Source organism: Xenopus tropicalis, chromosome 6, assembly GCF_000004195.4.
Source record: "Xenopus tropicalis strain Nigerian chromosome 6, UCB_Xtro_10.0, whole genome shotgun sequence".
In the NCBI taxonomy this organism is placed as follows: Eukaryota; Metazoa; Chordata; class Amphibia; order Anura; family Pipidae; genus Xenopus; species Xenopus tropicalis.
In genome coordinates, this window is record NC_030682.2 from 16,139,390 (window position 1) to 16,211,478 (window position 72,089).

Below are 72,089 nucleotides of genomic sequence, written 5' to 3' on the forward strand. Positions count from 1 at the left end.
GACTAATAGGAGTTATGAAAACTTGGCTTTGCCTCACGGAAAGGAGGAAAAGACAAGAGAATATCAGGCTCTAACGATGCCTTTTCCACAAGAGATGAACATAGAGATCTTGTCAGAGACTTTGTCTAGAATGCAGCTTTGGGGATCCCAGTTGTGCCTAATGGTCTTTGATCTCTAGGTTTAATAGTAATGCTTGTTTGTGGCTATAGCGGCCTGACAGTCATGTTTATAGGATGGGATTAGCCATTGATACACTTTTGTCATTGGCTGCCCACAGCCAAAGCCTGAAAAATCCAGTTTTGTTGAGGGAAACCCCTTAAATGATATGCTTTATGTAAAGCAGGGGATCCCCAACCTTTCTTACCCCTGAGCCACAGTCAGCTGTAAAAAGACTTGGAGAGCAACACAAGCATCATAAAAGTTCATGGAGGAGCCAAATAAGGGCTGTGATTGGCTATTAGGTGCCTCTACGCACACTATCAGCTTACAGGGGCTTTATTTGGTAGGAAATCTTGTTTTTATTCAACCAAAACTTGCCCCCAAGTCAGGAATTCAAAAATAACTCCCTGGTTTGGGGGCACTGAGAGCAACATCCAAGGGGTTGGGGAGCAACATGTTGCCCCGGAGCCACTGGTTGGGGATCACTGATGTAAAGGAATTGCGCAAATGCTGGGAGACTTCTCACAGGCAGTGTTTCATTCTTTAGATGGTAAATCCATATGATGCTGTCCAAAGAACACACATGGATGGTTGTCTCCATATCTTTTGCTCTGCATCTTAACTGCTACTTATATTTACTACAGATTAACTGGGACATTTTGGATGTCAGCACAAACCTTACCTGTTGTTGTTCTTACATTTTCCCTTTTTCTGAGAAAAGTCTTCAAGTCATTTTATGTTTCAAATGTTCCTTGATAACCCTTAATTAGTTTGCTAATGCCATATATTTGTAACAAGGTTAAAGAGGCATCAACATCTTTGCAATGAAAGCTGCCCTTTTAGAATTTCAGGCGTATCCTGGGCAACAAATGAAGATTGGCCCCATATGTTGATATAATTGTCTTTAAGGTTGGACCCCACTACTGATGATATATGACCCCCTTTGTGGAAAACCCAAAATGACAGTCTCTTGGAGATCCTTATATAGGGTAGTCTATAAGTGCTGGGAATAATTAGCAAAAGCATCAATTAGAGGCAAGTGTTGCCACCTCACCTGAGAAGAAGCCTATGGGGAAATCTGTAACTGAATTATTACAAAAGTTGACCTGAATCTGGCCAACATTGCCATGAATGCAAACTGAAAACCATCAGGTCTGAGCTGTTACACAGGTGCCGATACCATTTGAAGTTCTGTTAGAAAGGAGAACATTGGAAACTGCTCTACAAACACATAACACAATGGGTTAAACCCATTTATAACCTCTAGCTAATTTGAGAGGTCCCTTTTTGAGGTTTCAAGAAATTGTATCCACCACATTGCACTCTTCTATCCTTCTTTAGCCAATAAAGTGTCATTAGGAGAAGACTGTATTGGAGCAATGTACAACTTGGGTGATTTAAGATGAAAGCTTTGTTATGGGTTTGTGCCAATTTTATATATTGTGTTTTTATCTCTGCTCGCCAATTAGGACTATGGAGGATATCTAAGCACTCTTCTGCTTACAAGTGGCGAGGAGAACCCTCTTTTCTCCTGTGGGGCGGCACTTTCACCAATTACAGACTTCAGTTTATATGGTGAGTAGAGAGGAGCCGCTCCGTATCATTCTACGTTGGATTGTGTTTATTTTTCCTATTTCCACTTTGCATTATAGATACATTTACCTAAATTGTTAATGGATATTTAGGAGAGTCCTCAGTGGTGGGATGGAGTGGATGCACTGTGTCACATTTAAGCATGTTTAGAACATTGCGACTGGTGAGAGGTGCGGGGGGTCCTTAAACCCAACAAATAATCAGGGTAGATAATGTTGCTTATGAATTAGTCCAAAGCTATGGGAGCCCACTGAGATTGCTGATATTGTTGTGGGTGGGGCTTATGCTGAAGGTCAGTTAGGGTAACATTTGGAGTGAATGATTACTTTCTTTTCAACTTACCCCTGGAATCCTAATTTAAAGGTTAATTAAGGATAAAAATTAAGATGACTAATTTGTTCCTGCTCTACATATTAATTAAACTATAGTGGAAATAGCAAGGGGGCCCTGACCATATGTAGGGGCGGAAAGTCCACTAGCAGATGAGCACTAATTTAATAGCATACTTAGGGAATATTAAGGGTGAATATAGAGCATTTCAAGCCTAGTGAAAAGAACGCTGTGAAATTTCCATCTATTTTCACCCTTTGATACATACACCCTGACTGCATTTGTGTCACTGGGGCTGCGAGTATTTCATGCTTTGTGTGAAAATAAAGAAGTTTATTCATGTCTTTGTTTATTTCACAAGCCTCTGCCTTCTCTGAAAGATATCTGGGATTATACACTGCCGATAACAGAGCATATGAGGTACGTATGGAGATTTGTTACTACATCAGCGTTGTGATTTACTTAATACTGTTCTTTAGTTGCTTTAGTGCCTTGGTTTTACTGTATTTATTGTTAAATAATATTGGGTATTCATGTTTGGGGTTCACTGTCATGTTTGGGATTCACTGTTCACAGTAGGACCTCGCCACTGGGATGGGGGGCCCCCAGGCAGCAGCACCGGTGGACCTCTGGCACCCCAGTCTCACTGGAAGCAGGGCATAATAAGTTTATGGGCTGGGAAGATCTCTGCTTGAACCTGCCCACGACCCGCAAATCTTGTGTGAATATAGGCTTAAACCTGTTCTGATGGTTTTATGGCCAACCAGCACATCTCTTTTGTGCAGGCACAACTGCAAAGCTCCTAGGCCAGGGGTGGGCAAACTACGGCCCGCTGGCCTTTTTAATCCGGCCCGCCGACATGGGCCCCTTAAAAGAAATACGGGCCCTGATTGGTTGCACCCCATGCGCCCTGTGCTGGAGGATGCTGGGGGGCAGCTGCAGGAAGCTGAGGAGTGGAGCTGGAGAATATTGGGGAGGATGCTGGGGTGGGGAGCTGCAGGATTCTGGGGGGGTAGCTGGAGGATGTTGGGGAGTGGAGCTGTGGGATGCTGGGGGGGAGCTGAGAGGCCCAATGATTTCTGATGGCAGCCTGGGAGTAATGCTGGCCTAGCCCGGCTGTAAGTGAATGTGGCCCCTGAGCCAAAAAGTTTGCCCACCCTGTCCTAGGCCCTAATGAATGCAATTTAGCACTTGTGCCTGGGGGGATGGAAAATGAACTGAGGGTCAAGCTGGGGGTGCACCCCCCAAGGGGCCCCTGCCGCAGTGTCCAAACCCCCTGCAGGGGACTCCCCACCCACCTGACCCCCTCCCTGAGAGTGCATAAATTAAAGTTACCTTCAGCGCGTCGGGGGAGGGAGACCGGCGGGCCAGAGATCTGTGCCGGCAGGGCCCACCAGAGCCGGGGACCACTGAGTTTTTTTCCCGTGCCCTGCCGCCCCAGTCTCACCCTGAGTGAACCCTAATTATCGCAAATGCAAGTACATAAACATGGATTAATTTAAGCTAAAAAACATATTCCCCATGGTAACTGCATTTAGTTTTAATCATAGGAGCAATGAATGGCCCATGAGTTTAAATTGACTGTTCATTTAGTAATACAGAGTTTAAATAAAAAACCAACAACCCTTAAAAGCATTCATTACCTATGTAAGTCACCCACAAAATGTATTTTTCCAACACAGAAGAAGCTATTAAACGTGTCAGCTAGGCATGTCCTTTGTTCCATTCAGGCAACAAAACCCGTGGCATTTTAATGCAGGTTATCAGCCCCCTCTGCAAAGCCAATTCTCTGTGCCTCTGCCGTAGATATCCCCTTTAATCTGTGTTTCCACAGTTGGCCAAATTAGCCCGCCGAGCGTCCGCACTGAAGAAAGGGAAATTCTTGATTATCCACGCCACTGCAGATGGTGAGTAACGCTTTATTAATCCTCAATCTATTCCATAATGATAAGGACCTATTAAGCAGATGCTGCACGCAGAACAGTCAGAAATGGGTTTAATTAATTTGTCCCTCTGAACGGATACTGATCTTGTGTTACAGAGAAAGTTCACTTCCAGCACACGGCCGACCTCATCAAGCATTTAGTCAAAGAGAACGCCAATTATTCCTTGCTGGTAAGTTCGGATGTCGCCTTGAACACCGTCTCTCCCTATTATGCCTCCATTTTCCTACATTCACCAAGGGTCGTTCTTCTGCTTTAAGAGATAAAAGAGAACCAAAGCCAACACACAAGTCCCTATTAAAATAGTCATTGTGAAACAAAAGTATTTGTCCAGTCCATGCCCCACCTAATGTGTTCCTATAGGTTGCAGTCAAGGTCATTCCCTAGTAATTGGCAGTGGCTTCTTCCTCTCCATCATGGCATTGTGGTTGGTTTTTGTGGTGGCCATTCACATCATCCATCGCCTACTCATCATTGGTCTTTGTCCAAGCACATTGAGCAATGTTCACTCAATTCAATCAAAAAAGGACAGAACTGGCCAAGTGTTGTGCCCCATGGAACTCTTATTCCATGTCTATGCAACTAGGTATTGAGTTTCCCATGAAGTTGGCAAGCCCTAGCATGTAGCTTGGCCTTGTGAGGTTACCAGCTTCACCTTGGCTCTTGCATGTAGGGAGTCTGCCAGGCTAGACAAAGCCTATACACACATGTATCTGCAGATCCAGGATCAGTACTGCTCTTGTCTTTAATGATCCAAGTGATCACCATAAGGAACAATGGCGCCCCTGTACTATGGAAAAAAAATACCCACAGTTGGTTCATTTAAAAAAAAAAGGCAACCCTAGTATTATTTTCTTTACTTCTCCTTTAAAGTCCTGTTATATGGCAGCCTTGTCCCAGGCTAACGTATTCATTTAGAATAATGCACCGGCTTCTTCCTCTCCATCATGGCTTGTGGTTGGTTTTTGTGGTGGCCATGTACATTGTCTACTCATAATTCATCATTGTTCTTTGTCCAAGCGCATTGAGCAATGTTCAGTCAGTTCATTTCAAAAAGGACAGACCTGGCCAAGTGTTGTGCCCCATGGAACTCTTATTCCATGTCTATGCAACTATGTATTGAGCTTCCCATGAATTGAAGTTGGCATGCACTAGCATGTAGCTTGGCTTTGTGAGTAGTGATGAGCGAATCTGTCCCATAAAATTTGCGAAACGGCAAGAAAATTCGCGAAACAGTGAAAAATTGTCGAAATGCATTTGTCGCGCAATTTTCTTTTGTCTTCTGCACCTTTTTTGTCACCCACGTCTGTTCTTTTTGTCAGGCGCGCTCTTTTGACGCAACCGCGCCTTTTTTGACGCGAGTGTGCCCTATTTTAACGCGACCGCGCCCAATTTGACGCAACCGCACCTTTTTTTGACGCGACAGTGCCCAATTTGACGTGACCACGCCCTTTTTTACGCGACCGTGCCCTATTTTAACGCGACCGCGCCCAATTTGACGCAACCGCACCCTTTTTTGACGTGACGGTGCCCGATTTGATGTGACCGCGCCCAATTTAATGTGCATCAAAAAATTTCTGCGCAATGAAATTTTCCGCATGAATCCATGCCTCGGGAAAAAAATCCCTCATCACTATTTGCAAGGTGCCCAGCCTCACCTTGGCTCTTGCGTGTAGGGAATCTGCCAGGCTAGAACCATGTATCTGCAGATCCAGGATCAGTACTGCTCTTGTCTTTAATGATCCAAGTGATCACCATAATAAACAATGGTACTATGGAAAAATAAATACCTACAGTTGGTTCATTAACAAAAATATTGGCAACCCTAGTATTATTTTCTTTACTTCTCCTTTAAAGTCCTGTTATATGGCAGCCTTATTCTAGGCTAACGTATTCATTTAGAATAAAGCACCGGAACATGATATTTTATTCCGTTATCTGCTTGCCGGTTGCACATGGTGCACTAGTTTTTCCGATGAGCGAATCTGACAAGTAGAACATGAGGAACATCTAACTCTGCTTCTGATCCTCATTTTTCACAGTGACCTGTTAAACTGATTTTTCCTTTTTTTTTTCCATGAGATGTGCTCTAGTTTCCCACTAGAACATGTATAATACAAACTGCTCCCGTGTTCTACAGATCTACATCTTGCCCAGTGGGTTTAGAATGACTTATAGCAGGTGTCCTACGAGCTCCGGAACATCTGCTCTACAGATAAAATAAATCAGACTATCTCCAACGCTCCATATATTTCTGCAAAAAAAACCCCCTATATTTAATATTTTAATGGCATTTACATTATTAAGCAAGGCACTTACTATACCTTTTTTCATCCCCGATGCCATAAATTAAAATGAATTATGCAGAAACTCTTTTGAAGAGAGCTCTCGGCTTCATGGCTCCAATTCTCCATAGTTCCCACTACATATGGTGTATAGGGTCATATTAATGACTATATGTAATTAGAGATGCCATATTCAGATTTGTTTAATTAAGGGGAATTATTAAAGAAAATGGCAAGTTATTTCCAAGAGTTTCTGCAGCAGGTAAGGTGGTTCTTCCCAAACTTTCCTAGGACTAGATAAAGCCGAGGCCCCTCTATAATGTGTCAAACATGGCCACCGTAACTTATTCTTTAATCTATAGTAGAAAAAGTCCTAAGTCTTTTACGAATGCAGCCGCAAGTTCAGTCGCACAAAAATTGATGCAATTATTGTGTATATTTGTCATTCATTAAAGATTTTTGTGCCCAAGACATCCTCCTGGTATTGATAATCGAGTCAAAATTTTTTAAGCCATAACCCGGCCTTATCCCATTACTTCCCAAACTACACTTAAGCTGAAGTCTCCTCCTCCTCCACACCTGACCCCCACCCAACCCAACTCTCCTTGGATATGGTTGAGATCAACCACCATAGGGAAGGCTTCAGAACTATTGCATCATTAAAGGGGAGGGGCCCCGTTTGAAGTATTGCCCTCTACCTTCATGAACCCACCCCTGAAGCTCACTTTCTTGGACCTTTTTTGGATTTGGGTCAACCCACTTATCACTTTAGCTCCCCATACACCTTCAGATCCGCTTGCTTGGTGAGCGGATCTTCTCCCAATATCCCCCACCTACGGGTGGGCGATATCAGGAGAATCCAGGCTAATTCGATCGTTTGGCCCTGGGGCCAAACAATCGAATTATAACGACGGGTATAGGCAAAGTCGGTCCGGGGGCCGCATCAACGAGCCGATGCAGTCCCCGATCTGACTAGATTTTTTAACCTGCCCAATTGATATCTGGCGATTCCAGGCCAGATATTGGTCGGGCAGGCCCGTTGGTAGTGCCCATACATGGCCCGATTAGCTGCCGAATCGGTCTAAGGGACCGATATCGGCAGCTAGAATCGGCCCATGTATGGGGACCTTAAGCCATTAGACTTGGCACATTTGCACCAAGTGTCATTACACCAGCCCAGACTGTCTAATGAATCATGTGCTCCTATCGGAGAACCCTGGAGCTAGCACCACCCTGAAACTGAAGTAATTCCAGGGTTCCCATTGCAGGCTGCATTAATTGGTGCAGGTAACTGGCATCTAAAGACCACTGAGTTCCAGAAAAGAAGTAATCCAAGATTTGTTGAGGACAGTTGCCTCCAAAAAAAACCTCTGCAACCTCAACTGAGATCAAATCTGCCCAGAGTATGTCAATAGTAATCACAATGAAATGCATCTATGATTTCACTTTTTACACTAGGGGTGCGTTTGGAAATGACCACTCTGTTGGGGGTGTTGGTGTTGATGTTTCTAACACTCCAAAAACATATTAAGTGCATTGTTTTCTTTGCAGATCTACCCCGATGAAAGTCACTACATGAGGAGTGAAGCCATGGAGAAACACCTACACAAATCCATTGTCAGCTTCTTTGAAGAGTGCTTCAGAATCCAAGATCGACCCCCCGTTGTGGAGATAGACGAGGAGGAAGAGGAAGATTAATTTTTCTGTTCGTGCCAAGCACAAACCACTTCTTACATAACAATATGCAACTGAATTGTTTTCCTTGGAAACTTAGGAAATGTAATGTTTAGCATGTATCTAACAGAACAGCACCCCCGACGGCTTACTTGACTGCACTTCTTCTTAGGTGAAAGAACATAAAGCATGTTGGACTCAGCGGTACCTGCTGTCTGAATACATGGCTTTTTGTTACCACTCAGAAATCGCTGTTGATCAAAAAATTCAAACAAAATACAAACCCCCTTCCTCCAAACCACAGCTCTGTTTCAAGGAACGAGACTTTCTGAGGAACTCCTTAAGGACTACTTCCAGGTTGCGGTGACCTGTTGACTTCAAGAAAACAAGCAGTATCATCGGAACCCATTCGTATTGTTCAACCCAGCCGGGTTCTAGAGTGGTCAAACCCAACGAGTCACGGACCTCTCTAGCACCAAAGAATTTAACATTGCATTTGTGTCTGATGAAAACGACTACATGGGGAGAATTAAAAAAAAACGAAAGAAAAAAGATTATAGCACAATTATTTTCCGACTACTAAGTTACAGTTTGCTTGCTCTGTGTTTCTGTTCTTTACAAAAGGCCTTTGGTTTGGGTGGGTGAGGGGGCAACATCAATGTTTCCTATTATTTTCGCAGGCCATCTGTGCACCATGATGGTGGCTCCAAGCAAATACATAAAATGATGTGCGTGTTGGGTCCAGAATTGGAAAACACTGGCCAACGTTAACAAATACAGTGTATTAATCCTACTAATACAATGTGCACCATTGTGTAATTATCTACTATTTTTTGTATAGTACGTTCATTACGGTACTATTACGGTTTGTGCTTCATGCTTATTTCTGCTTTTCCCTTGTAGATTCATTTGAAAGCTGAACAAAAGCTGCTTTCACTCTCCTAGGGTCTCTGTATTGGTCATTGTTTTGAAGGAGACCTATTTGTGGTCAAGTCCAGAAACTCTTTTCTTCAGATGTGTTGTCTGTTAGGGACCGAATTCAACAACTTCAACTTCAGAATCAATCCTCAGTTCATTTATGTGTCGTGGAAGACACTTAAGTGTCTAAGAATGGAAATGATGTCTTAAACAGTTTCATTTTGGGGGGTCAACAAAAAACAATGAAGTCAGAGTGTGATTTATTCATTTTTTAAAAATATATGGACATGTTTAGTTGAGGCTGGTGCTGTTCATTTGCACCGATTATCAGACTATGAAATGTTATATCATAGGGGCTGTTGCAATGATTTTACCAGCTTTGGACTTCTTGGGCATCAGTCAGCAAGCTGTCAGTCATGGGGAGGGCTGCTCCGGCTTCTAGCCAATGAGAGTTCAAGGCAGGGACCCTATGAGGTCCACAGTTACGACTTCTAACTAGTGGTGGAGCCAGGCAATAGAATGGGTGGGTTAAGTGCTTCAGTGGTAACCTCTACACACACCAGGTTGAAGGCACTTTTCCACCCTGTCACAGATACTACCTACAGTGGTCATGCCCCTTTGCACCAAGCATGGAAGTCTAAAGGAAAATAGGGAGTTTACTTCACAAACTTGAGGATGTGAGGAGGAAAGAAGCACTAGAAAAAGCAATGAGGACAGGATATGATGGAGTCAATGGAAGTATTGCGCTTGGCTAGGAAGGAATGGATCCCTCTATTTTTGGAAATGTTTGAAATTTGGGCCAAAACTTCGGCTCACCTAAAAAGTAATGCCATTGTATTACAGGCCAATCCACAGCGTGTATGTATCCCTTAACATGATGAAGTCTTAAGGCCATGCAACATGTACAGAAACAAAATCCCATGTGTGTTCCCAATAGCTATTGTACATTCAATTACTGTCCGGTGAAGGTTTGGCTGATGTTGTCTTTGTTTTGCTTGTGCCGGTGAATAACCTGTTCAGTGCTGGGTCTAAGGGGCAAATGACATATCTAATGCTAATGCTCCATAGGGGTTATTCAGTATATTTTATCCTCAACAGAGATGAATAATGGTGAGTTATATCTAACTGCAGGGCAGCAGGGTTACACAACTGGAACTCCAAGCTACAGATGGAGCAGGCTTCAAACATGTATTTAAGCTCCACATGGAGCACAACACTATAAACCTTAAAATTGTGGGTTATAAGGTCCAGTCTTAACAAAAATCAATTTATATATTGAAATATGTTTTGTTCCTCTAGGCGTTTATGCATATCACGCATTTGCTCCACAGTTCATGGTCTTGGGGTGCCTTGTTCCCTTAATAAGGGTGCAGGATACAAACGGGGCTCTTGGTTGGCTCTTAAAAACCTTTGTACTGTTCAGTCTACGTTTCAAAATATGAATATGAACCCAAGTATTGGTGTAAATGGTCCTTAAACTTTCTGGGCCAGCGTCACATGACTATCCCGCCATTAAAAGCAATGCAGTTTAGTGTTTGTATGTTGATTTTTACATAAAAAACACAGGCAGGTTTGAGAGATTAAGTGAATTATAAATTACTGTTACATTTGTGTAAATGTCCTTTTTGGCCCATTGGCATTAATCCAATCAGAAAACAAGGCAGATGCAGTACATAGTATCTAGCTCCTCCCTTCCACTTCCTGTTTGTGGGATGTGCTCCATCTACTGTTTAATCAGGGGACTTGGCACACCGGGTTTGTTAATATGGATGGGGTCTCCTACTACTCAGTATTAATCAAGGGGAAAAAACATAGAAAGTCTGACACAACGGCCTTCTAGAATGTCTCCATCTGCAAGAACGATGGCAGCTTCTCCAGTATGAAAGAGAAAAAGCAGAAATAATTTACTATATTTATAACCATTATTGTAGCACATGATATTAATATAGATAAGTAAAGGGACTTCCTAATCCATTTACAATCCCCAAGGCCCTAGGGTGAGCTGGAGTAGTGATGGGGGGTTTAGGCCTAAGGGCCAGTTAGGGTGAGTTTTGGGCAAAATTCTCTCCTAGATACTCTCAAAACCCAGCTTGCAGGTTAGTTAGGGTGAGGTTTGGGATGGGAACATATTTGCTCCCCTAGATATTCTAGGAACTATGGCTGAATGGCTGATACCCCAATGTTTTTCTATATCTGTAACCTTGTTGGAGATCCCTGACCAAGACATGGACCTCAAGTCTGACAATCACTGCTGTAGGGCAAAATGTCTGATATCAATAGCGACACTTTTGAACTTATCGTTCTTTACATAAAATGCCCCCAAGGTAGTGCTGTTTTTCTAAACTGTTTTAGGCTCACAATAGATCTGACACTTCTACATGTAGAAGGTGCTTTCCGCTCTAGAGTGTCCCGATGGTGGGACTTCCTCTGTAAGCTCTGAATGTTCTGCTAATCACAACTAATCACGTGTTCCAATTGGTGCAACAGAACAAGCCCCACCCCTATGATACTACAGAGAAACGTCAGATCTATGGTGATTTAAAAAAATATATTTTTGGGCAGAACCGTGATGCATTGGGGTTTGAATCCAGCCAAAGGAAGGTGTTCTTATGTTCTCCCTGTGTTTGCATGGGTTTCCTCCAACACTCCAACTCCTGATCAAATTAGTCCTAGGGTAAATGTGATAGGGAATTTAGTCTGTAAGCTCCACTGGGGCAGGGACTGATGGGAATGTGATAGGGAATTTAGTCTGTAAGCTCCACTGGGGCAGGGGCTGATGGGAATGTGATAGGGACATTAGATTGTAAGCTCCACTGGGGCAGGGACTGATGGGAATGGGATAGGGACATTAGATTGTAAGCTCCACTGGGGCAGGGACTGATGGGAATGATGTAAGGGGGCATGTCCTTACCGCACCTCAGTTTCACTTGGCCATAGTCAGTTGTTTGAACAATTCCATTTAATAAAGGTATTTGCATCAACTTGTGCCCCTTGCACTTCGGCACAGTTGAGCTTGGGGCCACTGCCTTCCTCCTGTTCTAATTGGCCGTTTCAGCTCAATAGCATCCAATTCACATCCAAGTACAAGTGCAAGTGCATCCATTTTAGCATATCACCCCCCTGGCAACCATATAATTGGGAAAAAAACACTGCATTGTGGGTAGAAAACATGCATTTGAGATTGCACTTTGCGGCAAGTGGCCCCTATCATCTCTGTAAAGCAATGTAGAATGCGATGGCGCTATAAATAAGGGATGGTAGTAGAAAACCTGGGTTTATTTCCATCTCAAGAGTCCAGTGACGCAGTCGCCACAGACTGACCCATAGGTGGCGCAGTCTCCCCCGTACAGAGGACACTTGGAAGTGCTTTACAAGAAAGCCAATAGGAAACGCCCTTTTATATGGATATTTGTAATCTTTTTGATATGCTGGCGGCTTCAGATCAAGTACTGAGGAGCGGTGCCCTGACCAAATGTACAGCCAGTACCCGTACTGTATATACCAATCTGTAAATACGGAATGTAAGTCTATTCTTTGTGAAGCCCTTTTTAGTATTGTGTTCAGCATGCCAACCGGATCAAAACCCTCCGCCAATCAGAACCCTCAGCTTTAAATCATACCGATCATTCCTCTTCTTCATTGGACTCATTTTATTTTATTTTTTTGACAGCTTGAATGTTAATCGGGGGTTTCTACAATTTCTAAATGATCTAGAACGTAAGCTCCGCCCAGTCAGCGCCGATGTATCATTGTTGGTATTCTATGTTCATTTTTAGTTGATTTTCTCTCGGAGCTTTGAATGTTTCGTCGCCATTCTCTCGCTCACCGGGAACGACACGTTCTGCGCAAAGACATTTTTGGATACTGCGGACGTTTGCAGTACAAATGGCGGAACTTGGTACAAGGGAATCAAAATGCCAACTGATAAAGAGGAAAAAAAAATACTGATTTTATCTTTTTTTTTTTTTTTTGTTATATTACTGGGTTATGAGATCTGAAATAAAGTGGTATTATTATACGGATACAATTGTAACATTTTGCTTTTTTGTCCGGAATTTTGTAGAGAGAAAGTTTAGGATGTGGCATGGTAGTGTTTTGTCATTCATGGAATAAAACATTATTTTATCACTTGCTGTTTTATTATTATTTTTATTATAAGACACAATGGCCTTATTTAACAATACAGGTATGGTATCCCTTATCCGGAAACCCGTTATCCAGAAAGCTCTGAATTACGGAAAGCCCGTCTCCCATAGACTCCATATTAATCAAATAATTCAAAATTTTAAAACTGATTTCCTTTTTCTCTGTAATAATAAAACAGTACCTGTACTTGATCCCAACTAAGATATAATTACCCCTTATTGAGGGCAGAACAGCCCTATTGGGTTTATTTAATGGTTAAATTATTCCCTTCTCTCTGTAATAATAAAACAGTACCTGTACTTGATCCCAACTAAGATATAATTACCCCTTATTGGGGGCAGAACAGCCCTATTGGGTTTATTTAATGGTTAAATGATTCCCTTTTCTCTGTAATAATAAAACAGTACCCGTACTTGATCCCAACTAAGATATAATTACCCCTTATTGGGGGCAGAACAGCCCTATTGGGTTTATTTAATGGTTAAATGATTCCCTTTTCTCTGTAATAATAAAACAGTACCTGTACTTGATCCCAACTAAGATATAATTACCCCTTATTGGGGGCAGAACAGCCCTATTGGGTTTATTTAATGGTTAAATGATTCCCTTTTCTCTGTAATAATAAAACAGTACCTGTACTTGATCCCAACTAAGATATAATTACCCCTTATTGGGGGCAGAACAAGCCTATTGGATTTAATTAATGTTTTATTGATTTTTTAGTAGACTTAAGATATAGAGATCCAAATTACGGAAAGACCCTTATTCTGGATAACGGGTCCCCCAAAGCATGGCTTCCCCCCCCCCCCACATTGCATAAAGGGGTTATTATGGAGTGGAAGGCAGGGGGCGCAGTTTAGGAAATGGGCACAATACACTATTTTTTTGCACTTTGTCCTCTGCTTTCCTGAGTGGGGGAATCACTGCAGGTCTCTTCGCTCTGTCTCAGCCCCATGAATACAGTTAGGGTTGTCTATGAAGATTCTCATACATCCAGGTACATGCCCCCCACCTGCCCTTCATGAATACAGTGCAAGTGTTGCCATCTTTTCTTGTTATTAATACCAGACTTAATTCTACTAGATACTGTTGTCGAGTAGAATTAAGTCTAAAACAACTGGACTTTTCTGAGTTCTTCTTGAAAGCGTTTCACCACACAGTTAGGGTTGCTACCCAGATGGTATTTGACCGGCCGGCAATTGCCAGCTAGGGCCAGTTCGGTTTTACACATTTACAGGCCAGTAAATATATCTGCCAGTAAATTTGTAAGGGTGACAACCCTGCCCATAATCCCTCCCTTCCCTGACGCTTTCCTCGGCAGATAACCCCCATTTATATAGAGGCCCTGCCCATTATCCCTGCCCATCTGCCCATTTCCCCGCCCTGTCTGCCCATTCCCCCGCCTAGCCGCCCTTATCCCCACCCCCAAGTGATGTCACTGTCTGCCCCAACCAATAAGCTGGTATTAATAGCAAGAAAAGATGGCAACCCTAAATACAGTGCTGCCTATGATTGGTAGCACTGTATTCATGAAGGGCACTCTGCCCCTTGCTCTGGGTTTTATATTCAGCGCCAGACGCGAATCACTTAGTGCCCTTGCACTTCTGTCTGGGGTCTTTGCCCCCCATGGTTTCCCCCAGTCGCAGCTGGAATCTGCTAAATAGGAGTTTGCTGCAAGTAATTCATCAATACGCAAAGGAACGGCCAGTTTGGTAAATGGTATTCAATTTGGTAAATGAGCCCCTCTGTGCCGGATTCTGCACTAGGCACAAACTGCCCCCATGCTGCTGGGTGGGTATAAGGGGGCAGCAGTGCTTAATTGGCACTGAGTAATTAGCACAGAGGGGCCTAGGATATAAAGGGTGCGCCACGATACGGGTTAAGTTCAGGGCGCGCTGCTATCTATGATGATAAATGGCGCAGTTTGGATTTAAAGCTGTGACAGTTTTGCCCCATTCTCCGCACACCAGCGTGATACATAAGGGCATTATACTCGTTATTTCACTCAAGTGCCCCATGTATTTGCCCAGTCACAGTGCGGGGGGCACTCCCCCTGGCTGCTTCCTGTCTCCCCAGATGCCCCTTATAACTTCACGGGGGGGGGGGGGAGGTAGGGTGAATACACCGGGGGTCATTATAAAGATAACCAATCAGGTATTTGCTTTCACTGCTCACCCTGCAGCTGGATGAAGAAGGCTAGTCACTGATTGGTTGCTATAGGTTACTGCCCAGGTGCAAATTTGTCTCCTCAGATGCCAAAATCCCAGGGTAACTGGCGTATCTGCCCCATAACCATTACTATAACTCTTCGGCTTTTACCCCGACTCAGTTCTTTACGGGGCCGCCCGTGTCAAAAGCTTCTGCCTGGTTTTCAACATTCTATAAACCAGGCAGAAACCCCCCAAAATTGCATCTAGGGGTGCAATAACCCCGCCCCTGACATCACCACGCCCCCCACAGCATCATAACGTTCCATATACGTAAAGTACCTCCCATAGTTCTGTTCTGTTTGTGGTTCCCCAGTAATCTCTATGCCCCCACTGTGCTCATTACCCAGCATGCATTTGGTTAAAGGATTGTGAGTTCCATGGCAATAATGAGACCACAGGTCATGTGACCTTCATGTGACGATTTATTCCCACGGGGGCCAAAATTGCTGACAGAGACACTAACTGCCACCATTCCAATTACTCACAGCAAGTAATAGTGATGTTTGATTTGGCCGGTCAATTTGTAGCAGACTAATTGCTGATTGGTTGCTATAGGCAACCGCTCTTTTGCAACCAAGTAAATAAATTAACCCTTTTGATTTAAGCATCTAGCAAAGTGCACTGGTATCAGCAGATCAGGTTTAGGCAGGAACAGATCACTGTGCTGTGTCCAAAGCCATCTCAGCGCCCCCCTGTGGTCCTTTCTGGTTATAACACAGACAATTTGCTTCTTATACTTCTTATAGGACCCCAAGTGGCTCTGTGTTTTCTGCATTTCTGGGAAAAGCAAAACCATTTTCAGGTGTATTTTATTCAGCTCCCAATGGATAAACTGTAAGTTAGGTAGAGTTTATATTAAAGGGGATACAAACCCCCTGATGTTTCCCAGCTCTGTTCTACCAATCACTGGAGCAGGGAAGTGACAGGAGATGCTCCATTCATTAGTAAATTAAAGTTTGCTGTTCTGCCGGCCCCTTGACTGGACTGACCAGCAGGGGGAGCCTCTCTTACACATTCACTAGTTTAAGCCAGACTCATAAGAGGGTTTGTTAATGAAGAAAAGATTTAAAAATTGTCGGGCAATTACCTTCCTTGTCTCTCCCACAGGCATCCTGTTGTGTTGTAACCTCTTTACAGGAGGCCAAAAGTGGCCCAGTAGTCAGTTCAGGGTTTAGCCAGCCAACTAGTTGGAAATAACTCATAGGGTCTATCTTTTAAAAGAGATACCTTAAACCTATCTTAGCATGCAGTAGGTATTCCCCTGTACTAAGCACAATTCAGCAGGAACAGCCCCCTAAGTTTGCTCATAGCCTGTACAGAGAGATACCATAAAACTATGGCACATAGGGATTCCCCTGTACTAAGCACAATTCAGCAGGAACAGCCCCCTAAGTTTGCTCATAGCCTGTACAGAGAGATACCATAAAACTATGGCACATAGGGATTCCCCTGTACTAAGCACAATTCAGCAGGAACAGCCCCCTAAGTTTGCTCATGGCCTGTACAGAGAGATACCATAAAACTATGGCACATAGGGATTCCCCTGTACTAAGCACAATTCAGCAGGAACAGCCCCCTAAGTTTGCTCATAGCCTGTACAGAGAGATACCATAAAACTATGGCAGCATAGGGATTCCCTTGTACTAAGCACAATTCAGCAGGAACAGCCCCCTAAGTTTGCCTATAGCCTGTACAGAGAGACACAATAAAACTATAGCACATAGGGATTCCCCTGTACTAAGCACAATTCAGCAGGAACAGCCCCCTAAGTTTGCTCATAGCCTGTACAGAGAGATACCATAAAGCTATGGCAGCATAGGGATTCCCCTGTACTAAGCACAATTCAGCAGGAACAGCCCCCTAAGTTTGCTCATAGCCTGTACAGAGAGATACCATAAAGCTATGGCAGCATAGGGATTCCCCTGTACTAAGCACAATTCAGCAGGAACCGCCCACTAGTGCTCACCTGACCGTGTGTGCTGCTGGGTGCTGATCGCAGTTTGTGTGGTGCTCGTTGAGCTCAATCATGAGCAATTGCAGCCCTGGAGGGTGTGGTGCGCCCAGGGATGCTGATCCAGGAAAGCCCCAGGCCTCATCTGAGTCACCTAGGCCTCGGGGTGCTTCTGCAGAAGGAGGAGTTTCTGAGGGGCCCCAAGCGGAGTCCCCAGTGCAAGTTGCGGGGTTTAACCCTGATATGCTGCCGCATGAACCGGGATTCCAGGAAAATCTGGCTAAAGGAATACTAAAGTTTAAGGAGAAAAGGGCTGAGCTTGCGTCACTGAAATCTCTAATAAAAACCAAGAGGTATGAGTGCGCTAAGGCCTACAGCCTGGCCCGGCCCCGCAAGAAGGTAGAGATTGCTGCCCTGTGTGACAAGCAGCGCACTCTGGAGCGGGAGCTGGACTTCCTTGGCAAGGGAATCGGTGCGGTAAAGGAATCGTTTGATAATGCCGAGCGGTTCCGGGAGATGGAGCAGAGACGCCAGGAGGAAAAATACAGGGCATCGCTGAGAAGCAGAGCCATTACTGAGGTGTCCAGCGATGAGGAGCCTGAAAGCTCTGGGGCCCTCCAGCCAAACCGGCCAGTTCCAAAGAGCCCTGGGACCCCCACTGGCACTCCTACTGGTACCCCCTCAGGTACACCGGGCCTCCTAAGGGAGATCAGGCAGGCGGAGTCTCCTTGCTCCCTGAGGCCGCAAAAAATGGTCTTTTCTATGGAAGAAATTGAAGATATTGACCCCAAGGAAAAGGTGAAAGCAAAGGAAAAGAAACAGCAGCTGGAAGTAAGTAGCTTTGTCTACACAGAATCTGATTTCCCTGTCCTGCCCTCACCCCAAAATCAGCCTATGTCTATGGGTGTCTCCCAGGCTGCCCCTCAGTCAGCTGAGGATGTTGGGGTGCAGTCAGCCCCTGCTGCGTTGGCCAGTTGGGCACAAAAAGCAAATGCCAATGTGGCTGCAGCAGGGAACAGTGAGAATCTGCCATCTGGGAGGAATGCAGGGCAGCCGGCGCAGAACATGGCTGAAAGGGAGTCAGTTTGCCACACTGCTGCAAACATCGGTGCAGAACAACAAGCGGGCCCTGAGGGTGACATCTCACAGCAGCCAGAGGCCATTACATCCACTACTGTGTCTCTCCCAGACCAGGAAAAAGCCAGTTGTGATGGGAACAACTCGGAGCGGAACCATGAAGGCAAAGCTGCAGTCGCTGAGCAGCAGGAGGAACAGCGAAAGGGAAACAAGAAGAAGGAGACCAAGCCTGCTCCTAAATCTGGCAGGAAGAAGGCGGCTGCAAAAGACTCTGCAGTGGACTCTTGTAGTTCAGCAATTCCAACTGCTGCCATTTCCAATGGTGCAAGTGTGTGTGGGCGTGACTGCAGTGAGGGGATCGGTGAGCGACTGCCTGAGGCTGGTGAGTGCACTGGGAATGTGAATTCTGTGGGTGTAAATGTGTGTGGGGGGAAAGTGTTGGGGGGCTCGGGTCCAACTGTGCAAGGGTCAAATGCTGTTGTGCAAGAGGTGAATGTGGGTGCAGATACAAGTGTTGTGGGTGCAGGTATGAGTGCTGTGGATACAAGTGCTGTGGGTGCAGGAACGAGTGCTGTGGGTGCAGGAACGAGTGCTGTGGGTGCAGGAACGAGTGCTGTGGGTGCAGGTACAAGAGCTGTGGGTGCAGGTACAAGAGCTGTGGGTGCAGGTACAAGAACTGTGGGTGCAGGTACGAGTGCTGTGGGTGCGGGTACAAGTGCTGTGGGTGCAGGTACGAGTGCTGTGGGTGCAGGGGTGAATGACCCAACTGGTGCAGTTAATGCCACAGCGGCGGGTGTGAGTGCAGCGAATGAGGTGGCGGGAGTGAGTGGCCAAAGTTTTGCTAATATTGTCCGTGGCAAGGCTAAAGTGCCTGGCAGTGTGAATGTGGCGAAGGTGGCAGTGAGTGGGGCGCGTGTGGGTGACAAACCTGCAGTGGGGAATTACCCCCGACGTGGGAGGATCTACCCCGCAGACTCGGGGAGGCGCAGGAATGTGGTGCGGTTGCAGTGGGAGGGGGAGGGTCCCTTGCCTGAGGGAAATATTGTCATTGATAAGATCTGTGATATGGGCTTCACTGCAAATGATATTTATTGTTTTGTGCATAACAAAGTTTTCAAAGATTATACCATCAGCTTCATGAGGCCCCAGGAGTTGGACGAGTTCTGGGAAAAGTTTAGGGATGCTGCAGGGATCTGGGAGGGGTTTCGGGCAGTGCCCGTGTCTAGGCCTGGGGTCTGCAAGGTCACCATTCTCATAGAGAACGAGTCCATCCCCCCCGCAGACCTTAAGATCTGGCTGAGAAGGTATGGGGATGTGATAGGGGAGCTGGAGAGGGACTTTGGGTACAGGGGGATATGGACGGGGGGCTGGCAGGCTAAGGTACGCCTATGCACTGTAGGCAATGTCACCCAGCACATCCCCAGCTCCGCATACATTGGCCGGGATTTAGTCTGCTGCTTTTATCCCGGGCAGCCCAGGGAATGTTGGAAGTGCGGCTCCACCAGGCATTTCAGTATTAGTTGCGATGTACTGAAATGCGCCGTGTGCCTTGGGGTAGGTCATGTGGCAAAGCACTGTCCCAAAAGTATCCGGTGCAACTTGTGCGGAGAGCTCGGCCATGCGTACGGTTCCTGTCCTATGTCGTGGCAAAGCATTGATGAGGAATACCGCAAGGAAATGGGGGTGCTGGAGTCCGAGGCCACACGGGGTCAGGTGGTTGGGGAAACTCAGCCTGTGCCTGATCCTGACCCCCCGTTCATCCCCCATAATTCATCTCAGCCTTCCCAGGGCCCCCAGCCTCCCCGGGCCCCGCAGTCTTCCCAGGCCCCACAGTCTTCCCGGGCCCCGCAGTCTTCCCGGGCCCTGCAGTCTTCCCGGGCCCCACAGTCTTCCCGGGCCCCACAGTCTTCCCGGGCCCCACAGTCTTCCCGGGCCCCACAGTCTTCCCGGGCCCTGCAGTCTTCCCAGGCCCCGCAGTCCTTCACATCCGTTAGGGCAACACGGGGAAGGGGGAGAGGACAACCTAGTGGACGGTCACTAATGTCCCAAAGGGTAGTTCAGGAGACCCCCCCTTCTGAGCGGCCTAGTGTGGCTAACAACACATTGGGGGATTGGGTTAAAGTAGGCGAACCCCAGAAAGCCACCTTGGCCAAACAAAAGGCTACCAACTCGAGTGGGGGGAATCACAGAAAGAAAGAGGAAAGGGCAGAAGGTGCCCATGCAAAGGAGGGGGCTGATCCCTTTCCTTTATCCGTAAATAGATTTGCTCCTTTATCTTGGGGGGTTAGAGGGCAGAGTTGGAGGAGGAGGAGGAGCTAAACAGGGAGCTGGCACGGTCTGATAATGCCAACTCTTCCTCTTCGGAATTTGAGGACATAAGTCCGGCTGAAGCTGAAAAGCTTCCATCTGGTCTCTCTGCAAAGAGGGAATGCTCTGATGATGATGATAGGAAGGTAAAAAGGAGGGTGGAAACCTCCTCATCTTAATCACCCTGTAAATGGCTGTTCCCCCTCCGATACGCGTCGTGACCATTAATGTCGCGAGCGTTAAGTCTGTAGGTGCAAGAGACATGGCCTTTTTTTTTCTCTCCCGAGTTGAGGCAGACATTTTATTTTTGCAAGAGACCAGATTATGCAATCTTCAGGTGCTCCATAGGGCCAAGAAGGAATGGGTGCACGGTCCTTCTTACTGGTCTCTTGCGGCCGAGACGTACAGCGGAGTGGCGGTCCTTTTTAAGACCAGTAAGGTAACAGTCAAACGGGTGATTGAGGTAGAGATGGGCAGATGTATGGTCTTAGACGTCCTGCTGAATGGGCAGAATCTTCGCCTTATTAATGTGTACGGTCCTCAGACCCTAAAGGCGAGGAGGGACCTGATTAGCAAGATTAAGCCCTTTCTTTTTACAGCCCGGCCGATAATTTTTGGCGGTGACTTTAACACCGTGACTAGGCCTATGGATAGGGGAGGTGCCGCAGGTCGGCTGGGCTATGATAGCATTTACCTGAATAGCATAGTTAGTCAGGCCGGCCTAGAGGATGTGCACATTCGCCACTTCCCTGACCGCACGGGTTTCACTTTTTATAGAGGAACATGTAGAAGTAGGATAGACAGGTTTTTTGTTAAACAGGACTTCATAGTGTCTCCTCCTGAGGTGACAGCCGTGGAGTTCTCCGATCACTGTATGGTGAGTGTGTCCTTGAATGTTTCAGAGTCCCCTCAGAGGGGAAGGGGTCTTTGGCGCCTGAATTCGGCCCTCCTGGGGGAGGAGTGTGTAAATCAGTCCTTCAGGGAGTTCTTTCAGGCTCAGGAATCCTTATTAGATCTGTGCAACACTAAGGCGGAGTGGTGGGAGATGGTCAAAAAGAGGGCAGCAGGACTCTTTCGAGGCCTAGCAAACAAGATACAAATTGATAAAGATCGTGCCTACCAATCTCTCAGGAGAAAGTTAGACAGACTGGTGTCTGATGGGGCCCAAGGTGGGGAAGTTGCCAGGGTCCGTGCCCTCATGAAGGAGTATCAGTATGACAGGTACTCTTCCCTGGTTTTGGAGAGGGACTACGGGAAGCACCACTCGCCCGACCCTTACCAAAACTGCCGGGAAGTGTTTTCCCGCAAGTCCATACACGGCTTGCAAAACGAGGCTGGGGTGCTAGAGACTTCGGTCCCTGGTATTCTCAGAGTTGTTAAGAACTACTATGCTGAACTCCTGAAGGGGCAGGGGCTCTCCCGGGCCAGCATGTCTTCCTTTCTGGAAGAGACCCCTATTCTGCAAGATGAGAATATTTCTTTTGATGAATTGGAGTGTGAGATTGGAGTTGAGGAGGTCAGGAAGGCAATTGAAGGCTTAGGCCTCAAAAAATCTCCAGGGCCTGACGGTTTAACAGCCGAATTTTATAAACAGTTTGTTGATGTCCTGGCCCCTCGTCTCACAGAGGTATTCAATAGCACCCTGGAAGAGGGCCTACTCCCTCCCTCTATGAGACACTCAGCTCTTATTCTCCTCTCCAAGGGTTTGGACCAGTCTAAGGTTGAGAACTGGCGCCCCATCGCTCTTCTCAATACAGACCGAAAGATTCTGGCAAAGGTCATGTTCAACCGCCTTTTTCCTTTTGCAGAAAGGCTTCTTTCCCCCTCTCAGCACTGCACAGTGAAGGGCCGCAGCACGTTTTCCGCTGTCCTTGGCATCCGGGAGGTCCTAGAGCGGTGCAGGATCTGCGAGTGGGGTAAGTATCTGCTGACTTTGGATCAGTCAAAGGCTTTTGATAGGGTAAACCACGAGTATCTCTGGTTGCTCCTTGACAGGTACGGTCTTCCGGGTAAATTTGTTAATTGGCTAAAGATTTTGTATAAAGGGGCCGAGAGTTTCCCACTTGTGAATGGTTGGTCCGGGGAGAGCTTTGGGGTTTCTTCTGGGGTCCGACAGGGCTGTCCTTTGAGCCCTTTGCTTTATGTATTTGCCATTGATCCCCTCATAAGGCGGATAGAGTGCGATGCATTAGCAGGGGTTCCTCTGTCTCCCGGGAGGGCCCTGAAGGTCTCCGCTTATGCAGACGATGTCACAGTAGTCGTGTCTAGTGGGGAGGAGGCAGAGACTGTGGCACGGGTGCTAAGAGACTACTCAAGGGCCTCTGGGTCCTTGATTAATCAGAATAAGTGTGAAACTTTCTGGATGGGGAAGGGAGATCCTGCCTTCGATCTTCCGGATGTCTTCCCAGTGGCCCAGCCCAAAATTAAAATTCTTGGTATCGAATTTGGCCAGGGCGATTATGCCAAGCAAATTTGGGAGGGCAAGTTGGAAACCGCATCTGTTCTGGTGAACCGGTGGAAAGGGTTGAAATTTACCCTCAGAGAAAGGGTGGATCTTATCAAAACCTACCTGATTCCAATCTTTTTGTATCTCAGCCATGTGTGCCTTTTGCCAGACGCTTTCTACGTTAAGATCAAAGGTCTCTTCTTCCAACTGTTATGGGGGAATAAGACAAACCTCATCAAAAGGAATATTACCTACCTACAAAGGAAGGAGGGGGGTCTCGGTATGGTGAACCCCGTTGTGTTCTTCGTGAACACCTTTATTAAGTACAACTATAACAACCTCCTCTTGGAGAAGCCTCCTTTGTGGGTGGAGATCTTCAGAGTTTGGGCCCTTCCTTTTCTTGAGTGTTGGATGAGAGGCGGCTTGGTAAAGAGCGTGCGTGCTCCTCATGCCCCTCTCCCGCCTTATGTTGCCGTGAGTCTGAAGGTGATGAGGCGGTGGTGTGTGTCTGTTGGGGAGATCAGGGCTTCTCCAAGAAGGGACATCGATAGGAGAGTCTTGGGTTCCTACTTTCATGCATCACTGGCCCTGAAAGACTGTCCAGACGAGGTGTTGAGATCAGGGCTCTCTTTAGTCAATTCCCCAAGGGTTCCCCCGAAGCTCAGGGATGTCGTCTGGCGCTCCTTCCACGGGAAGCTCTATGTTAATGGGAATCTGAAGTACAGACGCACTGATGACCGTGACGAGAGGAATGCTCTGGGGAAGTGGAAACAATGGACCACTTCTTGCTTCAGTGCCCCTTTAACATAGATGTTTACAAACAAGTCTCTGCTGCCTTGGGCATTCCTTGCCTCTCTGGTTGTAATTACCAGGAGTGGGCCTATGGGGCATTCAAGCGACACAGGGGGTATGATTTGGGCACTCTTTTCTTAGTCAGCTCTGTTGTCCGCTTTTACACCTGGAACGCACGGTGCAAGGTTTCTCTCAGGCGTGAAGTCCTCCCCGGTCCAGTGGTGGTGGATATGGTACTGGGTGAGCTCGGGAAGATACGCTCTTTGGAGAGACAAAGGATGGATGAAGCAAGGTGGAAGGGTCTGTGGAGGGGCATTCAGTTTGACCCACCGTGAGTCTCTTGCTAATTCTGATGTCTCTTTGGTGATGGGCTAATACTTTTCACCCCCCTTAGATTTTTGCCTTCTATGTATTTTTCTGATGGGGCTTCATACAGTTTTAGGTGAGTAGCCCAATCTTTTGCCTTCCTGGAGTCAGAGCCATGTTTTGTGTATATAGTTGTTTATAGTAGAGTGGCCCCCAGCCAGGCTGAGCCGCTCATTGAAGTTGAGTTAAAGTTGGAAATTGAGCAGCGTTGTATAGCTCAGGTGCAACTATACATCAGCTTTGTAACATTTGTACAGTTGCCCACAGAGCAAGCGGATACGTTTTATGGATAAGCTAATTATGTTTACTGCATGTAAATCTATTTAATGCTTTTGCTTATTTGTTATGTTATTTTAAGCTTTATTGTATTAGGATGCAAGAACTCAATAAACAAAAATTTCCCCTGTACTAAGCACAATTCAGCAGGAACAGCCCCTAAGTTTGCTCATAGTCTGTACAGAGAGATACCATAAAACTATGGCAGCATAGGGATTCCCCTGTACTAAGCACAATTCAGCAGGAACAGCCCCTAAGTTTGCTCATAGCCTGTACAGAGAGATACCATAAAACTATGGCACATAGGGATTCCCCTGTACTAAGCACAATTCAGCAGGAACAGCCCCCTAAGTTTGCCCATAGCCTGTACAGAGAGATACCATAAAACTATGGCAGTATAGTTACTAATCCTGATTCTGTAAGGAACCTATGGATGACGCTAGAGGTTAGTTTGCCTTTAACAGACCCAGGAAGCCCAATTAACTGCAGATCTCTCAGTACAGAAATGTCGCTATCGGGTCAGACTGCACTAAGCACAGACTCAGCCTCTTCAGAAGGGAACAATAGGGAATAGGAATGAGCCATCACCGGATTAATTGGCAGCGGCAAAAACCCCTATCAATTATCCAAGCTGGGTTATGAGACGTCTCTATCGGGATGAATAATGAATGTGGATAAAAGCGAATGCACCCTGCTCTATGGCCGAGTCTTATTAGCAGCCTAAGTGCAGCCTCTCAGCAGATATTCCAGGGGCAGCGCAGGAGTAATAGCAATGATACAGCCCTGACAGCTCTCTTATAAACTTCCAGCCAATCAGAAGTGACGCTGGGGTTACTATATGTACAAGGCCGCCCTCTGGTGGCTCTTGTGCCAAACTTCTTTTCGCTTTGCTTACACTTATTTTTTATTTTATTCCCATTTATTTTGACCATGTCCATGGTTTACCCATAATGAACCCTACATTAACCCTAGGCATGCCGCTAAGATCACTGCTGTACGTGAATTCAGAGCACTGTATTAACCTCAGATCTGCCAGATTTTCTTCTGTGGGTCCAGTCGGTTCTACTGATTCTCCTTTGGCTAATGTGCATTTCTAATGTGGCCCCGGTGTGTCAGAAAGAAACGTATTTCCATAGGCCCAACCTGTGTCACCCCAACCTTTCTACGTCACATCCTCCCCCCTTTTGTTTCTGCCCCCATTTATATTATAAAGTTGGCGGCCCTATTTGTTACATTAATTATTACTACAGTTGGTGGATTTTAAAACAACATTGGGAGGCTTGTATTAAACCCTCTGCAGCCTACATGCGACTCTCTCCATCAGCAGTCAGAATGGAGGAGAGTGTATCTGGTGCAACTATAACTCTCACACACATTACAGGAAATGAAGGGTGCCAGTGGTTGTTAAAGGGCCAGAATCCTCCTAAATAGAGAAACCGATGTGAGACAGATAATTAGATTACAGGCAACAACCCTGTCCCTTCACCCTTAGTAGTGTCTGTTTTGTTAGCAGGAGTTTATTATACATGGGTCATATCTGTGACCTGGGAATCTTTGCACCCTTAATACAGTGGTATCACTAAAGGAGTAGTAGAACCAGTGCCACCATGGTCCCAGGTTTCCCCTACCCACATTTACATTGTGCCCTTGTGTAGCCATAGACCTCTATAGAGCTGGTGTGAAGGGGGGCCTATAGGTTTGGGCAGCTGGGAGGGGGGGTCTGGGGAACCATTGATACCCCCCTGCCTCTAGTGCAAAGTACAAAATAGTGCAAATCACCATATTTTTTTAGTCCCATTGCAACCTTGGCTCACAGACTCTAACTGCCACTTGCCCCTGCCTGGCTGGTTGCTGACTGGGAAGAAAGGCAGTTTCAGGCTCTTTCAGACATGGCCAGGCCGGGGCAGCATGATGGAGCAATAGAAACAGGATAGAACTCACAAATAAACCAATAACAAGGTCAATTAAAATCAATGTTTGCACTAAGTCTAGTAACCCATAGCAACCAGTTAGATGTTTGCTTACAAACAGATGAATATTAAATGCTACCTGCTGCTTAGTTGTTGGGGTATAATGGGTGGGATGGGGGTATAATGGCTGGGATGGGGGTATAATGGGAGGGATTTTAATGAATTGGATGGATTTGCAGAATGTACTTTTGCTTTTGGAAGCAGAGAAGAAGAAAGGGGTGTTAGAAAAGAACACGGTGCTGGGCAACTATAACTAAGGTGTGCTAAATGTCTCAGTGCAAACCTGTGTAGGGATATAAATGTAACCCTCTATCTAGACCAGTGATCCCCAACCAGTGGCTCGGGGGTAACATGTTGCTGCCCAACCCCTTGGATGTTGCTCTCAGTGCCCCCAAACCAGGGAGTTATTTTGAATTCCTGACTTGGGGGCAAGTTTTGGTTGAATAAAACAAGATTTACTACCAAATAAAGCCCCCTGTAAGCTGATAGGGTGCATAGAGGCCCCTAATAGCCAATCACAGCCCTTATTTGGTTCCTCCATGAACTTTTATGGTGCTTGTGTTGCTCCCCAAGTCTTTTTACATTTCACTGTGGCTCACGAGTAAGAAAGGTTGGGGACCCCTGCTCTAGAGCCATAGGTCTTAAGGTCCCCTACGGGGGCGGGTGGTGCGATGGGCCTTTCACCCCCCCCCCAGTCCCACCCTGTGTATGGGCACTACCGACGGCCTGAAATCGTCCAGATCTCGATCGGGCATGTTAGAAAATCTAGGCAGATCGGGGACGAGCCCTGGAGTCGATTGTTTGACCCCAGGGCCAAACAATCGAATTATCATGAATTCCCCCGATATCGCCCACCCATAGGCCCGTGTATGGGGACCTTTAGGCACTAAAACGCTTAGAGGAAAAAAGCTTCTTTAAATACTGGCCCATAGTTTCCTAAAGCAAAAAAATAAAACAGTCAGCCCAAGTTGAATAGTAATTCCATATTAAGTTCAGGCCTACTGACAAGGGGAAAGGGCAGATCACAAGACCACTGACAAGACCCCTTTTCACATGAAGTCATCAGAGATCACCATCAAACATGAGGCTCGTGCTGCCTTCAGTACTTATTCCAGACAATAAGTGACAATATGTGACAATAGCAGGAACCAGGGTGAGGGTCACATGTCACCTGGAATAGAAATCTGCTGTGACGCAAGTAACACACCCGGGGGGTCAGGGATCAGACTCAGGAATAAGAATAGAAACAGGTCACTGATGATTAAATGTGATCTGTGGGTGATGTCCTGCCGTGCCCCCGTACTGCATACCCCTCATATCTATACATGAGTCACACTGCTGATGTGCTTCCAGTTTGAAAGGTGTTTAAATGGGGGGAAAATTCTCTTAGGATCCTTATCCCAAGCCCAGCTCAATGCATTTGGCACATGCGATTTTGTGGCTAATGCCATGTGACATTTGACTAACCAAGAAGTTCTCATACTGACTTCATTGAGTTCATTAAGCTGTGTACAGACTGAGGCTTGGGTAACGTTGGCCGGTCCAAACCACATGAATGGCCAAATAGCACCGGTCCACTAGTTCAATCAGAAGCCAAAATAAGCAGAGTCGTTTTCCTTGGTTTAATGATGCCTCAGACACGTGCCCAATGCAGAACATTTTTCCTGTACAAACTGCCTGACATACTGGCCACCAAGCCGGGACTGGCAATCTGTGGGTTCAGGCAAATGCCAGAGGGGCTGCTGTAAGATGCCATAGACACTCACTATTTATTGGGCTGCTGGGGGGCTGTTTGGGCCTATTTTGACTCCCAATCCAGACCTGCTGGCCACCCCTATTGTGGCAAATCACAATCAGCCAGGGCCGGAACTAGGGGTAGGCAGAAGAGGCAGCTGCCTAGGGCGCAATGATTGGGGGGTGCCAAGCAGCAGCCTCCCCTGCCTACCCCTAGTACAGTTTTGCGTCGCGCCGCATAGCATCGCACACCGAGTCGCGCCCCGCCCCCGCAATCGAACTGCGCATGCGCATCAAACCACGAGGTGGGGGTGCGATAAAGTGGTGCAGGGGCGAGGTAGCCGACCGGGTTGCCTAGGGCACCCAGTCCGCTCGGCCCGCCCCTGCAATCAGCCACCGAATCAATCCATTTTCATGTAAATATAGAAGGAAAGAGCTTTAAAGAGTAGTGTGTTGTGCTGATTTATTGAAAATTTCACCAAAAAAACCCATTAGTCTCACCCATCTGTTCCACTTCCTACTGCCTCCTTTCCCAGGCTGTGCAGGGGGCCGGCGGCACTCAGTGCACTGCACTGTAGGATAGGAACCAATCAGCAGCTAGGCTGACCTGATAGGGAACTAAAGCCTGTCATTGCTTGTGTGACTACCGGGCTGTGATTGGCTCTCCCCCTCTTACTGTGCTTGAGGCAGGGACTATTAGGACACGCCCACCCCTCACTTGAAACACAGACAAGGACCTGAGAGGATCTATAGGGAGCTCCAATAAAGGGGCCATTTTTACAGACTGTATTACTTTTTTAGCACCGTGTATTATTCATAATTGCCTACAAGATATATGTCTCCTTTAACTCTTTCAATGCCCAGAGATGTCACATCACCAGTCATTTAATGATCCAACCCAGGTGTTTGAGAAACTTATCCCACCATCTTTGATCCTATTACGTTAGAGCTACTTTTCCGTGTGGAAAGTTTCCCCCGTGACCTGCATTACTGATCACATCACATCTATAATGAGGGAAGGGAAGCAACAATACAGCGCAGAGAGTACAATCATATTTTACCATTTTCCATGGGCTAGCCATTGCCTAATATACTTATAAACCATAAGCCTGCTCATTGTCTGGCTGTGTATATATATTGCACTTCTGATTCTGACTCCTGAAACAATGCAACAGAATTAAGAACTGACACTGGCTACATTTGTTTGGGAGTCAGAACCAGAGAACAGAATTTTATTCCACTGCTTTTTAATGAAATAACAGAAAGTTGGCAATGGGGTTATATTTATGTCCCTGTGTAACTGGGTGACTATGTCATTCATGACTGTTCATCTCTGCCTTACAAATGATAATTATTCCTCGCCCGAAAGGAAAAAGCTGAACGGTAATGGCGCTAATGAATTCTAAGGTCAATGGGGGCTTCATAATGACTTCCAAAGCGTCTGTGCAATCAGCGGAGATCGATCCCGGCACAACACCAAATCGGCTGAGTTGCTATTTATTACATATAATATGATTAGAGAATTTCTAATTTGTTAGAATGACAATAAATATTAGCAGTTGTTCAATCGATTTTGAATTACGTTATGGTTATTAAAAGGCTAATTGATATATAAACGTACATTTTTGGCCACGCCCATTAAAGAGGGTGTAGTAAATAGGATAAGTAAAGCTATTAAATGACAAGATAGTTGGGATCTTGAAAATATGTTTTGTGGTGTGCAGAGCAGTAAGCTATTTGAGTGGAACACCATTAGGCCAGATCCTTGTCTCTTCTTATCTTTTTTTGTGTCCCCTGGTCTTTGTCCACCATTATCTCCCTCTTCCAGAGTATGGTGGGACCATGGGCAGATAGTGACTCTTTTTTAGGGTGCTTAAACTCCTTGGGCAGTTCTGTTTACCCACAGTGGCTTCACCATAATACCCACACCCAGACTCAGACAACCTACAATTCTGCCATTGTAGTAGCCAATAGTAACCAATCATAATTTTGCTTTCATTAGTCTTATTATTGATGACTTCTCAACAGCTTCAAAGTAAGGGGGTGATATTTCATCATGGTAATAATCAAAACAGGGTTGGACTGGGCCGATAGAAGACTTGGGGGAAAAAATGGTGGGCCAAGGACCCCGCCGGCTCAGCCTGTTCCCCAGCTGTGCCCCGTGCCGGCCCGCTTCCCCCACCTGTGAGCCTCCCCCCTCTGTGGGTGGGGGGCCCCCAGGAGACAGCCCAGATGGGCCTTTGGCACCCCAGTCTGACACTGGTTCCAACACCGGAGTTTAGGGGTTCACATCCTTAATTTAAACAAAACCATTTGGTTTGTAGATTGTAAGCTCTTTTGTGCAGGGCTCTCTGCACCTCTTGTATCGGTTATTGGTTGCTTTATATGTTACTCTGTATGTCTCCTTGTAGATTGTAAGCTCTTTTGGGCAGGGCTCTCTTCACCTCTTGTATCAGTTATTGGTTGCTTTATATGTTACTCTGTATGTCTCCTTGTAGATTGTAAGCTCTTTTGGGCAGGGCTCTCTTCACCTCTTGTATCAGTTATTGGTTGCTTTATATGTTACTCTGTATGTCTCCTTGTAGATTGTAAGCTCTTTTGGGCAGGGCTCTCTGCACCTCATGTATCGGTTATTGGTTGCTTTATATGTTACTCTGTATGTCTCCTTGTAGATTGTAAGCTCTTTTGGGCAGGGCTCTCTGCACCTCCTGTATCGGTTATTGATTGCTTTATATGTTACTCTGTATGTCTCCTTGTAGATTGTAAGCTCTTTTGGGCAGGGCTCTCTGCACCTCATGTATCGGTTATTGGTTGCTTTATATGTTACTCTGTATGTCTCCTTGTAGATTGTAAGCTCTTTTGTGCAGGGCTCTCTTCACCTCCTGTATCGGTTATTGATTGCTTTATATGTTACTCTGTATGTCCAATGTATGTAACCCACTTATTGTACAGCGCTGCGGGATATGTTGGCGCTTTATAAATAAAATGTTAATAATAATAATGGGTAACATGACTGTTTTAATGATTTAACTGAAGAGTTGTGGTCCCGTTCAAAGTGTTCATAAAGGCAGCAAAGGCTAAGATTCATTTGCCAAGGGAAGGACCCAGGAAGCCCAAATTTAACAGATTAAAAATCTGTTAAAGACCCCCACACAACAGAGAAACCCCTAATGAAACCCCTGATGAGGATCTTGGTTTTCTTGGTTTTAGGAACGAATTGGGAGAAAAGGAACCACTTTGGATGTCAAGACCTCTAGTGTTGATATTGGGGAAGAAGGGGCCCTGGGTGATACTGGTAACACACAATGGCACAGGCAAGCAAGGGTTAAACCAGCACTCAAGGTGCCGAGTAAACAAACCTGACATTTTTCAGATTCACTGGTTTCATCAGGAAGTCGGTCAGATATTCCGATTCCGTTACTGCTGCTATTAATTTATTCTCGTCTTTTCCGTGTTCCGTTTTAGCTCTTTTTTGCTTAATAGATTTTATGTTCTCTTTGATATCTTCCTGCCGGCACAGAATGTACCACAGGGACCGTACCGACTGGAAACACATAGGCAGGAGCGAGTCAGTGTTGCAGCAAGTCATTACGAGTATATATGGTAATGTGGAAACAAGGCTGCAGGAAGAAAATTATAAATATATATATATATATGTAATTATACATCCATTCTCCCCCATAACCTTACTGTTATGCACCAACTGCCATTTCACCAATCATTTCCATCCCCTGAGCACCCTGAGCTGCTAAGGGTCTGGGGCAACTCTTTCTGGAGCAGTTTCCTATGCCCCCCATACTGTTACCAGCCTGTGGTATTTCTTCCCCTGAAGCTCCAACAATTACAAAACTACAAATTCTGCACAGGGTCTTGTAACCGAGAGCAACCAGACATTTTATTTCAAGCATGTGACCAGTACCTGCTACCTGTTGACTGATCGCTATAAGTTACTAGACCTGCTACAAACCTTCTTACTTTTATGACTTTTTTCCACTAAAGAAATGATAATTCAACAGTGGTCTTGGAATTGCTACAGTGGCAATGGCCTCAACTTGTCCCACAGTACTGGCAACTAATGTGCCCACTGTGCCTTGGAGAAGGAGACCATAGAAATGTGACCAGCAACATCAAGCAGTGGAGAAAAGAAATAGGGGGCGAGAAAGGGAAAGAGGAGGGATGTGGATGGAAAAGGTGGATAGAAATAGGAAGGGGCAGATTAGGATGAGGATGGGGGAGAAATGGAGTGCAAGTCTAACTGGAGTGTAAAACAATATTGGAAGGCAATGGGAGACCAACAATTAAGATGAGATCATGAGAACATTACTGATAACTGTTTCTATGTTCGTTTTAGCAGAGGCAATTCTCAGCATTGTCTATTGCAGGGTATTTTCTGGTGTTTAGTAGTCGGGACAAGTAGCTAGGGACAAGTAGCTCCTTGTAGCTTTGCCCTAAATGGGAGACACGGAAGACCAGAAGGAAAAATCAAAGAGAACGGGGAAGGTGAAAAGTAAGAGGGTATTAGATAATGTAAGAACAAAATATTGGAAGAAACACTAGAGGTGGCCATACACGGGCCATTTCTAGCTGTCGATATCGGTCCTTTAGAGAAATTAGGCACCTTATCTGCCTGACGACATTTGGCCTGAGATTCGGCTAGATTTCGATCGGGCACGTTTGATTTTTCCGTCGTATCGGGGACCATATTGATCCGGTCCCCGAACCAATGGCGCCTGTACCCAGTGTTCTAATCCGATCGTTTGGCCCCAGGGTCCGTAGGTGGGGATATCAGGAGAAGATCTTACTGTGTATGGCCACCTTTAGAACATAAAGGAATGGGGGGTAGAACAAAGGAAAAAAGTCATCATAAACAGAAGAAAGACCGGCAGAGATAAACAGCAAAAGGAAAATGTAGAGGAGGAAAATTCAAATGGGGAGAAAATAAAAGAGGTGGGGAAAGAAGGAACAAAAAGGAGATTATGTGAGCATACAAAGATATAAAGAAAAGAGGAAAACACATGGGAAAATGATGGAACAAAGAATACAAAACAACAGGAGATGAAAGAAAGCACTGAAGTTTAGTTGTTTCTAATACATATATGGTGGCCGGTGCCTTCCAATGACCATGGGGGCAGGACACACAAAGGGACAACTAAATTCAGCCTGGCCCTTGCATTGAGCAGGAGGGTAAGAGATTGGTAGGACAAAAGCCCACACATTCTGAGTGAAATCTATTATTTCTTTTCCCCAAAGACCACAAGCAAGAACTGGGCGAGCTGATTCATCATGAATTGTTTAATCACCTATACAGGTAGATTCCTAAGGTTTATATTGGATGCCTAAGAAATTTTCGCTTAAATTATCTTTATATGGTGATTTGCATTCCATTCACCCTATCTATATGCAAGTCATGTTGTTCCCAGAAGTACATACTACACGTTCTAATAAAGATTTTCTTTCGTAACAGTTTCTCTCCAAATCCATATGCTACTTTTTAGATATGACTCTTCTAATTGTAGAATTCACCTGTCACATTCAGCCGTCTGTGCCGGCCAGTTGGGACGAGACAGTTTGCCGTATGTTACAAGTTGTTGGCAAGTTGGTTCTGTCTATCGCTCGTCAGAAGACGACTTCAAACCGTTGTTCCGTAGTATTAAACAGCTGGCTCTATTGTAGAGACAGATGTTCTGCAAACCCGTTATCATGAGCTAATCCAAGCATTTTCCCCAGGTGGATCACTATATAACGGGAAAATAATACAGAAATTACACAAAGTTTGAAGATGATACATAGGGTAATAGGCACAGGGTTGGAGTGGGCCCACCCAGACCTCATCCCCGCCGGTGCCTCCCTGGCCCGCAGATCCCCTGACATGCCTAAAGTAAAAATAAAGTATGCAAGCTAGGGGAAGGGGGCTGGTTGGACTGCAGGGGTCCCTTGAGGGGGCAGCCCTAGTGGGCCCTGACCCCCACCCCAATCCAACCTTGAAATATGCACACTGCCAATACGATCATTATCATCAGGGTAGACATGTCACATAAAGGCAGCATGCTTGTGTTCAATCTATTAATGTTCATCATTTGGACTTTAGAGCAGAACCATGCTTTCTATAGGGAATGTCCACCCAATTTTCTGCCATAATGAAAAGTAATATCATTCTAAGCAATATGTCTATGAAGGCTTTCATTTATCGAGGTTATGATATCATTATCAAGTCTAAAGCAACTGGAGAACATTTCACCATTTGTCCAAGTGGCTTCTTCAGTTCAGTTGAGTGGTGAAAGGGAATATATGAGTGATATACAAGAAAGAAGGGGGGAACCTGAATTTTTTTAGTATACTGGAAACCTACTCATACTGATATGAACATAAACCAGGGGTTATAAGACATCATTACCATTGGTTTGAAACTGCTATGGATAAGCATCTCAGAGGAGCTTTGAAAGAACGTGGATACCCAGGCTGGGCCTCTGTCAAAAGAACATCAAGCTCAAGTAGAAACACCAGACCAACCCATGAAGTACATAGCAGGTGAAATAGTCTTCCCATATGTTGCTGGAATATCCAAAAAAAAAAAAACCCATTTTATTATAACATCTCCTTCCTGTGTTTTCCAGTCATGGCAACACCCGGAGGCAGAAACTGGTGCACCCAAAAGATCTAACACCCAAGCCCGAAAAGTATTGTGGTCTTGCTGTCCGACGTAGTGAAGAGTGCACCGATCTCTACACCGGGGAGACTAAACGACTGCTCTGCAAGTAAATGGCCCAACATAGGAGGGATAACTCTCCAGGATCAGCAGTCGGTCTACATCTCAAGGAAAATGGACATTCCTTTGAGGACAGCAATGTCCATATTTTGAACCAAAAAGACAGATGGTTTGAAAGGTATGAAGGAGGCCATTTCTGCCAAAGTGGAACAACCATCCCTGGACAGAGATCTGCGGCACTGCTTGTCACCAACATATCATGCTTCTTGGCATGCTTACCCCAGTGGTTTCATAGCAAGTCACACTTTCAGTCATGTAAACTGAAAAATGTCCAATTGAGAATCCTTGTTACACCTAACACCTACCTGAATAAATTCAATGGAACCATTATGATTGGATGTTGGTGACTGTATTACCCTTCTTGGATAAAAGATGAAACGTCATGACGCTTTAGACTTATCATTACAAGATACTATGGGGTATACAGTCATGGCCAAAATTATTAGCTGACCCGGTGCATTGACCCTGCCCAGACTCAGGAGGAGTTGGGAGAAACTGGTGTGCACCCTCTCTGTGCTGTCCTTAGGGTATTACTATCTTATAGAAGCTGTATGTGAGTAACCCCGCATATTGAATGTCTCTGACAATAAACCGATTCTATCAACTGCAAGAACCTTCTGGCACCTTGATGGACTCTGGTCTTTTTTCAATCCTATGTAACTTTACACTGCACACTTATAGTGAGTTGTAGTTACACTACACCATAGCTCCATTTGGTCACTTCCACGTAGCGAAGGCCCCTCCTGAAGGCTTGAGTCACATATACCCTATGCTCTTAACCTACACTAGCCGTGCTGTCGGCTTGCTTACAGCCAAGAAGGGGTTTACACGCATCAAGCAAATTAAAGCCCAAAACAACCAAAGTACGTTTATTTTCAACTTTGGAAAATCTCAATATTGAAAAAAAAAAGTTTGGGAATAAAATATACAAAATAATTACAAAACGTTTATTCTTTGCGTTTCAATATTTAACAAATCAAGGCTTTTTTTCCCACAAAAAATACTTTTAAGTAACATTATTTTACATTTATATTAAAAAAAAAAAAAGAAATGGAGAGAAAAAGAAATAAAAACAAACCTCATGAAGGCTCTTTAAAACAAACTATAAACATACTATGGTACAGAACATAATAAATTATGTTTCCTTTTAACAAAGAACACATCCCAAGAAAAGATGCATATGGTTTATCTTCTCTGCCTACTGCTGAATAGATCCAGGGAGGTAAACGGATTCAGAAACACAGGGTCGGCAAGAAGAGGGTAAATACCTTCTGAGCTCCCCCAACTCACAGTGCACTCCGATGGCCGTGGTGCAGGGATCCTTCATGTCGGATCATGTAAATTTATATGTAAGAATGTTAAGGAAATTGTACAAACAGTGGAATGTAGAATGGACAAGGTATCCGTACAATGGAAACAGAAGGAATAAATAAAATGTAGGTTTCCGATTTTGAAACTGTAATTGGTGTTGAATAATGTGATCTTGGTATTGCTTCTATAGCAACACTTGGAAATAGTAAAATAATATATTAGCTACCTTATACACTGAACTCGACTTAAGAAATTCCCCCAAACTCTACTAGTCCCGCCCATCTGTTCCACTTCCTGCTGCCTCCTTTACAAGGCTGTGCAGGGGGGCCGGCAGCACTCAGCACTGTAGGACAGGAACCAATCAGCAGCTAGGCTGACCAGATAGGGAACTGAAGCCTGTTTATGCTAATGTGACTGCAAGATAAGCTATCCCTCGACTATAGTGTTTCTGGCAGGGATTGTTAGGACACACCCACCCCTCATTTGAAAATTGGACAGAGAGCAGAGAGGGTCTATAGGGAGCTTAAAGATATTGATCATTGATCAGCCTAGATTAAAACTTTTACTATGTTATAGAATTGCCTATTCTAAGCAACTTTTCATTTGGTCTTCCTTATTTCTTATAGATTTAGATCTATTTGCCTTTTTCTTCTAACTCTTTGCAGCTTTCAAATGGGGGTCACTGACCCCGGCAGCCAACATACTATTGCTCAGTGAGGCTACAATTTTATTACTTTTTATAACTTGTTCTTCTATACAGGTCCTTTCCTATTCATTTACCATCCTCTCATTTAAACTGCTCTCTGGACGCTAAGGTAATTTGGACCCTAGCAACCAGATAGCTGCTGAAACTCCAAACGGCAGAGCTGTTAAACAAAAAGCGAAATAACTTAAAAAAAACAAACAAACTACAAATTATAAAAAATTAAGACCAATTGCCAATTGTCTCTTTTTGTTAAGCACCTCTCCATTTTGGCGCTCTGGTTGCTAGGGCTTTGTTTACCTAAGCAACCATGCAGTGGTTTAAATGAGAGGTGGGAATAGGAGAGGTCCTGAGCAGGAGAATAAAAATTAGCAATAACTATAAAATCGTAAGCTCACAGAGCAAATGTGTTTGTAGCTGTTGGGGTCAGTGACCCCCAAATGAAAGCTGGAAATATGTAGGAGTTGGAAGGCAAGTAATTCTAAAAACTATATATATATAAAAAAAATGACCAAACTGCTCAGAACAAGGCATTCTATAACTTATTAAACATTAATGTAAATGTGAACCACCCTCTTTAATAATCCCTCCTATAGGTGAAAACCTTCAGAGACTACTCCAAATTCTATCTGTCTTTTCATTGCCTTGGAAATGTATCTGCAAATTCCTGCAACTGAGTGAGACAAGTGAAATGCCAGGAAAGAACGATTTAAAAAAAATTCCCAACATGTCAATTACTTGTTACGCGTGATTTAAAAGAAAGAAAAAAGACTGGGATATGTCCGAATCGAATCCTGGGTTCAGAGTATTCACAGATTGATACACAAGGAGTCCAACTTTATATTCGCAAAGGATATGATTCATAATCCAATGTCTGGGTGAGAACGCCCGTCAGAACAAATTCTGCATTGTGCACATCTGGAACAGAGGAACAAAGTGATAAAGCACAAGCAGAAGATGAAAGCAGTGAGGCATTCCGCACACAAATGATCAGCCTTACCGATGCTGCCAGCAAAGTATTCTCGGCACAGATGAAGATCATTTTCGCAGGATATTAAAATGATCTCAGCTAAACGCTAATGGAAAAATAAATAAAATGAAAAGTCGTTAAAGCACTATAAAAACAAACAAAAAATCCTTGGTGCAAAAATGAACAAATAGTATTACGAGCTAAACTCTCTGCACTCACCATATATCATAATTTAAAGAACACACAGGTTACAGAGAATAGCCATTGGAGATAGCACCAGTGGGGAGCCCTTGCATGTCCCAGGGTGCCCAGGGGCTTTCAATGGTGCTAGTTGTAGTGGTCCCCAAACAATGACGGTTCCCAGAAGGTTTGCACCATGTTGCTACACCACATTGTACCCTTCTAATGCTTGTGTTTACAAGCTCTTGAAGAAAATTTGAATCAAATAAATAGTTTAAATGTTGTCCCATTGACTTCAACAGGACCTAGCTAGCTTTTAGATTCTGAAGTTTCACAGTTTTTCTAGCTTAATAAATTAATAGATTTAAGGTCCCTGGCTAGGTAGGTGGATTTAGTAATTGGAAGTGTCCCATTCACCAAATACTTTATAGGTATTTGGCCCAGCCTCTTTATAGGTATTTGGCCTGTCCATTGCAATTTGCCCATTTTATCTCAATAGAAAACTCAAGAGAAGGCAGAAATAATGGGGGGACAAGTGACATCCAGAAGTGTTGGCTTTGGGGGACATTGCCAAATCCTATGGAGAGAATCTGCCACCTCAGCTTGGCATCAGTGGTAGCTGCTCTTTTTTGTTTCCTACCAAATAATTAAACAGACCTAATTAAATAGACCTGGTGCAGGACTTTGTACTATCTATCATTGGAGGGTATTAAGAATTGGTACAAATTATCCGTTCTTACCACTGATCCTATACTAAGTCTCCCACCCTTCAAGATGGGTTTAGTGAAAAGGATCAACACCAATGTCTTACTTCAAAGCAGATATTGACACAGAAATGTGAGGGTATGTTTTCATTCTGAAATCCATCTGATCTGGAAAGACCTGTCATGCCCGTCAGTGCACATGATGAGGCAGAAAGGGACTGGCGTGGACTGATGTTTTTGCCAAGGATGGAGAAGATAACCTAGTGTGATTAGGTCCTTAACTTAGATTGAAACAGATGGTCAACCAGCTAAATCCAGCTTATGGAACTAATTTACCTTACAGTATTTGACCCCAAACTGCAAGGGAGGCCCCACTTGGGTTGGTGCAATATATTGCCTGGGGTAATCCATGAGGCTAGGAAGGATGAGTAATTTTAGTCAATACTTATTCACTGTCCAGGATACTCCAGTAAGAATAAGGGTAAGAGGCGATTAACTGTTTTAAAGGAGAAGGAAAGGCATTTTGGCATTTTACTGCAATATTTGCCACATTAGTGCCACCTAGAACACTATATTTATTCTGCAGAAAGCTTTACCATACCTGAATAAAGAGCCCAAGAAGCTCCCTCTGTTTGTTTTAGATAGAAGGGGAAGCCATTTTAGCTTGGTCTCAGTAGCTTCCGTGCTGCAGCTCTAGCTGCTCGTAGCTCAGATAACACAGCACAGATGGAAGGAGGAGCAAATTCTGATTGGAGGGGGAGAGAGTAGCAAACTGAGTAGACTAGTGCCCGTGCCCTGAAGGACTTTTCTCAGAAAAGGAAGTCTGATACAGAAGCACATGTATACACAAAAGATGACAAGACATCCTGTGTTTAGAGGACTCAGTGCAGCGTTTCTATGCAGCTTATGGCTGTATTTACATGGACTTTTCTGATAAAGCTTACTTCATTTTTACCTTTCCTTCTCCTTTAATACATGTAACCTTGTTATAAACAAATATAAAGCCCCACATACATTTGAATACAAGTCAAGACTGCAATGGTACAAGCAACTGCTGTGGAAGCTCTAATAACACTTACAGACATGATCTGCTTTGTACAAATGAAGCACCTAAATCCCATTATACAATATACAAATCATTCAAACACTGCAGACGAGAAATTAAATTTGAACACCTACTTTATTTTGCTTATGTTCCATAATTTTTCGGAAAGAAGGCTGCTTCATTAATATTTTTCCACCAGCACATTCTACGATGGCCTTCATTGTTGAGAGACTTGGGCAAATTCCAGGGGTTATATAAAAATACTTCCCCTACAATGATACAACAATTAAAAATACAATCTTCTTTATTTAACATATACACAAATAATGTAATAATAATAATAACGCTAACATCCATTTTATTAACTCTGTGTTCCAGTAGCTCTTTAGTGCTATTCTGTTAAAGGAGAACTAAAGCCTAACTAAAGAAGTAGGACAGAAATGCTGTACATTATGTTTTGGGCTTCTGTACCAGCCCAAGGCACCCCCAGCCCTTTAGCAAGGAGGATCTGTGCCCCTGAACATGCCCCAGTAGCCCCCCATCTTCTTTTCTGCTGATTCCCAGTATCTGCTCTGTGCTACTGTCACTTAGCTGGGCTTAGGGGCCAACTCACAATATACTGTATATATAGATTATATGTAACAATATAAGGCTGATTAGTAATTAATAAAGATAATTAATACATGGAAGCCCAGAAACAAGTGTAATTAGCATCAGAACTGTAGCACCACCTTATATTAGATGCCAGCCTAATATTGCAATGACCCCTAAAGCTCAGCTTCTCAACAGTTGTGCAGAGCACATTAAGTATGTGAGTGTCTCAGACACTTTCCAAGATGTTGACCCCTGTGACAAGTTTGAAGTCCTGGATCATTGCTGCTATTGAGGTGACAAAGCTCTAGGCTAATGCAATAAGTTCAGTATATAAAATTTGGCATTTCTAGCCATTTTCATTTTTAGTTGTCCTTTAATGTAATTTTATAGTTAAAGGAGAACTAAATCACAGCACAGAGGAAGGCACCGACACCCTTGTTTTTGGCTTCTGCACCAGCATAAGGCCTCTCCAGTCCTTTAGCAGTGAATATCTCTGCCTCTTTATTACACCATCTTTGCTGCGGATTCAGGGAACACGCACTGGGATGCTGTTAGTTACACAGGCTAAGTGACCAATTATTCAAATTCACATTACATGTTAGTAATTTACATGGCAGCACAGAAGCCTACACAGTCAGCATTAGAAGTATTCCTTAGGGAAGGCCCTTAAGCTTTTCTAATCAACAGCAGCCCAAAGAACACAGTATGTGCTGTGCCACTGACATTGCAAGATGGGAAGTTCCTACGGACAAATTCAAATGCATGGATCATCACTGTGATAGGGCTGCTGAACCTGTGGGATGGTGCAGTAATCTCAGCAATTACAGCCATATTTGTTTAGGCTTCTCCTCTAAATCAAACACCTGTTCTTGTATGCCTTTCTTCTATATCAGAGTCTTATGCAGCTACCCCTGCCCTGCTCCTATTCTCCAACAGATGTCTATGGGGAGTCATTATTTAGAGGCTGTTTTACAGATTATGCATTATTCACATCAGTCCCAGCCATTGATGCTCCCTTTCATAGGCAGGGATAAAGATAAGAGGTAGCAATCATATTTTAGCAGATATTATTTAAAATAATATACCTTAAAGAGAGGAGTAGAATGTGCTCTTTTTAATGATTCTTCCAAACTGAAACAGAACAGCACTTCCGCTTCAGCGTCCCGTAATATGTAATTCTGCTCCTCTAAAAAAGAAAAAAAAAATATATAAAAAAGGAGACCAACATGATAAATTGTAAATACATAAAAATACTAAGATGAAAGTATTTGTCTTTTGCATTTATGGAGTTGTTTGTGGCTCAGCTTGCAGTTTTTCCACTGGCCATACACGTTATCGTAGGACCAAGCTTATCCTGAAATAATCGTATAAAAGTAGGATTTGTCCATTAATACTACAATTTCAAGCGATAGCTGAAGCTAGGGAAACTACCTGATTGGTCCTGCAAACAACTGGACAATGGGCAAATGGTTAATGAAAATTTTCAAGCCTGTCTGACATTGAATGAAAAAAAGTTAGATGTGCGATTGTTCGGTGCCCACTAATGGCCACCTTAAGCTAGTAAATTAACCTTCTTAATCCCCACGATCTTATAGTGGAAGCGTTCACTCCCAAAAAGGGAGGAAAACTTAGTTCTCAGTCTGAGTTAAGGTGAGATATGGGAAAATGCCCACCTCGAAGGCCAGTTAGTGTGATTTTTTGGGTGAGAATATATTGGATACCCTAGATATTCTAGATACCATAGGTGAAGGATAAACTTTGCTCTACCTTACCATGCTTGACTAGAAGTCCAACTACCACTGGCCTAAAGGGAAATTTAGGTGAATAAAGCAGTCCTTTAAGTGTCTTGTCGACTTTGCAAAGCAGTACAGTTGTACTCACCAATAAACTTTTGGGATTTGAAGCTCTCATCCAGCCACTCGGGGGTAACAATGTGCTTTGCCACTGAAATTGCAGTCAAGAACTTTACAGTCCTAGTCACTTTGTTGGCAAGCAAGTGAGTGCATTTCTGAGCCGAATCAGCCACTTCGCCACCAAGAATATACAGTTTCTGTAAATTGAAAATGCACACAATAAATACAGCTCATACAGTGCAAACTCTATAGCCCCCAGCTATATAAATATACAAATATGCTTAATTCATTGTAATAAGAATTATACTATTTTGAGCTTCTTCCATCATGACCAGAATCAAAATCTAAAATAGAATCACCTTGATATATTGCTGGACCTGCAGCGGATCGAATCCAGTAAACATCACATGAGGCGTCAGATCAGGTGACAGCTTTTTAGTTGGAGGCGGAATATCTTCAATCCTGAAAAAATATATACACATATGCCTTTAGATAAAAGCATCAGGTTATTCAGCTGGGCTGGTATAAAAGGTGCCAAACGGGAAGGAAGGAATTGTTCCATGTTAAAGTCGTTCTGGGACTTGAAGCCCCCCACCCAGAGGTAGAGTGTTGTTCATCTTGCTTGTGCTATATATTAATACATGATGATGATAGATAGCAATGGAAACTAAACTATGAAGATATTTATTTAGCAGCAACACAAACATCCAACTTAATCATAGGAAATTAATTAAGTTACAATTTATTGCATTCAAGAGTTCCTACCTTGGGCGTTTAGGTTGAACAGCAGGCTCGTTTTGCTTTGGCTTAAGGGGCACTCGAATACTCTACGAATTAAAAAAACAAAATGACATAGTGTGCAGTAGTTTTGCCAACCATGACACGACTGCAGTAAACAATCTACTGAAATGTAAATCTCTAGTCATTCCGACCTGCCCTTGGGAGTTAAAGCTTGAAGAAATGGATTTCATGCAACTCTGCCAAAGGCTTATTGTAACTATTTACTATAAAAAATACACAATTTTTCTGATCCAGCACTAGCCTGGCATGTAGTTGTCAGCATTTTACTGCTAATCCAATCCCTCTGAAGGGTGTTTTTGACAAATGGAAATAGATGAGCAAGAAAAGTGTTAAGCTTTTTGGATTATGGATAATAAATCCCTTAAACAACCCCCACTGGAAAAATATACTTTATAAGTAGGGAAGCATTCACTTAATATATATCCCACAAATAATGTTTAGTACAATCTATTGGCATAGTGTATCTGAATTAATCCACATTTATACGTGTATTCACATTCAACTTTTGGTTTGAATACAAGTTCTGTAAACAATATATGTCTTCTTAAAAATAAGCTAAAACTTTACATAATTATAAACCTATCATAATAAATGAAAAAATAATAAAATCTGATTTACTGAATCTCTTACCATAAGAAGTTCTGAGGACACTTTCAAAGGCATTCTCCAAGCATCTTTAAACAAAATAAGATTAAAACCCGTGAGAAAAAAATGGACAAACACATTGAACACATTTAAACATGAAAAGGTAGAAAGAAATTGTGGAGATTCAGTCAAACTTTTTGAGGGAAAGAAAAGAAGGTAAAGAAGGTTGTAAATAAAGTTAAATTAAAAAGAAATTTATAATAGCCTAATAAAATATGTGAAAGGCTACAATCATCTGTATCTTGTTGGTTTCTTATATAACGTTTCCTGTGGGCTTTGGAGGTGCAGGTTAATATCAGATGACCAACTCTTATATTTTTTTGCCTGCCACGAAGACACATTAATGACAAAATAAAACAAATGAAAATTTCTTTACCTAGGAGATTTGTAACCAGATGAGGTGATGGTGCAAGAGGGTCCTGAAGGTTAAATACTGTGTATCGGCTGTGCTGAATTTGACGCAATGCCTCAAGGTTTCCGAGAAGAATATCACAAAGCCACAGTGCATTCACACATGGTATCCTCCACTCTTTGGCCTTCTCATACTTCAAGCCGCTGGGCCTGTTAACAAATGCAATTATTAAGTTAGTATGCCACCAGGCACCTATTCTGACTGTCATGTAAATCCACATGGTCAGGGACTTCAATTGTCATGAGGATCTATCATATGACCAGAAAGATTTAGGAAAACTCTCATTCCCAGCTCTTGCGAACCATGTACTGTACAACTGCCCTAGTAGCAATCACTGAGTGGCATTCTATTAAGGCTAATGGAGCAATAGGCTCAACCTCGGCTTTAGCAGATGTCTTCCCATCCAATCTGTCATGTTTCTCCAGAAAAACACGAAACTATGCATTTTTGTGTTGACATCCACCCCGTTGTGAATGTGAGTGCATTGGCTTGCCTTAACCTGCAGAGAAAATGCAGTTGAAGAGAAGCCGAGGCTGCCCCTAGTGTGCCATTAGCCTACCAGAGTACTAGGTGATACAAAGTGCACAGTAGTTGTTTGGTGGGAAGAACATCTTCCTCCTTCTGCACAAGGCCAATCCACAGCCACTGAAGGGTGCTATCCAAACCCTAAAATTACATCCTACTTCCTACCAGAGAAGGAACCGCATATCTGCCCACAAAATGTAAAGAAAGCAGCTACAAAATCACCCCCTAAATAAGCCAATGTCATGTATTGTATTTCACTTTGTGCAGGGGTATGACATTTGATTCCATACCCACCATAACCATATAACGGAAGGGAGGGGTACATATTTCTTCTACACCTTAACAACATTCAGGGTTTGTAGTGCAGGGCACCACACAGCAGGGTGATAAACAGTGAACTCATTACGACTAACTGTTCAGCTCATGCTTGTAAAAACTGCCCTGTGGAAGAAACTGAATTGTCAGTCCAAACTGTTCATTCAAGGCTGCAAGTATATAAAAGGCAGAGGAAAAAGAATATAAACTACCATTACTTACTCTTTACAAACGAGAACAGTGTTGCTGCGACACAGGTATCCAGTGTACTTGGCACCTGCTAAGTAGGCCATTAGTTTCAGATCATCCCTGTCACTGTCAACAAACCCTGTCACTGAAATGATCTGGAAAAAAAAAAAAAAAGTGACAGGATAAATACATCTGAAAAAAAGCTTCATTAATTAGTTAATAGCGAAAGACTGATACAGGGCACATTCTTACATGCTGAGAGCAGGGCTTCCCTCCTGGTGGAAATGCTACAGGGAAATGAAGGGCTCTGTATGGTGGGACCATTTTCTTCTTTTTTAATACTGCATTCAGCCAGTGAGCAGTGATGCAACGCTTCCTCTCTTTCAGTGCCTAATTAATAAGAAAACAATCAGCTGTTAATATGGCAGAAGCAGAATTAGCCACTTAAATCAGACCAAAGGGAAAGATTAGTATTTGCTTTGAGGTACAGTTAGAGTTATTAATTAGCCTGACCATGAAACAACCTCACTGCAGACAAGGTCCATTGAATGCAAAGGCTAAAATCTTAGCAAGGACACCAGTGGCTAATGGCACACCATAGGGGCACTTATGCATTTTCAGGCTGCCTGTATGAGCAACGACAGGTAGGCAGTTGCCATTCAAGTCAGTGGCACTTGGTGTGCCATTAGCCTATTTCAGGTTAGCGAAAGCATGGGTGTTGGGAAAATTAATAGGTTTATGTCGTCATACCTGAGCATACATGCTACTGACTTGGCTTTCACACAGAAGATGAGTGCACCTGCTTGAAAGTGTTGCGTCCACCGTACCACCATGGGTCTGTATTATCTTTGAACCAAAATGAGAAAAAACACAAAAATGAATTTCTAATAAGATTACACAGAGCAGTGATTGAAACATTTAAATATTCAACAATTCCTTGTTAATATAAGCATACATTATAAATAAAACGCACAAAAATGCATGCATTTAATTAAGTACCCTATAAAGCTTTTAGATCTTTTCCAAGAAGACCTGAATGGCAGAATATTGATTCTGTTTATAGCAGATTATAGGCATTGTTTTTCCAGAGGTTCCAGTTAAGTAGCAGACTACAAAGACCCTATATCAGTACCACTCTAAAATTTACTTCTGTTTCAGGCACAGCATGGTGCTAAAATGTCACCCCCACAGCTTTATCCATGGTGATATCCATAAAATAAAGATCAGTGAATACAATACCCCCCCCCCCCCCCCAGAAACATACCCGCTTCCAGGTTGCAAGTAGTTGTTTATCAGGCATTTGTTCTGGATAGTCGGCAATTGCGAACACACAGCCCAGCAAGAAAAAATCTTCAGGAACTGTAAGAAAAAGTTTTTCATAAAATCGTCTTTTTTTTAAAAAATTTATTAACTTAAAAATATATAGCACAACTGAAGTGGCCATACACAGACTGATAAAAGTTGTCAAGCGTTAGGCCAACATAAACATAAGATGGCCATACTTGGCAAGGGCCTATCGGGGAAAAAATCTTCCCCTCTATAGGCCCACCTTGGGTGGGAGATATTGTGCTAATGCAATAGTTTCGACATTGGGCCAAACGACTGAAAGGATAGGGAAATTTGGATGAGGTCCACATCAATGAGCCAATGCAGTCTACGATCCAACGAAAAACTTGGGCTTCAATAAAGACTCTTTTGTATTTTTAATTGGGAGTGCAGAATATGGTTATGCAGAATTAATACCCCGTGGATACTGGGGCTTTTTCTGTGCTCTAGTGCCAGTTGAGCACCTGTTACCCCTCGGCTTTGAAGTTATTTTGCCAAGCTTCAGAAAAAATCAGAAGCTTATTGGCCAGTGTACTTGATCTTTAAGTTTGCCCAACTAACATTCAGCCAAAAACCAGACAGATATCTATTAATAACATCTATTATTATTATGCAATTAAGAAAACCCTGCATCTGCGCATGTTGCGTCTCCACTGGCCCCAGTCCAGACAATCAGATCAGCCCAATTTGGCCTAACGCATGCCCTGAAGCTGGAGTAGGGTCAGGGAGTTTAGCACACTTTCTTTCTTAACTTACTGTCCACAGAAGGATCATGACCATGCAGCTGATGTGGTTGTAGTGGTTGCTGATTAGCCATCTGTTGGGTTAATGACATTTGCCGCTGCATACGCTGCTGTTGAAGCTGCTGAAGCTGCTGCTGCACCTGGTGCAGATTATGTTTATGCTGCTGAACCTGCTGCGGCTGGAGCGAGGACTGAGGCGGAGCCCCTGACTGAATTTGTTGCTGCTGAAGTGCAACCTGCTCTATCTGTGGCTGCATTTGCTGCTGATGCGTTGTCTGTTGAATCTGCTGCTGCTGAAGTGTTTGCTGCTGCTGTTGTTGTATTTGCTGTTGCTGCAGCTGCTGAAGCGTCTGCTGCTGTTTCATTTGCTGCTGAAGTTGAAGCGTTTGCTGCTGAAGCATCTGTGGTGGGATCTGATGTTGGTTTGCTGCTGGAATTTGATGCTGAATCTGTATATTCTGTGTCTGAATCTGATGCTGTTGTTGCTGCTGGAGTGTTTGTACCTGTAACTGATGTGTCTGCTGCTGAACAGTCTGTCCCTGCACATGATGCTGTTGCTGCTGTAGTGTCTGAGGCTGCAAGTGATGCTGTTGAAGAGTGTGTGTTTGTACTTGGTTCTGCTGTGGCTGCTGAAGAGCCTGGTTTTGTATTTGCTGCTGCTGCAGAGCCTGTGTCTGAATCTGTTGCTGCTGAAGGACATGTGTTTGCATTTGCTGCTGCTGGAGACTCTGGCTCTGAAGTTGCTGTTTCTGAAGCATCTGTTGTTGCTGAAGGGAGTGCTGCTGAATCTGCTGCTTCTGTTGAAGAGTCAAATGCTGTATTTGCTGTTGCTGTTGGATCTGTTGAATGCTCTGTTGAATATTCTGCTGCTGAAGTGCTTGTTGCTGTTGAATGATTGGCTGAAGGGTCTGTTGCTGAAGGTTAGACTGAAGCGTTTGTTGCTGCTGAAGGTTTGGCTGAAGCGCCTGCTGTTGCTGAATAGTAGGTTGAAGGGCCTGTTGCTGCGACGGGGTTTGCTGAATACTCTGTTGATGTTGAAGAATTTGCTGAAGGTTTTGTTGCTGAAGATTTTGCTGCTGCATATTCTGCTGTTTCTGCTGCAGATGCTGCTGTTGCAGCTGATGCAGTTGCTGCTGCAGCACGTGCTGTTGCTGGAAATGTTGCAAAGTTTGCTGCTGTGGCCGATGTAGCTGCTGTTGAGGATGCAGCTGCTGCTGAGAAAACTGCAGTTGTGTGAAAGGGTGCTGCTGATTTACTTGGGGAAACTGATGTTGTGGGAAAACCTGCTGGGTAATTTGCTGTTGCTGCTGCTGTTGCTGCAACTGTAAAAGCTGTTGAGGCTGAAGCTGTACAAGGGGATGATGTTGTTGCTGCTGCTGCTGCTGAGGCTGGTGCGACTGTTGTATCAAATGTTGTGCTTCGGATGTCAGAGGTTTAACTTGACCAAACAACATTGCATTTGGATGGCCTTGCTGCGGATGATTTACTTGTTGCTCTAAAGATTTGGTGGAAGCAGACAAAGTCTGCAAAATCTTAGGGAGGGGAATAAAAACAAAATATGCAGGAGTTAATTGTTTATGTAGATCGCACAATAACTTAGACTATGGATAAGGAGAGAAACTTTGTGAAGATATCTGTTGGGTTTTTACATGTCTGTGTAAAGAAATATTCCCTTAAAGGGGTTGTTCACCTTTAAATTGACTTTTGGTATAATGTAAAAAGATAATAGATAAAACTACACACTAATCTATTACTGCCACTTATGCTGGTAATACAATATTGCCCTGGAACAACACTCTGATGCCCTAATCTATACACAAGGAAACAACATTGTGGAGATGCTCGGCTCTATATAGGTTCCCCCCCTATTACGCCCACTTATCTAGCAATTATTCCTCTACTGCCCTAAAAGTGTGTGTGCTCATAACAATCACCTATCAATATACTCTGAACCTGCAAGTTGTAGTCACTGGCATAACCATGTAGAAAATACCCTGAACAGCAATAAAGTTGGGGTGGCCTACACCCACAAAATAATACTTCAAATAAAAGATTCTGAAGTCCTAGAAGGGGCTACCTCCAGCTGAACATCAAAGTAAACAGAGGGTGACAGACATTATCTGTACAGATAACTGCACAGTTGGCTTAAAGGAGATTTTCAGCTTTGAGTTTTAGAATGATGTATTAGAATTATTTTACAATTTGCATTTAGTCTTCATTTTTTATTATTCATAGTTTCTTAGTTATTTCAATTTTTGTTCAGCAACTTTCTGGTATGGTGTTTCAGTAGCGATCTGGTTGCTAGGGTCCAATTTACCTTAGCAACCATGGAGTGGTTTGAATGAGAGACTGGTATATGAATAGGAGAAGACCTGAATAGAAAAATTAGTTATAAAAAGTAACGATAAAACAGTAGCTTTACTAGGCAATAGATTTTTGGCTATGGGGGTCAGTGACCCCCATTTGGAAGCTGCAAAGGGATTAGAGTAAAACGGCAAATAATTAAAAAACTGTAACAAATAAAAAATGAAGACCAGTTAAAAAGTTGCTTATAATTAGCCATTATATAACATACTAAAACTTAAAGGTGAACCACTCGTTTAATCCACAAGTAAATAAGAGAACACAAGACATTTAACTAAAATAGCATGTTATATGACACAAACATGATAAAGCAACTTACATGTGCAACATTGGACGGCCTATTGACTTGCTGTATATCAGCACTATTAGTTATGTTCCTTAGTGTTCTCACTGCAGGGCCGTGGAAAGCCATCATGTCTTGTCTCTCTAATCCCGGGGCTCCTGGGAGGGAAGTGAGCAAATTATTTCGTGCTTCAGGAGGCAGTATATTTCCTGGCACAGGAGGAACATTAGCACATAAATTAATAAGTCCAGAATCCTTGCCTTGGTGCAGTTGTCTTTTAGCAGTGGACATCTGGGGCACTTCTGCTGGGGTCCAGTTCAGATTTCTTTCCTGTTTCTCAGGAGAAGAGTCAGAGGAATCATCAAACATGAGTTCACTTTTTATCTTCTCTGAGCTGATGCGTTTTGGAGAGGTCTTGCGTACAGGAGATCCTTCCCGAGATGTAACTGGACTAGATTTAGATGAATATTTATCTTCGTCGCTGCCATTTTGAGACTCATCATTTTCTACCTCTTCTTCCTCTTCCTCCTCTTCTTCATAAACTATTAGTCTAGGATGGTAAAGTTCCTCATCCTTTTTGGTTTTCTCAGATACAGAGTCCATGACCCAATCGGGTGTAACAATTTTTATGTTTTCTCGTTGGAAAGCATATTCATATTTGTTCTAAGGGAAGAAAAATTCGAGCAAGTGAAAACAAGAAGCAATGTACCTGCATGATATAAGATCACTAAAAATGGAATTTCTTTTTAATGCTTTAATCTCTCTTAGAGAGGGTTGTACCACAAAGGTTCCCTATTGCCTCCACCAAACCTCAAAAAGACGACAAAATATTTTAAACATTAAGAACTAGAAAGTGCAAACTAGGAAACCAACAGAAAAGCCTCATTGTTACAACCCTGTAGGAAAGCTAGAAATCTGCACTGTTCCAAGTTTAACTGAAGAGTCTTGCACATGTGATTGGAGGACCAGGTCTGCCTGTATTTCTTAAATTGTTTGCAAGATGGTTACAAGAATTTGAAAAGCTAAAATATTAAAATACATTAGCACCGATAAAATGGAACTTACCCCTTTTGGTTCAGGAACAATCAAATGAGTACATTTCTTATTAAGATTTAGCTGACAGTCCCCGCCATAAAAAGTAGTGAGCGCCCAAAGAGAATTGCGGTCCTCAGGTGATACCTAGAAAAGGAAAAATTATTTTAAAAATATATATATAAATATGCAAAGATGATCATAAAAATAAACTATACAATTATAGACAATTTGGAACTATATATAGCCTTAAGAGAAGGCTCTGCTGAGACTAAAACGTTGGTTCAATAAATAATCACTTTATTTGTTTGAATAGCTCCCATAAGTATGCTACTTTTACCTTTATATATCAGCCATACATCAGCAAGCAATTTTAGATACATACCTGAGAAAGGCAAGCGGTTACCCCAAAGAATATCTGACCCGATTCTGGAGAAAATCCATTTTCCCTGTATAGTTATGTTAAGGTAAGAACACAAAGAACTCAAAATAGATCTTAAGGTATTTGTAACCAATCAGAGCTGCAAAAGGTTATCCTTACCTTTGTCACATCACAGCAATGATAAAGCTGTTAAAGATTTTCACTATTCAATTTCCAGTGTGTCATGCATCCATCATTTAACAAAACAATTTAAAATAATTTAAGAAAACTATAAGAAACCAGGGTGCTTTCTTCATGGAGAGCTGTGGTACCAAAAAGTAAAAGCATTTAAAAACCACCCCGAAAATAAAGTATGTTGGAAAGGATACGGTAGGCGAGCTCCACAGCGAACAGACAGTATCACCCAAGAAGGCTGTAAATAAAACACAAAATATATAGTTATACCTCTAAAAAGTTAAAAAGGAATACACAATAGTCAATCTTTTTAGTTATGGTTTCATTTTTTTGTAATAAAAAGTTGTTTCAGCTTTCATCACTTTCAACATAAACCAGTCTGCTTCTGCAGTTTATTTTCATAAAAGAATGGACTAAACAGACCTACCACCTTCCCTGTGTATATAGCAAGGTCTATTACACTCCTGGAAAGCTAGGTAAGTGCAACATCTTCCCACATGTTTAGAGCAAAATGACGCTAATTGCTGGCCAAAATCTGCATATAGTCAATTGAGCAGGATACACAGGTTTAGGCAACTGCTTAAAGATTAGATCTGGGCCTGCACTAAAGCTGGCCATACATGTTACAATTACAATCTTTCCTGCGACCACTGGTCTGTACCCTTACATTGACGTTCGGGGCTGAATTGTCAAATACTGAGGTAGAACCAATAGGAATTCTACCCTTGACAATTCAGCCCTAAAACCAGCTTTTGCTCAGGCGTCTTCAATGGTGCCCGATAAAAATCTTTTGTCCCTTCCGACAAGAGGACTGATATCCAAGGCTTTTGCTGACATTGGTTATCTTGTCGATCCACCATACCCGCATTGAATATCGTGCAAGATAATACTGGTGCGTGTATGGCCAGCTTTACCAATAACCTAAGCAGTGATAAGTCTGTTTGGCTGTACACATTTTTTCATTTAATTTAACACCAATTTTCCTTCTAATAAAGTAGTAAATGGGCATGGTGTCTGTCATTCAGTATGCTTGTGATTTTTCAGATAAGGGATTGTTTCATAATCTTGAGCAGATTAGCCCCCCATTAATTAATCAAAGGCAAAAAGTTTGCCAAGGAGCAGTAACCCACAGGTGATTTGGAAATGCTACCTACTAACTGGTTTCTGTAGGTCATAAGGAGTGTAGCAAACGTTGCACCATATTCTACCCTACGAGTTTCAAACAACAAAAACATTTGGATTGTTTTGCAATCAACACTGATTTACACTAGAAAAAAAAAAAAAAAATAATAAATATATATATATATATATATATATAAACTTTTTAAATGAGATGCATTATCCACTTAAATTGGAGAGCTGAACACAAAAGATTTGCAGTCAGGGCTCCTGGACTCCCCAAGACAAACCACTTCATCTATTTTGTATATACCTTAAGTATGAGCATAGCATACCTTTACTACAGGAAGATCAAACACTTCACGAGCTTCTCCAACCTCTGGATTGTCACCATCTTCTGCAATGATGTGAGTAGCAAGAGCATTATAGGAGACCTCTTTTGCCTTTCCAGCTTTTAGCATCTGAATAACCTAGGCAAAAATAAATATAAGATTAGAACACAATGGATAATAGATCAATTTTTTTTTTTTTTTTTTTTTTTTAAAAGGTCAAGTTTTACATATTTTCAAAAGCAAAACGTATATTACATAGATCATTGGATTGTAAATTGTGTAAAGCATGCACAACAACATCAGATAAGAGATAACCATGGAATGTTAATGATTGAGCTAATTAATAGTCATGACAAGCTAATGGGCTCCCAAGGCTTCAGACACAGATTAGCCAGCCTTCAATATTCATGTCATATTCATGTTATGTCAGAATAATAGCAGGGGCCCATATTTTATGAAATTTACCTTGAACACCCTGCTTTGTTAACTAGGGCAGGCAACGTGGCAACACCCACTGTATTTTCTAGCATAGTAAGGCTTTGCAATGGGGACCTGGCTACCATGATGTGATGGCCCTAAACCACTCCCAGGAGACAGACTAGAGGGTTAAACACTCTAAGCATGTCTTAGTCATTGGCCAACATCAGACCAAAACAGAGTAATCAAAGGGCAAGTCCAAACCATGTGGAGAAACTACCGCTTCTTGGGTAGCGGTTGCCCTGCCTCCTGCCAAATCTTTTAAGTTTGATGGATATTAAGTAAAAGTGATTTTGAAATTTATACTGTATCATTCTGTTGTCAGTAACATTACATTACATTTATTTATAAAGCGCCAACATATTCCGCAGCGCTGTACAGTAAGTGGGTTACATACATTGGACATACAGAGTAACATATAAAGCAATCAATAACCGATACAAGAGGTGAAGAGGGCCCTGCCCAAAAGAGCTTACAATCTACAAGGAGCTTACAATCCCTTCCCATTGGCCTGGAGTTAGGCCAGGAATTAATACAATCCACATGTGGCACGATTAAAAGGTTACTATAGCAGGGTACTATAGATACTAGATAAAAGTTTATCAGGGGGCCAGATGTAAGATCTCCTCAAGAGTGGGGGTGACCAGCATTAGTGAGAAAGTTACAGAATAATTTTCAAACCGTATTTGAAAGTGCACCACAAAATAACGGCCAACATTTGGTAGGCCGAGAATAAGCCCAGTGCAACATTAGCCAACAAAATGATACAAGATTAATGATACTGATTCGTTAGGAAAGCATGATTCAATGTATGTTCACGAAGGGTGGGTTAGGTCCCCCTGAAACACTGATGCACAGGTAGGGGGTAAGCTCCACGACTGCATGAAGAAGTGTGAGTGCAGCTTCTTTAATATTTCTGTAGTCACAGCAATGTATGGCCAGTCAGGGTATTATCTGTAAGAAGTGTGTATGTTTTCTCAGTGTTGGTGTGGGCATTAAAACATTCTGTGCATTAAGTTACCAAGAAATGCCCTTTAGGGTAAGAACCCACAGAGCAAGTTTGTCGCCCGCTATAGATCTCTGCTATCGCGGGCAACTAACTACTCCGAAAAGGCTTTCCACCGGCAACAATAGCAGCCGCCAGTGGAAGGCCCTATTGTTGCCGGGGGAAAGCCTTTTTGGAGTGGTTAGTTGCCCGCGATAGCAGAGCGCTCTATCATGAGTTATATTAATTCATATGCCAGAGCCATAGCATAGCAGTTATATATACAAAATAGTAAAAAACCATTGCAAATTTGTAATGAATGTGTATTGCACAGTTGCTTAGAATTATGTTTTCTTTTATTAGGCAAAGAATTATATTTTGGGTTGACTTTTCCTTTAAAGATAAAGTATTCTTTAAGCAGTGTGTCTGCACAGGATTTCACACAGACTACACTAATACATATAAAGAAGCTGCAGGAGGGCCCATGCAGGATTGGGAAGCTCAAAAAGACTTGCATCATCCCTCTTGTATGCAACCAAGCTGTCCAATCCATTCACTCATAACATGACATGGATAGAGGGCCCAAAAATATTTTTGCAGGGGGCCACTGATATAAAAGGAAAATTCTAATGATTGATATTTCCTACCAAAAATACTAGTGCACATACCAGTCTAAGCCTACACTCAAAGGTAAGAAGGATGTTACTGACAACAACTTTCAATGTGCTTTAGCCAGTTATAATCCAGCAACATTAAGGGCGAATACACACTCGGCGATTAGTCCCCGCGACTTTTTAAAAAGTTGCGGTGACTAACCCACGCAATGAAAATGAGTGTGCGACCTGTCATGGCGACACAATTATACTCTATGGGGCTGATTTACTTACCCACAAACGGGTCGAATGGAGTCCGATTGCGTTTTTTTCGTAATGATCGGTATTTTGCGATTTTTTCGTATGTTTTGCGATTTTTTCGGATTCTTTACGAATTTTTCGTTACCAATACGATTTTTGCGTAAAAACGCGAGTTTTCGTATCCATTACGAAAGTTGCGTAAAAAGTTGCGCATTTTTCGTAGCGTTAAAACTTACGCGAAAAGTTGCGCATTTTTCGCGTAAGTTTTAACGCTACGAAAAATGCGCAACTTTTTACGCAACTTTCGTAATGGATACGAAAAACTCGCGTTTTTACGCAAAAATCGTATTGGTAACGAAAAATTCGTAAAGAATCCGAAAAAATCGCAAAACATACGAAAAAGTCGCAAAATGTTCGTTTTCAAGTCGGAACTTTTCCAATTCGGGTCGGATTCGTGGGTTAGTAAATCAGCCCCTATGGGTAAAAAGTCACTACAATTAGTCGCCACAACTAGGCTAATTAAAAGTCGTGGCGACTAATAGCCCCGTGTGTCTTTGCCCTAAGGGTGAAGACACATGGAGCTACTAGTAGCAGCTACTTGTCGTGGCTACTAAGGGCAGGGGGTACACAGGGAGATTAGTCACGCCGCAACAAATCTCCGTTGTTGCAGGCGTCTAATCTCCCCCCAATGCCATCCCACCGGCTAGAATGTAAATCGCCGGTGGGATGGCATACACGGCACCTCCTCTCAAGACAACTTCGGCAAATCGTGGCGCCGCATATGCCATCTCACCTGCGATTTACATTCTAGCCGGTGGGATGGCATTGGGGGGAGATTAGACGCAGCAACATAATGGTCTCTACGTGTGTTTTAACAGAGGCAATTCTCAATATGGCCTATGGCAGGGGATTTTCTGGTGTTTAGTAGCCATGACAAGTTGCTGCTGCCAAGTATGTATGTATAACTTTATTTATAAAGCGCCACAAGGGTACGCAGCGCTGTACAGTCTTACAGAATACAAAATTACACGCAGGGAGGACAAGTGTTATAATAAATAAATACAATAAATACACATATGTATATATATATATATACACATATGTATATATATATATATATATATATATATATATATATATATATATATATATATATATATATATATATATATAAGTCCAAGCAACAGGCACTCACATCTGAAGGAATCACAGATCGCCTGAGTGCAGTATTAGAGTTGTAGTTTAGAGAGCAAAATTGGAAGAATGCCGCACTCACAGGGCTTAGTGTAGAAAATTAGAGTAGTTTATTCAAACAAAAACCTAACGTTTCGGCTGGAACCTCACCTCTTTTGAAAAAGGCTGAGGTTCCAGCCTAAACGTTAGGTTTTTGTTTGAATAAACTACTCTAATTTTCTACACTAAGCCCTGTGAGTGCGGCATTCTTCCAATTTTTCTCGCTATCTATCTATCTATATATTATATAATATATATATTATATATATCTCTATATATATATATATGTGCCATGTGGTATGAGACACAGTAGGAAGGAGGTCCCTGCCCCATAGAGCTTACAAGTAGCCCCATGTGTCTTCACCCTAAACTATACAAGACTGTGGGACTGGAAACTGTATTTTAAACCTTAAAAAGCAGCAGGCCTATCGAGTTTATGACCTGTATGAACACCCACTTCCAAGCATGGCAAACTGCAGCCCTCCTGCTGTCAATCATCCCCAAGACAGACAACTTGCATGGCTGCTTAGCTGCCCCTGCAGTCTGCATGGATTTCTATGCATCCCAATACAACACCCAGGCGCATAAAGATTAAAAAGAGGGCCAGAAAAAGACGCAGCTGTTAAATAAACGCACACTTCTACTAGTTCTATTAACTCTTCTCTCTGCAGCAACCCCACTGAGGACCACTTTTTAGCAGGAAGTGCCCGCCCTACGTCATCACTACGTGCCCTCCGCTAAGCCCCGCACTGAGCGCTGCGCTCACTATTTGGCAAGCCCTACAACATCCCCTCCATACAGGCAATAACCCAAATTCTCTCACTCTGTGGCAACGAATGGGTCGAGTAAAGGTCCAGACAGGGGTAGGAACATGGCTCCGAGTGCCAGTACCAAGCGCAGCCGGTTCTGATCTGCTGGGTTAATAATGATACCACCGAGTAGGTAGTTCTAGTCCAATAAGAGAGGCGTAGGGCCTGCGTTACCTTAGGGTCCAAGTCACCGACTGGGTAAAACTTCACATCTTTGAACATGTCCTCAGGAACTTTCATCTCTTCCTCCGCCATGGCGGCTTGGCAGTCCGGGTGGCTGCAGCAAGTACCCCCGGGAATAGAATACTACGGTTTGCTTGGGACTAGTGCATTTCCCTATTCCGCCATCCCAGTTGTCGGTGCCTGTTGGCGGGAATCAATGAGCCAGCGGCAGCAGCGGCCCCACTGCTCTGTAACTCAGCCGCCAACCTGAGCGGAGGGCGAGTCGCCGCGGCATGTACCATCTCAGCGGGAGGGGTGGCCGAGCCCCGCGTAAGATTCCGAGAAGTCTTTCACAGCCGCGTTTTTGTGGGGGGTATCGAGATGAAGACAAGTCTTACGTGATTTCATCTAATTATTGCTCTAGGGCATGGCTAATATCCTGATAGCGACAGAATGAGAGGTGATCGATGGACGTGTTCCCCCTCCCCTCGGAGAGATATGGAACGTTCTGAAAAAGTAGGCGTGGACTGAGTGCCATATAAATATGTAGGCGCTTTGAAGAATAGGCGCCTTTTCTACTCCGTACGGGGTAGGTTAGGTACTAGAGGTAAAGTGTAAGCGGACCGAGTCCGGTCCTGTGGCGCCATGTGCTGCTCTTGCAGTAAATATTCGTATTGCTTTCACTTATTATACAATGCAGTGGCCTACAGGGTATGATTCTGTAAATGATATCCTTATTATACAAAAAATTGTGAATATCATGTAAATAATGCCATTGTAATATGCAAGGCTGTGAATATCCTGAGAATTATATCCTCATACAGTTCTTAATGAATTGATAGGTTTTAATTAGAGCGCTTAGTGATCTAATTTTTTTGTTTAGCGTGATTTACAAATAGGGTTGCTGGTGAAAGTGTTGCTTGATGCCAATGTTAATCATTTAGGCAAACGTTAAAATATGTATGTGTGTATAACTTTATTTATAAAGCGCCACAAGGGTACGCAGCGCTGTACAGTCTTACAGAATACAAAATTACACACAGGGAGGACAAGTGATACAGGTATGGGATCCCTTATCCGGAGACCCATTATCCAGAAAGCTCTGAATTACGGAAAGCCCGTCTCCCATAGGCTCCATTTTAATCAAATAATTAAGATTTTTAAACTTGATTTCTTTTTTCTCTGTGATAATAAACCAGAACCTTGTACTTTATCCCAACTAAGATATAATTACCCCTTATTGGGGGCAGAACAGCCCTATTGGGTTTATTTAATGGTTAAATGATTTCCTTTTCTCTGTAATAATAAAACAGTACCTGTACTTGATCCCAACTAAGATATAATTACCCCTTATTGGGGCAGAACAGCCCTATTGGGTTTATTTAATGGTTAAATGATTCCCTTTTCTCTGTAATAATAAAACAGTACCTGTACTTGATCCCAACTAAGATATAATTACCCCTTATTGGGGGCAGAACAGCCCTATTGGGTTTATTTAATGGTTAAATGATTCCCTTTTCTCTGTAATAATAAAACAGTACCTGTACTTGATCCCAGCTAAGATATGCTTAATCCTTATTGGGGACAGAACACTCCTATTGGGTTTGATTAGTGGTTTATTGATTTTTTAAAGGTGTGGAGATCCAAATTACGGAAAGACCCCTTATCTGGAATACCCTTGGTCCCGAGCATTCTGGATAATGGGTCCTATACCTGTACAATAAATAAATACAATAAATATATATATATAAGTGATATGTGGTATAAGACACAGTAGGAATGAGGTCCCTGCCCCATAGAGCTTACAATCTAAGTAAAATAAAAGAAGGCCGGTATTTTTTCCCTCTAAAAACTGGGGCATTGCTACTCACAAACTGTGTATTAAAACAATGTACCCAGTGTAAAATATAAGGATATTTTAGGTGTCACCTAGAAGTTTCATGACCTGTTTAATTGCAGTCTGAAGGGAATGGGAGAGGAGAAGGGGCTGAAAAAAAAAAAAAAAAATGCCCGTATTGTAAAATATTACAAGACACCATGATTTTATAAAGACAAAAGGCCAAGTGCTATTTTAAATGCTATAAAACTCCCAGGTGACTAATAATATCAACATATTTTATAGCATTGTGTATGGTTTCTTTTTTTACACATAGTTAATATTGGGAAACACACTGCATCACTAAGGGCCTTATTTATCAAAGTGCGGTCGGCTCCGAATACAAAAAAAATCTTATTTTTTTTTTTTTTTTAAGTTTTCGTACCGTGCATGTTTTTGCCGATTTTTTTTTGTTTATTTGCGCGACTTTTTCATACTGTGCATCAAAAATTATGCGACAAAATCGTATTTGTCACAACGAGTATGAATGTTTCGGATTTATTCAAGCTTCAGTATCGTGACTTTCACTGGGCCGGGTTGGAGCTGCAGAGTGCCATTGAGCCCTATGCGAGGCTTTCCTTGGGCCGGGTTGGAGCTGCAGAGTGCCATTGAGCCCTATGGGAGACTTTCCTTGGGCCGGGTTGGAGCTGCAGAGTGCCATTGAGTCCCGCAGAGTGCCATTGAGCCCTATGGGAGACTTTCCTTGGGCCGGGTTGGAGCTGCAGAGTGCCATTGAACCCTATGGGAGACTTTCCTTGGGCCGGGTTTGAGCTGCAGAGTGCCATTGAGCCCTATGGGAGACTTTCCTTGGGCCGGGTTGGAGCTGCAGAGTGCCATTGAGCCCTATGGGAGACTTTCCTTGGGCCGGGTTGGAGCTGCAGAGTGCCATTGAGCCCTATGGGAGACTTTCCTTGGGCCGGGTTGGAGCTGCAGAGTGCCATTGAGCCCTATGGGAGACTTTCCTTGGGCCGAGTTGGAGCTGCAGAGTGCCATTGAGCCCTATGGGAGGCTTTCCTTGGGACAGGTTGGAGCTGCAGAGTGCCATTGAGCCCTATGGGAGACTTTCCTTGGGCCGGGTTGGAGCTGCAGAGTGCCATTGAACCCTATGGGAGACTTTCCTTGGGCCGGGTTGGAGCTGCAGAGTGCCATTGAGCCCTATGGGAGACTTTCCTTGGGCCGGGTTGGAGCTGCAGAGTGCAATTGAGCCCTATGGGAGGCTTTCCTTGGGCCGGGTTGGAGCTGCAGAGTGCCATTGAGCCCTATGGGAGACTTTCCTTGGGACAGGTTGGAGCTGCAGAGTGCCATTGAGCCCTATGGGAGGCTTTCCTTGGGCCGGGTTGGAGCTGCAGAGTGCCATTGAGCCCTATGGGAGACTTTCCTTGGGCCGGGTTGGAGCTGCAGAGTGCCATTGAGCCCTATGGGAGACTTTCCTAGGGCCGGGTTGGAGCTGCAGAGTGCCATTGAGCCCTATGGGAGGCTTTCCTTGGGCCGGGTTGGAGCTGCAGAGTGCCATTGAGCCCTATGGAAGACTTTCCTTGGGCCGGGTTGGAGCTGCAGAGTGCCATTGAGCCCTATGGGAGACTTTCCTAGGGCCGGGTTGGAGCTGCAGAGTGCCATTGAGCCCTATGGGAGGCTTTCCTTGGGCCGGGTTGGAGCTGCAGAGTGCCATTGAGCCCTATGGAAGACTTTCCTTGGGCCGGGTTGGAGCTGCAGAGTGCCATTGAGCCCTATGGAAGACTTTCCTTGGGCCGGGTTGGAGCTGCAGAGTGCCATTGAGCCCTATGGGAGACTTTCCTTGGGCCGGGTTGGAGCTGCAGAGTGCCATTGAGCCCTATGGGAGACTTTCCTTGGGCCGGGTTGGAGCTGCAGAGTGCCATTGAGCCCTATGGGAGGCTTCCAAAATCATGCACAAAAGGATCAAAGTCGGAACGGTTTTCCCGCCATTTACGATAGTTCAGATACAAAAATTTTGTGACTTTTGGATCGCCAATACAATATTATCGTGACTAATACGATTTCTTTGTAAGCATTTTCGTGACATTTGCGATCATCAGAAATTATCGTATGTAATCCGAATTTAATAATTTCCTCTGCCTGCACACAGGTAAACCAGACCTGCCTGTCATTGCACTTACATCACTGAGTAACGGGAACAGAGCATCTCGTATGGCAGTGCTGTCCAACTTCTGCCGGGCCGAGGGCCGGAATTTCTCTTGCATACATGGTGGAGGGCCGCTAATGGAAGCCAGTTTTGGCCACTCCCCCATTTTAAACCACACCCACTTCAAACCACACCCATTTTATCACAATGGTCGCTGCAGGGATATCAACCATCATTCATATGTTAAAGAATGATATTATGTCATATTAAGACACACCCTTAAATCCATATGCCTCCTCTTTCCCTGTGGATAGCACATTAACCCCCAGCATATAATTACACACCTTAGGGACCATTTAATGGCTATTTCCAACTGCTAACAAACTCTCAGAACAAACCCCAGCCAGGTTCACCTCCCACAGGCAGCATAGGATAGGCAGAGTATGGCACACACTGGCAGCACTTTGCCTGTCCTATGCTGCCTGTGTGCCATACTCTGCCTGTCCTATTCTGCCTGGGAGTGCCATACTCTGCCTGTCCTATGCTGCCTGTGTGTGGCATACTCTGCCTGTCCTATGCTGCCTGTGAGTGCCATACTCTGCCTGTCCTATGCTGCCTTTGGGTGCCATACCCTCCCTGCCCTATGCTGCCCATGTGCCATACTCTGTCTACCCTATGCTGCCTACACACAGGAAGCATAGACCAGGCAGTACATACAATGTCTGAGGTGTGAACAGGGGAACAATGTGGGTGATTACAGCCTGAGCCTGAGGTGTGAACACTGCAGGGGGAAAACAATGCAATGATTACATTTTTAAACAATACAGGGGGATTACAGCCTGAATCTGAGGTGAGAACCATGCAGAGGGCCTGTTAATCTCAGTACTGATACCATTTTAAGATAACACAAAGTTAAGACATCAAAGCAGCCAGACAGGTGGGGGGGGGCCACACGAGGGGGGTCGTATGGTATTAGCCATAATATCCTCACTTTATAATGGCCCTTGGCCAAAGGCTTGTGCAAAAATCCTTATATTTTATAAGACAAGGTACATTTATTGATGACATGTTCTCGGTTCTTTGCATATAAATACCCTCCTTGCAAGCGCTTTGGGGCAGGGATCTTCTAACTGCATGATACTTATAATAGGCATACACATGATTTCCAGACTGTGTGTGGGCTCTGGATTATGATCCCGATAATTTTCACACAATGGTGATTGGTTGTTTAGCCAGGTCAGAAAATGATGGTTGGATAACGATAAAATCTGCACATGTATTGTATGTTGGATGATATCTTTGGGGGACCTACATAAGATTTATATGTCTGCCAACTATTTCCACAAGTGCCGTACCTCCGTGCCAGTCCCTGCACTGGCTACCTCTCATATACAGGATTATTCAATTCAGGCTTCTGGTACTCACTTACAAAGCTCTCACCACTGCCCCACCACTATATAGCCACACTAATTACCAGGTACACACCCAGAAAGCAATAGTCAACATTTGACCAGATTTATGTAAACAGGGCTGTTTGTATTGACTTTTTAACCGACATATTACTAAAATGGATTCCTCTTTTTGTAGCCCCCTTAGGTCTCTTAAGGTGGCCGTACACAGGCCAAATTTAGCTGGCTATATCAGCAGCTTATCTGCCTGTGTATGTGTGCCAACGACGGCCTCCCTGACCGACATATTGGCTGAAATCGGCCAGATCTTGATCAGGAAGGTTTAATTTTTCCGTCTGATCAGGGACCACAACGGCTCGTTGATGCCGTCCCCGAACCGAAGGTGCCTATGCCCGCCATTTTAATTTGCTTGTTTGGCCCTGAGGACAAACGATCGAATTAGCCCAATATCGCCCACCCGTAGGTGGGCCATATCGGGAGAAGATCCGCTCGACCTCACCAAACGAGCAGCTCTTACAGTGTATGGCCACCTTTACACTCTTGTGTGTTTCGGGGCTTCCCTACGGCACAACCGCAGTACAACCTGATAGAAAATACTGATCTGTGGTAACTCATGCGGTCTATTGCAGTGGAACACATGAAAGATTTACCGCAGGGAAACTCACAAACAGACACCCTTGGATGTTTACGCTAAGATTTTTACATTGGCAGCAGTGGGAAACACAGCAAAGTGATTATTAAACACCCCCTTGTCACTCTAAATATACCTGTGATGTTATTTTTGGTTTAAATCTTCACTACCATGTGCAAATAATCTCCCTGAAATGCTTTCCCACCAGCAATATAGTGAATCGCTGGTGGATAAACATACATGGCGCTTTGTTTTTCCAGAGTTGCCTCGCAAGGAAACTTTGGAAAAACACAGCAACACAAATGTTTTCCTGGGTGTTTTCCATACACCCAGGGAGATATATCTTCAAACATTACATTGTATACACACTGGTGGCCCCATAAGATTATGTCGCAAAGATTATGTCGTTTTGCCCAATAGGGATTTTGTCAGCAAGTGAGCAACTATATTGATTCAACTATTGACCAATTCATTCATAAAGTAAATCATATTGTGACATATTAGCAACATTTAGTGACTGATACCCAGGTCAGAAATAAACATTAGTCAACTTATTGTCCAAAGCATTGAGCCTAAGGGACATCATCTATACAGGCGTCAAAATAATGTTGATTTGTGTTCCTCAGGATACACATTAAACACAATATGTATATATTGAAAGATTATCAATTTCAGTCGATTATATTCTGCTTTAAAATAGAGGATAAAACCTAATTTTGTCATTTTTTAAAAATTAACTACATTTCTACGAAACTACAATCTTGAAAAACCCAAGAAGATAAAAACTGAAATATCTCTAAATTCCCTCAATTAATAGCAAAAGTTAATAGCTTAGTTACAGAATAATGGCTCAAAATTTAAAGCCCCTGCGGCCGTATTATCCTAATATGAGGCAAATCATTGAACCATCTGGCAAACCGTATTAAAGCTGATGCGGCTGTTTGCTAATGGTTGCTAAAATTTCATATTCTGTTAATTGGAGATAATCTGTAACACCTCAATTGTGTGAGCCAACGGCTAGGATCGGGGAAATGTTTTGACAGATGGAATACTTAGCAACTCAAGTTAAGACCAAAGCGGATGATCGTTTGGAAACTGAACTGGGAATTAGCTGTAATTATGGCTACTTTGACCTTACTTCCCCTGTTCCTTCTTTTATTCTTATGCATTATCTACCTGTATTTAAGGTGGCTGTTCACCTGTAAACTAACTTTTAGTATGATAAAGACCTTGATATTTTGAGACAATTTGCAATTGGTTATCAATTTTTTTTTTTGGGGGGGGGGGGGGGTTGGCGGTTTGTAGCTTTTTGCTCAGCAGCTCTCCAGATTGGAATTTCAGCAGCTATCTTTTTGTTACTAGGGTCTTTTTTACCTTGGCAACCAGGCAGTGGTTTCATTGAGAGACTGGAATATGAATAGGAGAGGCCCTGAACAGAAAGATAAGAAATAAAAAAGTAACAATGATAATAAAATTGTAAGTTCACAGAGCAATATTTTTTTTTTTTTGTTGTTGCCAGGATCAGCGACCCCATTTAAAAAGCTGGAAAGAATTAGAATTCAAAAACTATAAATAATAAAGACCAATTGCAAAGTTACTAGGGATATGATTACTTACCTGATACCCTGGGCTGGTGCACTAGCCTGGGGTAGCTGCGAGACAGTGATTCTCTTCCTTTTTCTGTCTTCGCGCCACTTGTCCACGCGTGGTAGATTTAAAAGCAGAACTTAAAGAAAGTCGCCATTTTCACCCTATCGAGACTGACTTCCAGGAAAAGAGACTGACTTCCAGGAAATTTTTTCTTCCAAAGCTGTATGTCTAAACTTGTGTGTGATGCCGCAATGCTTTCCCTGTTATTTCTTATCCACACACTATGAGGCACATTTATAAAAAAAAATCTTATTTTTCGAAGTTTTCGTACTGTGCATATCTTTTCGCCGTTTTTTTTTTCGGTAATTTGCGCAACGTTTTCGTTCTGTGTGTCAAAATTTATGTGACAAAATCGTATCAAGTGCCATTGACTCCTATGGGAGGCTTCCAAAAACATGCACAGAAGGATCAAAGTCAGAAAGGTTTTCCCGCCGTTTCCGATCGTTTGGATACAAAAATCTTGGATTTTTTTAATTATAAAAATGCAAATTCTGCTGGCACCTTAATAAATGAAGCAAGGTGAAAAAAGCTCAAAAATGCCTATAAAATTTGCGACTCAGCAATTACAAAGTGTACCATATCTGACCCATTTATTAAGGTTTGATTTTTTTTCACGATTTCTAATTGTTTTTTTTTGCAACAAAATATTTTTTTCGCAGTAAAACATGATTTATTCACAATTTATTTTAGAACAAAACCGAAAACAAAAAATTTGCCTTCTAGAAGCTGTCAAGATCATGTAAAAGTCAATCGCAGGCGTCCTTTTTACAACAGGAAGATCTTTCTTCATAGTTTTAGAGGTTTTCATGTTTTTTTTTTTATGCTTGTGAGTTTAGCCATGGTTTTAAAAGCCCTCTAAAACCACAAAAATAAGAATGTTGATCATAGGGGCTGATTTACTATTACACGAATCCGAATCCCGAATGGAAAAAAAATCGGATTGGAAACGAACATTTTGCGACTTTTTCGTATTTTTGCGATTTTTTTTTTTCTTGAATGTGTCGCGACTTTTTCGTAGCCGTTACCACTTGCGTGAATTGTCGTGAATTTTTCGTATTGAGCGCTAGTAAATGCCGGGCAAACCTTTCAGATTTTTTCGCGACGGCTACGAAAAAGTCGCAACAATTCGCACAAGTTGTAACGGCTACCAAAAAGTCGCGACGGAAAAATCGCAAAATACAGATCATTATGAAAAAAATGTATTCGGATGCTTTCGATCCGTTCGTGGATTAGTAAATCGGCCCCATAGTGTTGACCTCTCTGTAGGCTAATGGAGTAAAGAAGCATCTGGGAGCTGGAACAATTTAGGGCATCAAGGTTTTTTTTTTTTTTTTTTGTCTTTAGACAAGTTCCAATTTAATTAAATGCAGATACAAATATTGAAAAATAAGTCTGTGTGATAAGAGCTCTCCTTGCTACCCTTTGAGGGGGAAAGGCAAGAACTGGATGGTATCAGGCAGACAGAATACTAGTCTGTCTTAAAATTCAAAGAAACTTAAGGATCAACCGAAAACCTGACGCCGTGAAGAGCCTTAGGATTGGGCTGTGTTCTAGATTTGCAACTTGGCAAAGTGGGCAGTTAAGCTTATTTAAGGGTAATAAAGCAAAAAGCTCCAGATCCCCTCAAAATCCATCTGCATCACCCAGCTCAGGTTTCTTGGGAATGAGTAAGACATTTACACTTTGGGGGAACCTCAATGGCAGATGAATGAGATTGGTAGGCCCCTAGGCCACACTTTTCACAGGCCCCCCTTCTAGGCTAATCCCACCTAGAGACACACAGCACAGTCAGCAGGTAAGGCATGCATCACTTGTGTGCCTAGGGGTCCAGTGTGATCAGAAGCCCATCTACCTTTCTATTTCTGAATCTTATATAATATATAATAATATATATTTTTATTTGCGCTGGTTCGGTGCACCTCGGATAAGAAGTCAGTCAAGGCGCGTGTGTGCACCAAGATGTGGGCAGATCAAGGCACGCATGCTTTTAATGCCAGGTTGGGTTTGGGGCGTGCTAATGATGTCAGGTATGCTCGTGCCTGGATCTGCATGCATTCGGGCGCACACACGTGCCTTGCCTGCCACCTTCTCCCAGGTACTGGGTAAATGCCTGACAAAGTCCACAGACAAAGCTGTTATGAATTAAAGCACTACTGGAAAAAATGAATCCTGTATTACAGATGGTCAGAGGGTGGCAGCAGAACTTCAGCTTTATGGTAGGCATACGGTATTCAAGATCCTCCTCATACCTTTTTCAAGCTCTGTAAACAAGTAGTGAAGGTTTTTTCTTATTTAACATAATAGGAATGTTTATTTTTTAAGAGAGTAGAAAAATACCATCATTCAGTTCACTGACATAAAGAACAACTAAATGTATAAAACCAGTGTGAAACACCAGCCAAAAAGCCACGGTGCAGAGGTTAGTGCTGATGATTTGTAGCATTAGCCATAGGAAGTAATTATAGGCTCTTCTGCAGGAATTTAATAGCCACTCATTGTTAGTTAATATTACTTTAACACTGGAGAGGTGGGGGGCTGTACATTACAGGTAGGGGATCCATTATTTGGAAACCTGTTATCCAGAAAGCTCCAAATTCATTCCCCATAGACAACATTTGTTTTTAAATATTTAAAATTTGAATACATATTTCATTTTCTGTAGTAACACAACAGTACCATGTAGTTGATCCCAACTAAGATATAATTACCCCTTATTGGGGGCAGAACAGTCATATTGGGTTTATTTAATGGTTAAATGATTCCCTTTTCTCTGTAATAATAAAACAGTACCTGTACTTGATCCCAACTAAGATATAATTACCCCTTATTGGGGCAGAACAGCCCTATTGGGTTTATTTAATGGTTAAATGATTCCCTTTTCTCTGTAATAATAAAACAGTACCTGTACTTGATCCCAACTAAGATATAATTACCCCTTATTGGGGGCAGAACAGCCCTATTGGGTTTATTTAATGGTTAAATGATTCCCTTTTCTCTGTAATAATATAACAGTACCTGTACTTGATCCCAACTAAGGTATAATTACCCCTTATTGGGGGTAGAACAGCCCTATTGGGTTTATTTAATGGTTAAATGATTCCCTTTTCTCTCTAATACTAAAACAGTACCTGTACTTGATCCCAACTAAGATATAATTACCCTTTATTGGGGGCAGAACAGTGGGGTTTATTTAATGGTTAAATGATTCCCTTTTCTCTAATAATAAAACAGTACCTGTACTTGATCCCAACTAAGATATAATTACCCCTTATTGGGGGCAGAACAGCCCTATTGGGTTTATTTAATGGTTAAATGATTCCCTTTTCTCTGTAATAATAAAACAGTACCTGTACTTGATCCCAACTAAGATATAATTACCCTTTATTGGAGGCAGAACAATCCTATTGTTTATTTCATGTTTAAATGATTTTTAGACATAACTTATGGAGATCATAAGTGGCCTTCATTTATTCATACTGACCCTTTACAGCAGGGGTCCCCAACCTTTCTTACTCGTGAGCCACAGTCAAATGTAAAAAGACTTGGAGAGCAACACAAGCACCATAAAAGTTCATGGAGGAGCCAAATAAGGGCTGTGATTGGCTATTAGGGGCCTCTATGCACCCTATCAGCTTACAGGGGCTTTATTTGGTAGGAAATCTTGTTTTTATTCAACCAAAACTTGCCCCCAAGTCAGGAATTCAAAAATAACTCCCTGGTTTGGGGGCACTAAGAGCAACACCCAAGGGGTTGGGGAGCAACATGTTGCCCCCGAGCCACTGGTTGGGGATCACTGCTTTACAGTATCTGAACACACCCTCAAGCCTCCTTTGTTTTATAGGATTCTGGGGTCTCCACGGACGTCAGATAAATATAATTAATTAACCAAACATACACCTAATAGAAAGGGAGTGATAATGAACATTTTTAGAAAGTTTAAAACACCAGAACTCCATATGGTATTGTGAATGGAAGTCAAAGGCTTTTTTGACCCATGAGTATGCACATGAGGCTTTTAAATAAATCATAGTTGGCCAACATTGCCTTCTGATACTGTGAGATTGCTTTATAAGTCTTCTCACATTGAATGTGTTTGCTAAGAATGATCATTATCCCCCCCATATGTAATAAAAGGCACAAAGTTTGCCTAGGTGCAGTAACCCATAGCAACCAATGAGATGCTTGTTTTTAAATTGATGAGCAGTAAATGCTACCTGCTGATTGGAAATCTCTTCTCCCCACTCTTTTATTGAAATATCTCCTTTCCCCTTTTAAATACAGCACTAGCTTCTGGCCTAGCTGTTTCACACTGGTCCCTGTTAATAAGGTAGGTCCTACTTTGTTACCTATAGGGCAGGTTTTAAAAAACTTGTTGGGTGGGGACTGCACTGGCCCTTTGATATGGTCTTCTTCACACTGGTCTAGGTGGCATAATTGGCCAAAGATCCCCTTGTTTGACAACCTCTTTCCATTTATGGTTAGTTTTTACCTGGAGGAATTATTTCCCTCAGTAACACCCAGTGTTTCCTAATGGAGTTAAATAGCAATTAATTAATAAGACCCTCTTCAAAAACATTTTTAATGCATCTTGAGTCCTTGATTTATTTTATTCTTTGATTCATTTAAATAAATGTTTCAGTCTAAAAGCTTTAGAAAAATAATGAATATTATTTAATGATGAAACAAGTAAATCGGTAAAACATTTAGGCTTTATTTAAACGGCATGGGGTAAACATCAAAGTTTCACTATGTCTAATTAAAGCATTAGCTGTTTAAAAATCACTTTATCTTCAGTAAAGTAGGAAATAATTGAGCGAACTTCAAACCGTACCAAACACTTACTTCAAATACATATGCCTGTGCCCCGCTAAGTAATAATAATGTGTTTTGGAAGAATATAATTAAAATGAAAGTTAAAGAGCGTTATTTATCTTCTGAATGCAGTGAGGCTCCCCTCCAGGCATACAAACATGTCACCTTGATTCCTGATATTATATAGAGGTCCAGGATTGTGGGGTTGGAAGTATTATTGATTAAAACACCACAGATATAGCCAAAAAGTTGCAGCTGCTCCTTCCAGCCTCCCACAGACAGGTGACAGTTAGGCATTATTCATTATCATTAAGAGGGCAACTGAATGGTTTCTTCTTCTTTGACTAAATAAAATCTAGTGGAGTAGTGATGTGCGGGTTGACTGGCAACCTGCAGGTTTACCCTTTGGTCATCGTGCCTTTACCCTTAAGTCAGGCGGGTTAGGGTTGAAATTTGGGTGACCATTTTGGGTTGGGTACGGGTCACACAGTTTCCCTGTCTTGGAAACTATGGTGTGCCCATAAATAACATACAGAGAGGAAAGATGTAGGGAATGGTTTGGGTATGAGTCCTACAATGGCCACATTTTGCGGGTTAGGGTTGGGTGCAGGTTGAGTTTTTCCTGACACATCACTATAGTGGTTGCTAAGGAAATTTGGACCCTAGCAACCAGATAGCTGCTAAAACTCTAAAAAATGAAGACCAAATGCAAACTTTCAGAATATTACTCTCAACATTATACTCAAAGGTGAACAACCCTAAGTGAATGTTGACTATTGGATCAGCCACCCCCCCCCCCCCCCCCGAATTTTGGGAAATGGCACACCATAATCTAGGTGTTTTATAGAATGAGTCGATGTATTATTCCAATGTTGCTGTTTAACCAAACCTTTATTTATTTGGTGAATGGAAACCCAACATTACCATTCATCTAAAAAATCAGAAAATACTTTGAAGAGGAGCAAGTGTAAGCTCTCAGTCCATTTGGTATATCTGGTTTAACCAGGGCAAGAAGGGGGGCCCTGACACCTATGTCTCCTCCAAATATGTTCCATTTCTAAAAAGATGTTGCTGAGATTTGACTGATTTTACCTACAGAAAAGTATCAGACTTGGTTATATAAATTACAAGACATTACACCCTTCGGTGCAAAAGACGTTCGTTTCTTTCTAACACTCACTGATTTATTATTCCCACTTTAATGGACTGATTCTATTAAACTAAAGATGTCATGCAAAATAAGTTCTTCCGCCTGGGGCATACAAAATCAGATTAACAGCTCATCCTGTTTGCAGCTGGATAGTTTTTGCCTTACTTTCCCTATACCACCATGTTTTAATGGCAATCAAAAAAAGCCATGATTGAAAGGGATTTATATCAAAGTAGAACTGAAAGGGGATAATTTGCTATTCAATGGCCTAGCCTTTTTATTAACCAGATTGCACATGATTTAAAACACGAAAATAAATACTTACATTAAAGGTAACAGTAAAGAAATATATAGACCAAGCTCAATGTACTAGAAACTGTCCTTGAAAGAAATCTTCTGGCTCTCTTTAAAGCAGGGATCCTCAACCTTTCTTACTCGTGAGCCAAAGTCAAATGTAAAAATGCTTGGGGAGCAACACAAGCACCATAAAAGTTCATGGAGGTGCCAAATAAGGGCTGTGATTGGCTATTAGGGGGCTCTCGGCACACTATCAGCTTACAGGGGCTTTATTTGGTAGGAAATCTTGTTTTTATTCAACCAAAACTTGCCCCCAAGTCAGGAATTCAAAAATAACTCTCTGGTTGTGGGGCACAGAGAGCAACATCCAAGGGGTTGGGGAGCAACATGTTGCCCCCGAGCCACTGGTTGGGGATCACTGCTTTAAAGGATTACTATACCTTCAAGTAATATTATCCCTTTAGTATTAGTGAACTATTTAGCTTTTTTTTGTTTTCCCTAACCTCTGTAAATGTGCTAGAGACTCATGCAGTTTTAGCATTTTATATGACCCCATTCTTAAAATCTAGTGTAAAGCATAATTGTCAACAAATGACCCTGGGGTATGAACAAATAAGCAAGAAGCAACGGAGGCACTTTCGAAGGGAAGTTTCACATACTTTACATGGCAGAAAAGTTGGTCTTCTTAAGTAGGAGGA

At 43.0% G+C, this 72,089-nt stretch overlaps 2 protein-coding genes across 5 annotated transcripts in view; one reads left to right on the forward strand and one right to left on the reverse strand.

Moving 5' to 3' along the window:
* dpp6 (dipeptidyl-peptidase 6) overlaps window positions 1-8,538 on the forward strand; it is an 834,825-nt gene extending 826,287 nt beyond the window's left edge. For 2 of the 3 annotated variants that reach the window (XM_031903179.1, XM_012964203.3), the window contains exons 22-26: window positions 1,629-1,734; window positions 2,444-2,502; window positions 3,917-3,989; window positions 4,124-4,197; window positions 7,862-8,538. In XM_031903179.1, coding sequence (XP_031759039.1) covers window positions 1,629-1,734; window positions 2,444-2,502; window positions 3,917-3,989; window positions 4,124-4,197; window positions 7,862-8,008 — 459 coding nt within the window. In that variant the 3' untranslated portion in view covers window positions 8,009-8,538. 3 annotated transcript variants of the gene reach the window in all.
* Window positions 8,539-35,798: 27,260 nt separating this feature from the next.
* Window positions 35,799-58,269, reverse strand: paxip1 (PAX interacting protein 1). Of its 2 annotated transcripts, XM_031903716.1 has the most exons (22): window positions 57,478-58,269; window positions 52,949-53,083; window positions 51,689-51,732; window positions 51,324-51,387; window positions 50,972-51,085; window positions 50,167-50,569; window positions 49,943-50,064; window positions 47,273-48,791; window positions 46,455-46,549; window positions 45,941-46,036; window positions 45,443-45,580; window positions 45,224-45,345; window positions 44,126-44,310; window positions 43,735-43,778; window positions 43,069-43,130; window positions 42,663-42,765; window positions 42,332-42,500; window positions 41,536-41,636; window positions 39,991-40,125; window positions 37,958-38,033; window positions 37,815-37,875; window positions 35,799-36,292 (listed from the first exon to the last, which is right to left on the reverse strand). In XM_031903716.1, the coding sequence occupies exons 1-22, from the start codon at window positions 57,556-57,558 to the stop codon at window positions 36,277-36,279; spliced, it is 3,885 nt and encodes a 1,294-aa protein (XP_031759576.1). In that variant the 5' UTR covers window positions 57,559-58,269; the 3' UTR covers window positions 35,799-36,276. The 2 variants fall into 2 exon arrangements, with proteins under 2 accessions (XP_031759576.1, XP_012821142.3); XM_012965688.3 differs by having other exon boundaries at window positions 49,943-50,569.
* Between the last annotated feature and the right edge of the window lie 13,820 nt (window positions 58,270-72,089).

What these genes read in the sequence shown, in the direction of transcription:
- paxip1 (XM_012965688.3), bottom strand. Translation starts at nt 57,558, where the DNA reads ATGGCGGAGGAAGAGATGAAAGTTCCTGAGGACATGTTCAAAGATGTG. An exon ending in CGCTGTGGAGCTCGCCTACC is followed by an intron (nt 51,388 to 51,688) that starts GTATCCTTTCCA and finishes ATAACTATACAG; the next exon opens with GGAAAATGGATTTTCTCCAG. An exon ending in TCTGGTTACAAATCTCCTAG is followed by an intron (nt 43,779 to 44,125) that starts GTAAAGAAATTT and finishes TTTTGTTTAAAG; the next exon opens with ATGCTTGGAGAATGCCTTTG.